We start from the raw sequence: 72,089 nt of genomic DNA on the forward strand, positions 1-72,089 counted from the left end.
TCATGGAGGAGTTCCAGGACATTCAATTGAGCACTGTATGACCTTGAAGCGTAAGGTGGAAAGTCAAATTAATGCAGGCTGGCTGAAATTTGAGGAGAATCGCTTATGAATCCTAACATCGACAAGTGACACCACACATGAGACAATTTTGAAAGCTGTTGTTAGATGTCTCTAATGACTCATCCGGATTTTCAAGTTTATGCCATTATTGTAAACCATAGTTACAATGCTAAATAAAATGGATAAATGTGATATCTTTGTCCCTCATCCTCTCGTAATTACATCTTTGCTTCCACTGGAATGTGGGTGCAAGCCGTTGGTTTGTTTGCTCAAGCGACCTGTGCTCCTGAGTTTGGACTTCCAAGACCGTTCAATCAGAAATTACTCGTGCTACACATTTGGTGAGGATGCCGTAAACAACGAGTAAAGCAGAAAAGTTCAAAAAGAAAAAGAAAAAAAATCATTTGATTGACTGTGTTTTCAAGTAAAAATATAGACATTCATGTGACCTCATTTTATCATTCCTGAAAGTTTGTCTTTTTGAGAGAGAAGTGATTTATCAAGAATAGGAGTCATTTGACTTAATCTGTCAACTGAAAAATCCTTCAACTGTTTCTCGTCCTTGAAAATCCTTTTTGAGAATCAACCGTTTCTTTCATTCTTCCTTGCTACAAGGTTGTGAAAACAAAACAACGATGGGTACCTCAGAGCCCTACACTAGGGCAATGAAAGGCACCATGCGTGAGCCTCAGGCGAACCTAGGGGCAGGTCAAAAGTTCTCACCCATCGATGTTTATAAACAAAAAAAGGGGGAGTGACAAACCCTGGGATTTCAGTGGATTGATTTGGCTCCATTGTCGTCACTCAAAAATTGTCAAGTGAGTAAATAAAAAAGGACATACACTCTAAGGGAGTTCCCGAAGAGATTTGCAAAAGATAGGATGAGGTTACATGAATTATCACCTCTTTCAAAAATCAAATCAAAATCACAAAATAGGGAAAAAATGTCATGAACATTGTACAACTTTCCATTACATTGCATTGTTGCATACGAAGTCCGCATTTACCGCATTTCAAGACAAAGGTTCCATTCATCTGCATCCCTAAAAGTCATGTTAACTGCATAGATTTCCTACCTCTAATGTCCAATCTTGTGAATTTGGGATGACTGGCCCTCTCGATGAGTCAATCTCTTGCTTTCTCATAAGGGTGGACCCTTAGGTACTAGTACCTATCGCCTTAAGAGGGTTGCACGCCCTCGCCTTCAGAGGACTGCACGTCCTCACCTTCAGAGGGTTACATGTCCTCGCCTTAAGAGGACTGCACATCCTCACCTTCAGAGGGTTGCATGTCCTCGCCTTTAAAGGGCTACACGCCCTCGCCTTCAGAGGGCTACACGTCCTCGCCTTCAGAGGACTACACATCCTCGCCTTCAGAGGACTACATGTCCTTGCCTTCAGAGGACTATACGCCCTCTCCTTTAGAGGGTTGCACGCCCTCGCCTTCATAGGGCTACATGCCCTCACCTTTAGAGGACTACACGTCCTCGCCTTCAGAGGACTACAAGTCCTCGCCTTCAGAGGGCTGCAGGCCCTCGCCTTCAGAGGGCTACAGACCCTCGCTTTCAGAGGACTGCACGCCCTCGCCTTCAGAGGGCTACACGTCCTCGCCTTCAAATGACTACACGCCCTCACCTTTAGAGGACTACACGTCCTCGCCTTTAGAGGGCCGCACGTCCTCACCTTTAGAGGACTACACACCCTCACCTTTAGAGGACTACACGTCCTCGCCTTCAGAGGGCTACACGTCCTCACTTTTAGAGGGCTCTACATCTGCGCCTTTAGAGAATTCAAGGTCCTCTTCCCTTAATGCTTAACCGAGACTTGCGCTCTTGGGTGAGAGGCCAGTAGTTTCCTTTTATCAGTTCCTGGTCCACCCCCTTGATCTCGGAGGAGGGCCAACTGTGCGAGCACAACCAGAGGAGGAGGCTGGTCTCCAACTTCGACAAGGAGGCTATCACACAACTATTATGCATACCGGGGTAAGATTTCGCTCAGACTACTGCAGGGATACGAGTGCGGATCATGCGTACAACCACAACTCCGATGTTCCCCTGTCGAAAAGTCAGCTGGTTTATGCCATCATGACATAGGTAAGTATGCACATGGCTCAACTGATTTCTGATGCCATCTACTGTTTGCAAGGATCGTGCCCACAAGACACTTAGTGGGCCCGGAGAAGTCCAACAAGGTCCTGGGGTTTCCAGCTCTGATTACGAGCCTCTGTTAGTTCTACGGAGTGCCCGTCGCCTCCAGCATTAAAGTTCGTAGACCACACCTTTCTGGTTTTTTCTAACGTTTTCCTCGAATAAACGTTGGTGGCAACTGTCATACCTTAATTTCGTCTAAGGGTCATTGTTTGTCGGCATGCGACCTTCATTTGACCACTTCAAAATTTTTAATACCCATTTCCATGGAATCCGTAAAGTTCCGGGACGTTTCGGAAAGAAAACAACTAAAAACACAAAAGTGATGGTGAACTTATCAAATAAGGGGTGCGCTCAGGAAACTTCATCTAGAACATTCTAGAAAGGGGGTGAACTTATCAATTATGGGTGCATTCAGGAATCTTCCTCAAGAAGCCTCTGGGCAGCAACCACCTCCATTTTGTTAAAAAATGGCATCCAGGACATTCGGGGCTTCCGTAATGCTTCCGTAAAATTTCTGAAAACCTTGGGCTAGCATATTTCACTTAATATTGGTGAAAGGGAAGAGAAAAAAGAGGAAAATCAAGTCTGAAATGCTCCCGTAAGGCTTCCGTAACTTTTCCGTAAATTACAAAAAATGGGGGGTTAACTTAGTATTTCGGATGCGCTCAGAAATCTTCCTCAAGAAGCCTTTGGGCGGCAAGCACCTTCCTTTTTCCAAATAAATAGGGGACGGGGGCTGTTTCAAAAATATTCATGACCCCTAGGCTATGCATTTCGACTATTTTGGGTGAAAAAACACGTTTCCGTGAAGAAAAATCGAGTTGAAGTGCTTCCATAACGCTTCCGAGACGTTTCTGTGAGCAAATCTGTAAAAAATTTCCGCCGTTCTTCGTTCTTCAACCAGTAAGTGTTTGAATCTGAGACTTTCAATTCATTTCTTGTTTTGTTTGCTTTCATCTTCATCTCGCTCACTTTCGATTTTCTTTTCTTCCGTTTTAAACGAGCTTTTTACCGTTTATTTAAGCTGTTATCTTGCCTAATAATTGATAAAATGAATTTCAATTGATCATTTGTGTTGAAATCACTGTTAAAATAAAATTCAACCAATTGTTCATGCTGTAAGCTCGGTTAAATAAAAAAATGGCAAAAATAATAATAAAATAATCAAAATATCTTTGAAAAAATATAATAAAATAATCAAAATATCTTTGAATAAAATAATCAAAAAAATCGATCGGACGTTTTTCTTTGAAAGTTTCCTTGAATGAATTGACTAATAACCAAAGTGAAATTAAGGTTAAAATTAACTCACAAATCAAGCTTTGTCCGCAAAAGTCACTTAAAATCGTTTTAAGGTCCAACGCCTTAAACGGTCCTCTTTGCTTTTATTGGTTAAAATGGACCATTCAAAGCATAGAACCAACACATAACTTTACCGCTTTTGCAAGAACTACGTAGGTCTGAGTTCCTCATCGCAATTGAGGATACGTAGGAGTAAAAACCCTGCTTTTGTCAACCACCCCAAGAGATCGTTAATGGTCCAACACCTTAACGTTTCTCTCCTTTCAAAAACAAGAGATCGTTAATGGTCCAACCCCTTAACGTTTCTCTCCTTTGAAAAACAAAAGATCGTTTAATGATCCAACGCCTTAAATGACCTTTGTTCGGTTAAAATCGATCTTGCGGAAAAAGATCAAAACAACTTAACCAACGTTCAATTCTTATGAAAGAACTAGGTAGGTCTGATTTCCTCATCGCAATTGAGGAATACGTAGGAGTGAGGGAAACACCCTTGTCGACCACAAAAAGATAAAAAATACAAAAAGGCCCATAAAAAGCTAAAAAAAACATAAAAAAGGAAAAAATACATAATTTTGAAGTCATATTTGCATACTTGATTGAAGGCTGTCGTCCCCTCTGACAGACGCGTGGGGGTCTAATACCTTCCCCGTGTGTAAAAATAACTCTCAAACCTTTCACGATTAAAGTTCGTAGACCACACGTTCTGATTTTTCCGACGTTTTTCTCGAATAAACGTTGGTGGCAACTCGCGCGCCTTCCTCCCTTGGAAGACGCACCCGTGAGCCCTGCGTCGCCCTCCCGCCGAAGGGTAGGTTGCGACACATGTCTATTTTCAACTAGTCCTACTTTACCTCAATGAGATCATTTAATAACCTTAACGTGCAGAGTGTAATAACTGAATAATATATATATATATATATATATATATAGAACCAAATATATCCAAAAGTCAATGTATGCATACATAAAATCTAACATAGAACATAAAATACATAAAAGTGACTAACTCCCACTAAACCAAAGATTCCTCGAACTGTAAAACACCCATGTGAGCAACATGCTCATGAAAGACCTTGGGTGAAAGTCCCTTAGTAAGAGGATCTACTATCATGGAGTTTGTCCCTAAGTGTTCTATGGAAATTTGTCCACTCTGTTCCCTTTCCTTAACAACTAGGAACTTGATGTCAATATGCTTTGATTTGGTCGAGCTCCTATTGTTGTTAGAATACAATACAACTGATTTATTGTCACAATATAACTTAAGTGGTCTTTCAATTCCTTCCATAATTTGCAGTCCTGCGACAAAATTTCTCAACCATATTCCATGATTTGATGTCTCATTGCATGCCACAAATTCTTCTGCCATAGTGGATGAAGTAGTAAGGGTTTGTTTAACACTACGCCAAGAAACCACACCACCAGCTAACATAAAAATTTAACCTGAAGTGGATCTCAAACTATCTAGGCATCTTGCAAAATCCGAGTCAGAATACCCAATGATCTCCAACTGATCTGACATCTTGTATGTGAGCATATAATACTTTGTTCTCTTCAAATACCTTATAACTCTTTTGGCTGCTTTCCAATGACCCATTCTTGGATTGCTTAAATATCTGCTTAATACCCTAACTATGTATGCTATATCTAGACGCGTACATACTTAGGCATACATCAAACTCCCTACAACTGCTGCATAGGGAATCTTTTGCATTTCCTCAATTTCCAAATTTCCTTTTGGGCACTGTTTGAGACTAAACTTGTCTCCCTTAGCAGCTGGAGTATCTATTAGTCGTTATTTACGACTAACTTTTGTATTGAATAGCTACATAAAATTAACCTCTTTCCCCCAATTTATGGTTCTTTTTGTAGGAATTGTAAATATTTTCATGTTTAGTTTGATTTTATATAGAAGATACTCCCATTTTGTGAATTAATATTGAAACCACTTCAATTTCAGGCTAAAAGAAGGGAAGGTTCAAGTAGCTGGTGTCTCGCTAAGCGAGGCATATGCGCTTAGCGAGTGACATCCGCTAAGCGAGGCACACAGCTCGCTTAGCGTGTTGGGAAACCCTATAAGAGATCAGTCAAAGATGTACTCGCCCAGCACGCCGCAAGCTCACCCAGTGAGTCATTTGTCTCTTCTTGCGCTCAGCACGCCCAGCTCGCTAAGCCAAATTTCACTAACTCACGCTTAGTGAGCCAATCTCGCTAAGCGAGCCTTCAGAATCTGAAACATCAAGGAACCTTTAAAACACTGAAGTTGGTGGAAACTAAAGGAGAGGAGTCGAAAAACAGAGCCAAAGGAGAAGCTAGAGCAACAAAAACGAAGCCACCAAGAGAGACTAGGTTAAAGGGGTGAGATTAGGGTTGTAGAGGTTGAAGGAGACATCCTCAACCATTCTTAGCCATTTTCTTCCCTCAAAATCTGTCCTTTGTATTGAAAGCTCATTACTTGTAATGGAAGGCTAAACCTCTTGGTTGGGAAGTTCTGCTGAACCTTTGATGTAATATTCTTTCACTATCTATTTAATGTTGTTTTTATGTGTTCATTGCTTCTATGCTTGCTTACTTTTACATGCTTGTGGCTTGATCGCCCATTTGTATGTATAGTTAGGATTTTTAGCATTGGGAAGTGCTTTAAAGCCTTAGAACTTGATAGAGCAAGCTAGAAAGTTGTATGTCTAGGAATGGAGTGCAGCGATCTAGTCCATATTATGTTGTAGACTTAATGCAACACTTTTAGGCTGAGTTTGTTGAGGGATCAAGGACGAGGTTTAAAGAGAGTTAGGCTCATTCACTCGAGGGATCTTGGTTTGGATAATTTCTCAGCATAAGAACACTAGGATAACATTAAATAGAGAAAAATATATAGAAACATTAAGGTAGATTCAGTAGAACAACCTAACGCTTTCTTACTTGACTGTTTTTACTTCTCAAACCATAGAAAATTAGTTTATAGTTAACTAGATTTTCACACAAAAACCAAACTTGATATTTATTTTGCTTTTGATTGTGTACAAATGTTTGCTCACTAAACATACATTTTTTGAGTGAAATAAATTTCCTGTGGATACGATATTCGATTCTTACTGTTTTATATTACTTGCGCGACTCGGTACACTTGCCGAATAGCATCGCAGAGAGAGTAGCTCTTCTAACAGTATCCCCAGATTTACATTCCTGCATGTCAAACCTTTTAAGTACCTTTTCAATATAACTTCTTTATGATAATCCTAGAATACCTCGAGATCAATCTCGATGTATCTGAATTCCTAATACAAAGGAGGCGTCACCAAGATCTTTCATTTCGAAGTTTCTTGATAGAAATCTCTTGGTTTTGTGCAACATACTTATATCATTAGTGGCAAACAGTATGTCATCAACATATAAGACCAGGAAAATGTACTTGCTCCCACTGAATTTGTGATACACACAATCATCAACAAGATTCATCTTGAAACCAAATGAAAGAATTATTTGATGAAATTTGTGGTACCATTGACGAGATGTCTGTTTTAGCCCGTAAATGGATTTTGTCAGTTTGCAAACCATATTCTTTAAGTCTCCTGATACAAAGTTTTCTAGTTGCACCATATAAATTGTCTCATCAATGTTTCCATTGAGAAATGTCGTCTTGACATCCATTTGATGAAAATCCAAATCATAATGTGCAACAAGAGCTATGATTGTCCTAAAAGAGTCTTTCGATGAAACTGGAGAGAAAAAATCTTTAAAGTTAATCCCTTCCTTTTGGGTATAGCCCTTTGCCACAAGATGAGCCTTATACCTCTCCACATTACCTTTGGAATCCCGCTTGGTCTTAAATATCCATTTGCAACCAATGGGTTTCACACCTTCTGGTAATGGGACAAGTTCCCAAACCTTGTTGTCTTGCATGGACTTATACTCCTCATTCATTGCTTCAATCCACTTTTCTGAGTTGGAATCTTGCATGACTTGATGGAAGTTGACTAGGTCATCTTCCATCATACCATTATTTTCCTCCTGCTCCTGGAGAAATACCACATAATCATCTGGAATAGCACTTCTCTTTTCTCTTGTAGATCTCCACAAAGGTACTAGCTCATGAAGCATAGGTTCTTGAGGATCTTGAATTTGTTCTTCATGAACGACCAAATTATCTTGAGTGGGAGATTCAATAAAAATATCTTGTAAAGGTTCCGAATTTGCTTTATCAAAAGCAACTGTATGAATCGGTTCTGAAATTGTTATCGATTCTTCCTCTAAGACAAAGTCTTTAACCTTATTCTTCCCCCCCAAACTCAATATCCTCAAAGAATGTGACAGTTCCCGTCTCAAAAATTGTCTTTAATTTGGGATCATAAAATTTATATCCCCTGGATCTTTCAGAATAACCAATAAATTAGTTGCTCACTGTTCGGGAGTCCAATTTCCTTTCATTTGGCTTATAAGGCCTTGCCTCAGCTGGACATCCTCATACATGAAAATGTTTCAGACTAGGCTTTCGCCCAATCCAAAGCTCATAAGGTGTTTTGGCAGTTGCCTTGGTTGACACTTTATTTAGAATGTAAGCTGCAGTCTTTAGTGCCTCTCCCCAGAGTGACTCTGGTAAGTTAGAATGACAAATCATGCTTCTTACCATATCCTTAAGAGTTCTGTTTCATCTTTCAGCTACATCATTCATGCTAGGTGACCCCGGTATGGTGTACTGTGGGACGATTCCACATTCCCCTAGGTACTTGGAAAAAGGCCCCAGACGTTGTTCACCTAAACTGTCATATCTGCTATAGTATTCACCACCACGATTAGATCTAACACTCTTGATTCTTTTGTTGAGTTGATTTTCAACTTCAACTTCAAATGTTTTGAACACATCCAGAGATTGTGACTTTTCATGTATAAGAAACAAGTATGCATATTTGAAGTAATCGTCTATGAATGATATAAAATATTATTGACCATTCCATGAAGGTGTATGAAATGGCCCACAAATGTCCGTATGTATCAATTCCAAGATGTCTGTAACTCCATATGCACCTAATTTCTTGCTTTTGGTTCGTTTACCTTTAATGCATTCAACACAAAATTCAAAGCTTATGAAATCAATGGAATCCTAAGATTCCATTTGACACGAGTCGTTCAATTATGTTCTTAGAAATGTGACCTAAGCGCTTGTGCCATAATGCTTCTGAGTTTGTATTATCAATTCTATGCTTAGTATCATGTAATTTTGCGTTAAAGGATTCACCATATGAAGCTATAGTATCAAGTAAATATAGATTATCATTAGCCAAGAGTGAACCAGTTCCAACAATATCTAAATTAAAAGACAACTTAAACACATTGTTTCCAAATGAACACAAATAACCCAATTTGTCCAAATAAGAAACTGAAACCAAATTCCATCTACATGACGGTACAACAAAAGTGTCTTTCAAATCCAAATAAAAACCAGTACATAATAATAATCTAAAATGCCCTATAGCTTCCACCTCCACCGATTTACCATCTCCAACATAGATCCATCTTTCAGAATCAATTGGCTTCTGGTAGCTTAGGCAACCCTGCATTGAAACACTATGTTAGTAGTGGCACCAGAATCTAACCACTAAGTGTTTCTAGGTACTGAAGCTAAATTGACCTCAGAATAGACCAAAGTAAGAAACATACCTTTCTTTGCACGCCAAGCATAATATTTGGTACATTTCTTCTTTACATGTCCAGGCTTACTGCAAAAGAAACAGTTGTCACTCTGATTTTGTTTCTTTTGTGTTGGACCCTTAGCAGCTTCATTCTTGGGCTCCTTAGTTCTTTTTCTTTTGCCCTTGTCTTTAGAGGTACTTGCAACATGAGCACTTTTAGTCCTTTCTTGCTTCGGCCTTTCCTCTTCTAGCACACAGTATGAAATGAGCTCATTAAGAGACCATTTCTCCTTCTGACAGTTATAAGAGATCTTAAACTGACTAAACCGTAAAGGTAGAGAAATTAGCACTAAATGAATACGCAAGTCTTATGATAACTCAAGCTTTAGTGCCCTTAATTTTGAAGCAATATTTGACATTCCCATAATGTATTCCCTGACATTTCCTTTACCTTGATACTTCATGGAAATTAATTAAGTTTTGAAGAAGAGTACTTGTTTCCGCCTTATCGCTTTTTGCAAAGCGCTTTTCAATTTCAGCAAGAAATTCTTTGGCACTAGTTATATCATCGAAACAGTGTCCCTAAAGACCTCATGCGATTTAAGTGATCCCACTTCTCATGAAGTTTCCTCTTGTTGAGAATTACTCAAGTCCATAGGAGAAGGGGGTTTCTCAATCCTTAATGCAAGGTCTAGATCCATGCAGCCAAGAACAATTTGCATGTTCTCTTTCCAGTCCTTAAAATTTGTCCAATTAAGAACCAGAAACCAAATTCAGATTAGCAGATATAGCAGCAACAACTGAAAAGATAAAAACAAACAATACAATAAGCTCACATAATAGTCATCAATGCATTTAAATAATGGTATATCCCATCTCAAGATATCTAGTGCACCATTATCTTTGGACAGTGATATTAATTGCTAGTGATATCCTTGTTGTAATGTGCAAACATTGATAATAAAAGCATATCAAATAACAAATCAATCTTTTGATGTGATTTATCATTCACATACAAAACCTCATAATTATCACACGTTTAACATCATAGGTGTGTGTATGTAAATTAGTTAAATGGTAACTTTCCTTTGGACCAATCACCACTCATATAAATAATTACACACGTTAACATTTCTCGTCAACAATCTACATAAGAGAGGTCACTTTGGTGATATCTTGATTCAATTAGCTCATTTAAATGCTAAACAATTAAAATGATATATCATAGCTAAATTTTGAGCATTGATGCACCAAATCCAAAATTAAAACATTTCTTGAGTAAATTATTTATTTTAAATTTTAGAAGCCCATGATTGTTATTTTAATGAGTTGGAGCGGCCTCTAAAAGTAAGAACGAGCACAAAATTATGTGTATATATATTAATGATGCACTGTAACCTTTAAATGAGAGGTGCATTATTGGTAGGGATTCAATCAATCAACCTAATTTGATTCTAACAGACAATCATCAATCCTAACCACATGTTTTCTATCAACGTAGAGAGAGAAATTACTGTGTAAAAATGAATAAAATCTCATTGTGTTTTCATACTCAAAATCATGATGAAAACTAAATACGAAATCGTACCTGGATTAGGCATAATGGAATGATGAAAGGTTGATGAGGATAAGGTTGGTTCTATGATCTCTCAATTGTAGAGAGTCTTTTTTTCTTCTCTGAATTTTTATGGTCTGATGGGGATAAAGAGGAAAAGAAAAGTGAAATTCTACAAACAAGACCATAACCTCTTGTATTGGTAACTGTCATCAATTATCCCAAATTTGGTAATTATAATTTGGCCCCTCACCAAATTATAATATCACTAATGTTATCTATACAATTAATCTTTCATGACATATATGCCCTTAATCATAATTTTATATTGATCAAATCACTTTAATATTTTAGCTAATAAAATGATGGTTCTAACCCATTCAATTATGTTATATATATATATATATATGATCCAAAATTTGTTAACAATAATTTTTAAAATTAATTTTATAAAAGTTAATAATTGATCGTATATGATAATTTGTAATTATATTGATACTGTTAAATTATTTAAATTGTTTTATTTAAATTCGTAAAATGATTGTGAAATGACTCACGTTGCATTAATTTCGCAATGATGCACCATGATGAAATGCCAAAAACCAAAACAATTATCAAAGAAAAAAAATCCTATTGCTAGTCCAACATCCAACAATGCAGCATATACTTTATCTACTGATCAAAGGGTATTACAGAATTGAACTCCCTATTTTCACAAAAGCTAAGCGATATGGCACTGAGACCAAATCTCAGTCACCCAAAAAATATCTCACATATATGTAAGTAACATGTTATTCTGAAAGATACTTCAAAATAACATGTTAATATTTGAAGCTCCATGTCAATTCAATAAAAGTCAATAACAAGTTAATATTTTCAAAGCACTTTTTTTCGATCCCTGAAAATAATTCTACTAATAAACTACTTTTGTCCAAAAGTAATTGTGCGAATCAGCCATGCCTATTTTAGAGGGAATCTGAAATTCACCTGATTAAATAAAAATCACAAGCATGCAACATCTCAATTGGTACACAAAGATTCGTAGAGAATCTTAGTCATACACGACTTTTCTCGTATTATGTTATTTATTATTTGAGGATGAAAATCCCCCAAGAATTAAAATAATAAACTACAAAACGAATAATGGCTAGTTCCCTTCTTTCTTTTTCTTTTTCAACATTCAAAAGCGCAACAGAAGAATATGCCATCTTCCATAAGACTTTCTATCTGAGTTTTCCTTGCGTTTGGGCAATAAAAAGCATCAAATATTGTGGAGACAAACCCATTGGGATAGTTTCTAACTACCAAAAATAGAACAGAAAGAGTGTAATGAGGGAAAAGACCAAAAAAATGCATTTTACATGCTCTATCATTCTCTTTAATTTAACTCAAACAACCACAAAAGATTAAACTAAAATTAATTTTAAAAGATTAATCCATTGTAAACTTGAAAAAATCTTTCAAAATCTAAAATCAAAAACAGTTGTCCAATTAGAAATTATTAGGTATAACAATTTTTTTATTTTTATGATAATTACCTTAAAAATTAATCCTGATATAACTTAGTTGATTAATAATGTAAAAAAAAAACACATTATCAAACTTAATATGTGAGTGTTCAAAAGTATTGATGTTAAGATGGATCGTGGATACAATGAACTCTTCACATTATCAAACTTAGCATGTATATATGTGATCCAAAAGTATTGATGTCAAGATGGATCATGGATAAATGAATTGGACAATTGATTTTGCTACAAACATTGGACAAATTGACCCAAATGGGTTAGTTTTAGAAATTATTTCTCGATATAAGTCCCTTTCCAAACTAATACCAGAGGGGGTCTCTTTTTTTTACGTGGAACCCAACCATGCATGAAGTATATCGCCACTGGAGCTGGCAATACCACCCTGGGACGGACACGTGGCTTTTCCGCCACTATCACTGGCGAAATAGCCAGTGATTTTTGCCACTGGAACTGGCGACTTAGGGCAGCCCTGACGTGGGGAGGGTTTCGCCAGTGCCAATGACGAAACACCTCAGGCACTGTAGGCACGCAGGGGGAGGGGAGCAGGCTAGGTTTGGCGTTGCAGCAGGGTAGGCGCAAAGGGAGGGGAGCAGGCTAGGTCTGGCGTGACAGGAGCAACTTTGCATGCATGCATGGTTCGCCATTGTCATGGGCGAAACAACTGCAGTTTCCGCCACTACAAATAGTGAAATAGGTGCATCGACATTCTTTAAAAAGCAAGCTTTGTTTGTTCTGCCTCCACTTTGAAATTTTTTTACGTTGAAAGGCTTAAAGTTTTTAAAGTTTGTCTTCTGAGAAATTATCGCGAAACAGGTTACCCCTTTGAATAAGAAGGCCTGATGCTTTGTTCTGGCTTAAAATTTCTTGCTTAAAATTGCTACTTTCAACTTTTTTCTGCCTTAAAATTTCTTGCTTAAAATTGCTACTTTCAACTTTTTTCTGCCTTAAAATTTCTTGCTTAAAATTGCTACTTTCAACTTTTTTTTGCCTTATAATTTCTTGGTTAAAATTGCTACTTTCAATTTTTTTGTACGTTGAAAGGTTCAAGTTTTTAAGTTTCTAATTTTTTTGATAATTCATTTGAGATCATTGAGAAATTATTAATTTAAAGTAATAATTTTTTTAGAATAAAATTTGAATTTGAAGTTTAATTGTAGTATTTTTTGTAATTAGATTTTTTTATTTTGAAGTTATTATTGTTGTCATTAATTATTTATAATATTGTTTTTGTAGGTATATGATGAATTCAGTTATTTTGATGCTTTGTTCCTGCTTAAAAATTGAACTTTTTGTACGTTGAAAGCGTTCAAATTTTTTAAGTTTCTCAATAATTCTCCTGAGATGATTCACAAATTATTTAGTTGAAGTAATCATTTTTGTTTAGAATGAAGTTTAAGTGTAGTAATTTTTTTAATTAGATTTTTTTATTTTGAAATTATTGTTGTTACGATTAATTATCTATAATATTGTTTTTGTAGGTATATGATGAATTCGGTTATAACAGTCTTGTATTTCAATGGAAGGGTATATGAAGAGAATGATTGTGTAATATTTGAAGGTAGTAAAAAAGCGATTCAGATTAAACGTGGAATTAGTTTCAATGCTTTGAAAAAAATTGGAGATAAGGTAAAGTTAGAAAATAATGAAATTATTTATGCTATAAGTTGTAGATTTTTAATTTCGGGAAAATATATTGCGTTGCAAATTTGTGATGACGAATATGTTGAAACTATGATCGAAAGTTTTCAACAACAAGAACAAATGTCAGTTCTAGAATTGTACGTAGAAAAGGATGTTACCGGTGGTTCTAGGTTTTTTTCAGCAAATTCTGTTACATCATGTGGAAATAATTTATCAGTGACCTTAGATATCTGAGACAAGTAACTTGTATTGCTTGAACTTCTATTGAATGTATTTAGTTTGTGTTCTTCAATGAAATTGTTAGTAACATTAGTTATTTTGGTTTATTATTATATTTTGGTGCGCTACATAAATTGTATCCATTAGTAAGACTTCATAAAATAAACGATAGGTTAAGTCTCAAATTGAAATGACAAACATACAACAACATATTTAAACAGAGACATGAAAATCATTCGTTATGGTGTCCATGATGACGTGAGGATGTGTCACATGGTCGTTCCTATCTTTGTGTTGCTCTATCAGGATTTCTTCTGCCCCAATGTCTCCTCGCTTCAACTTGGACAGCCTCAGCAGAAAATTGGTGACGTAAATCAACACCTAATAAGTCATCCATATCAGGTATTACTCCGGTACATTTCATTGAGTACCTAATGGAGCATTAGGTGTTAGAATTGGGGCATCATGTTGTTGTGAAGGGGTCATAGTAGGCCATGAAAAATTTAGGATGTGTTTCCGCAACACCACCAAACGAATGTTCGCCTGTAGAAGTATTAGTGTGATGACCTTCGAAAGGATATTGATACATCTGTGTCAGATACTGAGAAAATGTTGGTGGTGTGTAATACATTTCATGGTCACCCTTCGCCATTTATTGGGAATATGCTTCCGCTTCAACAGCCTCCCTTCGTTTGCCTATGCCTTGAGTTTCAGCACTTGAGTGGAGAATATGAAACTCTTGTGTTGCAAATTGATGCTCTATTCCTGCTGGACCATGTGACACAAGCTCAGTGATTCTCTCTTGCTCTTCCTATAAAATGATTATTTTCTCCACATAAGGCATGAGATCATCAACTGCCCATGTATTCCTCCCTTATGGAGACACCATGTACTATAATGTCTCCGCAACTTCAGCATGCAATTATTAGGGTGAGAAAATTAATGGCGATGATTTAAAAAATAATTTGAAGTTAAATATTCAAAAAACAAAAAAAATATCAATGTAGCTGTGTTTGCATTTTTAGGGTCAACAAACATCTTTGGTTTTCACCTATATCAGACCATGTAGTCGGAGTTAAAGCTCAATAGACCCTCTTGTTGAGGATAACCGTCGACCCTAAAATTAGCTCGATTGTTCCATTGACTAATCATTGGGACATACAGTTGCCCCCAATTTTCATCATGTTTGCCTTTCAGTGTTATGCCATGAATATTCAAGGGTTGCGAAGGACACCCTAAAATTGGTTGTTGCATTCCAAATTATCTCAATACTCTATTGGGTTGGTGTCACTCAATAACTTGGAAACAAATTAGTGACACCACCGCGCACCACGCTACACTTCCAACTAAACAAATTGGAGGCAACACTAACATAACATTTGTTGTGTAAGGCTCCCATAGAAACGGCGTATAACAACACAATTGTTTGTTTTCAGTGAAATATGACATATTATTTATTATTTAACCAATACATTAACATGTTCTTACCTCATGTCGTTTCATAATATCTAATTTGTGACGAAAAACTATCACATCATCATTGTCGATGTGTTGATTTCCACGTCGTAGCCACCTATAAAAAATTATCAAATCATCATTGTCGATACATTAAATTATTAATTATTTTGAAATTAAATCTAATTTTTTAAACGACTAACCTGTGTGTCGGAGTGGTCTATTTTCTATTAGGGGAGGAGTCCTCTTTGGAGCCAAACTTGTGCATCGTTCCCATGCTCACATTTGTATTAAGATGCACATACCTCCGATTGATTTAGTTTTATAATCGGTGGCGCTGCACATCTCTCTATATAAATAAACAAATTAGTTTTATTAGGTCTCCATGCATACGTGCTGCACTCTCTAAAGTCACGTAAAAAATTACAGGTACCTCAAGAAAACTTTGTTACTGCCTTTGTCAACAAATAGGACACCTCCTATGAATCTAAGGATCCATGCATAGGTAAACCTTTTTACTTGTTGTAGGTTACCATCATGGTTATTTAATTGTGGAAAATGATGAGCCAACCAACTTAATTTAATCGTACTACCTTGAAGTTCACCTTCTTGTGGTCTGACTCCTAACAATTTTTCACATAAATCAGTCCAATCAAGATTTGTTGGACCAATTAACGGTGACTCATCCACAAGGAGACCTAATAAAATAGAGACATCTTGAAGAGTAATAGTACACTTTCCGCATCTCATGTGAAATGTATGTGTTTCGGGCCTCCATCTTTCAATCAAGACACTAATTAATGCCGCATTTGTTTTTAAATATCTCATCTTCATAATCCAGTAAAAACCAGATTGTCGAAGTAGAGGAATAATTTTCTCTGATATTTCTTCTTGACCTTGATACGTGGGGACAACTCGTCTAATGTGTAATTTTCTATCTTCTTCCTCATTCCAAATATGTTCTGAAACATGCTTAGCTTGCATCCATAAAACATCACCATCAATTGGACCAGACTTAATTTGTATATTTGATGAACATGACGAGGAAAATGTCATTGATACTGCAAAATAAAATATAATACAATAAATTTACAAAAAAAAATTAACATTATTTGTACATAAAATAAAAAAATTACGTACATTTATAAAAACTTAATTAAATATATATATAAAATAAATTTAAATATATTCTACATATAAATTAAAATACATGCAAACACAACTTTAAATAAATAACGGAATATATATATTTGAATAACAAAATATAAATATATTATACAAATGAAAAAATTTAAATATATTCTACAAATAAATTAAAATACATACAAACACAAATTTAAATAAATAACACAATATATATTTTAATAATATAAATTAATATGCAAACAAAAATTTTAACAATATATATACCACATTATTACAAACTAACGTACCATATATTAGAATAATAACTTAAAATACCTAAAACAAATAAGAGAACACAAAAATATATTAAATAAGTATCTTTGAGGAAACCAAATATGGACGGGAGAACACTCAGCTCACAAGCTTTTTGTCACCACCAAAGCGTAACAACACCAAACACTAATTTAAATAAATAACACAATATATATTTTAATAACAACAGAAAAAATTTAACAATATATATACCAAAAAATTAATACAAACTAACGTACCATATATTTGAATAATAACTTAGAATACCTAAAATAAATATAACATTCAAACTTTATAATACCTAAAACTAAAACAAATAATTTAATTATGACCAACAAAAAAATAGAACACAAAAAATATTAACTATGTACCAAGTTTGAGAAAACCAAATATGGGCAAGAGAACACGCAACTCACAAGCTTTTTGCCACTACCAAAGAATAACATAACACACCAAATATAAATTTAAATAAATAACACAATATATATTTTAATAACAAAAGAAAAATTTAAACAATATATATATATATATACCAAATTAATACAAACTAACATATCATATATATATATATGTAACACAAATAATAACATAAAATATCTAAAACAAATAATATTAATACCTAAAACAAATATAGCATACAAACTTTTTAATACCTAAAACTAAAACAGATAATTTAATTATCAAGCAACAGGAAAAAAATAAACACAACAAATATTAACTACTTACCTAAGTTTGAGTTTCGCCACCAACACAAATGTAACAAGCACCAGGAAATTCAAATTCATGCAGCTGCTCTCATTCATTCGTGCATGATCGTTTTATAGGGGAGAAGCTTATTCCACTACTCCCACTTGCGAAACCCTTTCAGAAAAGGTTTCTAAAAAGTCTGCGACCCTGCATGCATGCGCGCCACATAAGCACTTGTCTCGCCAGCAGCAATGGCGAGATACGTTCTTCACATATATCACCAGCCATGTTAGCGAAACCCAGCTGAATCTCTGCGCCCTACCCTGCAACACCTGAACCTAGCTGGGAAGCCTCACCTGTTTCGCCAATGCTGCTGGCTAGACCCACCTCCACTTCCACGTCACGTGTTTTGCCAATGTCAATGGCGAAACACCTCCACGTCAGCCCTATCTCGTCAATGCCAATGGCGACTCAGCTGTATCGCCAGCATCAATGACGACTTGCATGAAAAAAAGACCCCCCCATCAATAATTTTAAAACAGACCCTATTTGATAAAAAATATTTGTAAAAGTGACCTTATTTGATCAATTTGTCACAGACACTTGTAGCTGAACTAAATAGATTGAGCCATTCACTCATGGGGAGATGTGTTGTAAATTGCTCAGCAGAAAACCACAACCGTTATTCACATGATGCTCCTCGGTTGATAATATTATTCATGATGCAGACCTGATATGCTTGTAGATTACACGTGTGGTTAATAAACTCGACGATTTTTTTAGCAAATGAAGCATTGATTATAATGGATGATGTTTGCATTATGTGCTCCCACAACTTGATGCTTCTATGAAACCCACTAGCCCCAAACATTAGTTATTTTACATTGAAAGACGCTTCAATTTGACTAGTAAAAGTATGTTCCAATGTAATTCTTAGACATACTTTTATAATAACTAAATAAAATAGCCAATATGAGATAAAATGATTTGAACTAGTTATCATTATCAAACGTTTGATATTCCTTTAAAATTAAATCTAACTAGACATGAAAACTACAACGAAATTGTTTAAGCTGAACTAAATTATTATAAAATATACTGATTATATCAAACAATAGCAACGGAGGAATGAAAACCAGAATCTATTTTTTTTATTAATTGATCATATAGCATTGCCATCAGTAAATAATAAATAAATATAAGCTTGGAATCAGAGTGCAAAATGTTTATAAACCCAATTCACAAGACTTTTGCAAACTACATGTTAGATGCCATAAGTTTGAGCTCTCACATAAAATATACTGATGAGATCAAACAATAACAATGGAGGAATGAAAACCAAAATCTATTTTTTTATTAATTGATCTTATATCATTGCTATGAGTAAATAATAAATAAATATGATCTTGTGGAATCAGAGTGCAAAATGTAAGCCAATTCACAAGTCTTTTGCAAACTACATGTTAGGTGCCAAAAGTTTGAGCTCTCACATCGAAAAGGAAATTACAAAGTCATTTACAGATACTCTTCCTTGGTAAGATGTAGCAAAACAAAGCCTTTTTGTTAATTTCACTTAAAATCAGAAAGCACTCTTAACGTAAGACTAGTTAGAATAACCACATTTTTTCCTTTAATTTACAGTAGTACAATTATTATGCGGAAACCTCAGTTACTGCAAGAGCAAGAGTCTCTGGCACAGTCATGGATGGTTCAGCCACTACTGGAGGTGCAACACAAGACTGCAACACCTGAGTGTAGTGAAACTCAATTTGTAGCCTATGATGAAATGGTGTTTGAGTTGATGATATTAAACCTTTCTTGACATCTGCTTGCAATTCTCTAATAGGGATTGCTGCCAAGAAGCTTTTAATGTATTCTTTGCATGCTTCTTTCCCTCTGCACACAACCTCCTCTTCTTGGTCACTCTTCAAATGTTCTTCTGTGTCAACAACAGAATCAACCTCTTTGCCATTGATTGGTTGGATCTGTCTGTCATTCTGCTCTAATACTTCTGCAACAGTTCGAAGATCACTGGCTGGTTTTTCGCCAGACCCTTGAGCAACATCTTGCATTTTGTATATTACCGTGTTGCTGTCGAATTTCAAGACATACGCCTGATTGCATCCTTCATAGAGCCTCTCCCCCAAAGTGTCGATGATGCAGTAAGCATCAGCTTCAACTTTGAGGATGAAGAAATGGTCATTCCAACTAATAATATAAATCTGGGGTTCATCATTGTTAGTGCACTGCCGTCCAGCATGACTAATCTCATCCCAGATGTTATCGAAAGACATGGCCCCATGCAGAAAATCGAATCTCCCTTCATCCATTCCTTCTGGGTGGAAAAATCCAATGAAGGACTTGCCAGGAACCACAGAAAGGGGGCGTATTTTGGCTTGGATGACTGTTTCAAGATCAAAATGTTTGTCAGGGAATCGCTCCCTATAGGTCTGATTTTCACACAAGTTCCTCCATTCTAACGAGCCTTCCCGAATAAGACTATCAAACTGGGACTTTATTGGCATGAGATCACGATTGTTTTGGAACCAATCAGCCATTACCGCAACAAGAGCGGTACACGCACTCTCACCCGCTGCACGTTCACTGCGCTGATCAATTGAAGCAAAGAAGACCTGTGTCTGAAGTTTCATGTGACCATCACGGCTCATTACTTCTTTCTGCTCCCAACTCCCGACAGCAAAATTGTCATCCCCAAATTCGGACACCGATGATCGATTTGCACCTGAATCATCCTCAGTCTTCTGCAAGACAGACATACAGTGTGAAACACTGGTACTGCTAAGCTAATTAACAACAGTTTTCAAGTGCATCCCTAAAGGTTCAGAAGTTACTGTCACTAATTCCTCAATAAACATACAACTTACCACAAATGTCAGATCACTAGTCAACAAGTACTAATCAGTAATCACAAAGACCAAAGTATCAATTTTCAGTACACCCAGATACCTATTGTTTTATAATTTCTTTCTTGTGCCATAAACATGTAGATAAATGAAATCAGCGAGAACAAGCAAGTAAATTCCTACCCCGAGTGAAAGGGATTCATCAGAGCTAAGCTGTCTGCGATCATAATCAATGTCATCACCGCCTTCTTCGCCATAAGCCTTCTTCAACAATGGCTCCCCCTTAGATTTAGGAGATCTGAAACTCAACTTCCTCTTCCTCCAAGGCAGTATACTACGCCTTGAGCTTTGCAACACATAAGGCTCAGTCACTGACACGGTCAAAGAATCCTCTTTATGCGAAACCCCAACATCTGATCTGTGATTGCTGTAGTAAAACCAGTCCTCACCCTCACCATTCACCCTCATGCTGGAGTAAAAAGCCCCCCCAGCATTGGCATACGCCAGTTTCCCATAACTAAACGACTTCCTCACACTCGAATCTTCCTTCACCTCATCCGAATCGCCCTCTTCGAAATCGTCGAGGGAATCAGAGTCAAAGGGGTAATTGTATTCACCATCCTCACTCCTGGCTGAGAAATTGCCCTCACTCCCCTCCTCCTCAGGGCAGGTTTTCTTTGCCTTCCTAACAGAAACAAACTCGGTCAAAATCTTCACTTTTCGAAGACCGGCTTTGATCGTCGAAAGCTCGTCTTTCTCAACCAAGGTAGTATCTCCTGACTGAACCAAAGGCGAAGAAGCCGAAGCCACAGGCACTATGGATTTATTATGAACTAACTCTGTACTCTCTTGAACCGCTCTTAACTCCACCAAACTAATCGATATCTACACACAACAACCAAAACCAACCACTATAAATACACAAAAACAAATCCTCAATGTTAAATCAAAGAACAATTATCATAGTCTCAACTAAAACAACATACACTGAGTGAAGGAGAAGAAGACTCCGCAGAGCCACCAGAAATTGTGAGTGGAATGTTCAAATCAAAATCCTTTTGATCAACCACAGATGCAAATTCAGCTAGATTCAAAGTCGCAGTTCCAACCACAGGAACCTTAGTCTTTGACCTTTGATTCAAACCCTGCAACACAGAACAGTCCCAGTTCAAAATCAAACTCAAACCAACAACAATTTTGAAAAAATAAAAATAAAAACTTTCCAATTAACCCACAAAATCAGTTTTTACTTTTAATTAAAAAAGAAAGTCAACAAAAAACCCCAAATGAAAAATATTCTAAAATTGCAACAGAGGAAAAGAGAAAGAGTGAGAGAGAGAGAGAGACGTTGAAGAGAGAGAAAGCGATTTCCCAGGGGTGAAAGGCATTGTCTTTGTACGCGTTGAGGGTGCAGAGTGCGTGAAACTCCTCGTCCCACAAAACGACGTCGTCGTTTTGTTCAGGGTGCGCTTCTCTGGTGAAGTTTCTCGCAACGGCGTTGCGTCTCAGCGAGCTTAGGGTAAGCTTGGGACCCTTCCACTTAATCTGGAGCATGAAGCCTTTCTCTGCGGACGCACGCACCAGATCGCAGCCCTGGAGAGTGAGGGTTTTCACGACGAGCTTAACCTCGTACTTCTTCGAGACGAGAGGGGGCCACGGCCTCCACCGCATCATCTTCACCACCATCGAAACGGTGTCGTGTCGCGTCGTTGGTCGGCGTTTAAAGAGAAAGAAAGAAGAGAGAGAAAACGAAAATGAAATGAAAGTGGGATACAGATACAAGGGAAGGGAGGATTCGGGGGGGTGCTGTTATATTAACGCCATTTTGTCATTTTTGTGAGATACAAAAGATAAATTTGCAATTAAAGGGACTTTTTTGGGCTTTTGTCAGGATATACGACATTTCGGGAATTTATCACTATGGAATAGTACTATTTTTTTTCATTTTATAAATCATTCTTATTTTCAATTTTGTACAGTATTATAAAAAAAATATTCGGGTAAATTAAAATATTTTATAATTATAATTAGATTCGATAAAATTATCATTTTATTTTATTAATATTTTATAAATTGTTGTTATTAAAATAAATAAAAAATTAAACATATAATACTTTCTTGGTTTTTAAAATGATAAATATCTAAACATGATTACAAAAAAAATAAAAAAAAAATGTATGTGTAATTAATTTTATATACATTAGAAGAGAGAAAAATAATGAAAAATAGCACAATTTTTTTCCGAAGAATTTGAATAATTCATTCAGCATTTCAGCTACAACGCCTTCATAGACTAAAAAGTTACTAATTCTTTTTTGGCCTGCTGAAAGAAAAATTTAATCATTATAATTTATTTAAAAGTAAAGAATGAGACAGTTAAGGTTTTTTGAGAGAAGATAAAAAAAATGAATTTCCTTAGACGTGTCATATTAATGTAAAAATATATTTTTTAATTAATTAAAAATTATTTTTATATATTTTAATATAATAATTATTATAAAAGTTATGTAATTTTTATAATTAATTGTAGTGTCTGTGATTGAATCAGAATGTGTCTTTACACTATTAATATATGCATTATTTTTAAATTTTATCATAATTTAAAAAAAAATAAAAAATTCAAAAATTGATATTTACAGAAAAAATCACTATAAAAATTAATAGTAAGTCTTCTAAAAATGTGAAAAAATATTAAATTAAAAATTAACGTGAAAATTAAAAAAAGATTAGTAATTTGATTTTTTAAATGTTAAAAAATATATGAAAATACCTTAAAAGCAAAAGAAAAGGATAATAAAATATTATTTTGCTGTACTAATAAACACACTGATTTCCCTTAAATAGATAAACACACTGTTTTATTAATATATTTAACTGTGGACAACAATCTTAACAAGATCCAAATTCCATTGAATCCTCCAACTTTGCTTATTGGCAAAGACAAAGTAAAAAGATTAATTGCAACGGTTTGTCATTATTATCATCGCCATAATAAATTAGAATTTCACTCCACTGCTTTACGCGTAAACCATATCACTGATCACTCATTATTACCCCGTTCCTTCCATCTAGATTCATTCATGTAAAGTCTAGCTAGAAAGTTCCATAAACAATATATTGTTATCCGGCAGATAAACAGATTTTAAAATTGAGCTACTGAATTGTATTCAAATTTATCAAACATTTGGTCATGTAAATTTACCAGTGTAACTTTATTTACAAGACATTTGTTTTTTCTTTTGCTGATTGAGTCATGATTCAAAATCTTAATCTTCAAGGGTAAATAAATAGACTTATTGGCAATCTATCAGATCATTGAATACCCTATTGTTGTTGTGTTGAATAGATTACGCATATATTGCAAAGAGCACAGCACGTGGTATTGATTTCCAATTACTTACAAGGAAAGTACGAAAGTAGTTAAATTAAATAGAAGTGACGATGTTAATTAGCTTAGCACATTAAAGAGAAATATAACCAAATTAAACTCTTGCTTGTTATATCACATTTTCTTTTTAATATAAAGTAACTTACATTTTCAATGGTGGGAAGAGGATGGCTATTCGTAAGGTATACTAATTTATAACTATTTTAGAGAACTTTGAATTTGTAAGTGGAGGAAGGTGTAATTTACTTTTTGAGTTTTTTTTCTATATAAATTAATTTCCCGTTTATTATGCATTAGTGACAATAAGTCCTTTGACACCCAACCCCCAACCTTTAACTAAAATTTACAATGAATCCTAAATGCACTTCATTTATATATTTATTAGTATATTAAATCATTTTTTATAATATTAAACATTTTGTCACATTTAAAATTCACCTCCATGTCACACATTCATAATAGAAGTTGTTATAACATCCCTATCGATATGTGGCCGAGCTTAGGTTTTGTATTTTTTTTTTCTTCAAATTTTAATTTAAACTTACATATATGTCCGAAAATCTTATATGATCGGGTATTTGGCAACATAGCATTTTCTTTAAATATAATCAATACTAGCAAATATTAAATATTAAATCCTTAACAATTCATCAATGTGATATACACGAGAAAAAGGAAAATGATACCAGCAAAATAGCCTCCTTTTTATGATAATACAACTCATCCATTTAATGGAATGGATATGGATAATAGTTAGATGGATAAAGAACAATGCTGATATCTCTCCTAACTCCTATCACGGAAAAGCATAGTTTGAGTTTTTCAAAAGTTAAAAAAAGAAAACAGATAATACTAAAAAACAAACAGATACAATAGGGGTGGTGTGAGTGTAGTCAACAACCTCGTTATTACGGCGTTACTTGCTCCTCCTCCACCAGGGATACCCAACAAAACATGAGACATGAAAGTTGAAAACTCAACCTTAACCTCAAACTAACCCTTGCTAAGGTTAAGTTCCTAACATAGTACAGATAGATATACACGCAATTCGCAAATACATTATGCACTCTTTCGCTCTCATTTCCAACCAAAAAAATTAACGGCTTACGCGGTTCCATTTCCAGCGGACGGAATTTCGTCGGGAAAGTTCCCATTCCGGTTTTTAAGCATTCCATTTCCTTCTTCGTGTCTTAATTTGTAAGAGAATTTGAATCAATTTACTAAAATATAACAAGTTATATTACAATATATATTTATTTTAAAGTCTACTGATTAAACTATATGTAATTGTAAACAAAAATATTAATTTTATATATAAATTTGAAATTAATACATTATTTCAATAATTAAATTGCCTCAATTTAATCAGATCTCAATTAAGTTGGATTTGGAATTAAATAAATAGTTTTATCATTTTCTTATATCATCTTATTTGTGCAAAATATTTATGAGATCTCAATTATGTGCAAACTTTTTTATGTATATAAAGATTGAACGTGAAACTTTGTTTAAAGAATGTAAGTTGAGTGTCACTCAAATCAATCTAATGTTGATATCAAAAATTTAAGTCAGATATAAAGATCATTAGAATAAACATGTGTCAGATACAAGTATATTTTATTATGATTTTCTTTTTTAATTTGTGTCTTTTTTTTTTTACAAATCACATTACACTCAGAAAGTTTAATAAAAAAAATTATTTGATATTTCTTTTGTTTTTTATTCTATGCTATGTTTTTAAAAATCATATAATAGAACCCTGTATATCCTTCTTATTAACAAAGATTTTTTTTTTATAAAGGAACAAAATAAAATTAAGAAAATATTAGGTATAATTCTACTAAACTTGTTCCATTACATCAAAAGAGTCTTACATGTCTTACGAGTTAAAATCAAAGATGATTTATAAGTATTTTTTTTCTCTTAATCCATCAAAATGACTTTTAAAGACAAATAACTTTGAGATCTATATGAACCTCAAAGCGAACAATATATCAAATTCAGTTATCATAACTATGTAGCAAACCTAAGCACAAAACAAAACCTTAAAGGATTTAATTTGAGCATAATTTGTCCTTAGTTTTTTAATATGACACTGTCATATTAACGAGTATTGTAAGGAGAAAAAAAAACTAGTCTAATAAAATGGGAGAGAAGTGGGGTATTCATATTTACATATTAAAACAAACATCAAAGAAAGCTTAGAAGTTAAACTTTACTTAAATAAAGGAAATTGAACGAAATTAATCGTTTTTTTAATCTTTTTGTCGTTTTCCCAATGCTTTTCTTTTACAAAACAGATCCTTGCTTAGTTGTTTACTTTCATATCTCTAACTGGGATTAAATTTCTCTTCAAAAAATAAAAAATAAAAACTGGGATTAAATTTCCTCATTCATCATTCTTACGGTCCACTAGATTTTAATATTATAGCAAACCAACCCTAGCCATAAACTCCCAGCTATATCAATTTAAACACATTATTATTAATCCAACGCACCATATAATAAGCCTTTCCATCCCACTTTGAGTGGTGGTGCATGAGCTGGTACCACCAATGCATGGTCATTGCATAAATATCATATGTATAAATCCACCACGATACTACGAATCAACATTTATTATTATATGAATAATAAATGCAACCCATATTTGTTATTAGATTTTTTTTTTATTTCTCTCGTGTGGGATGTTAGAAAGTATACCACCCATTTGACTTCATGTGCACCACAGGTCCCATCAAGGCATGTATGTGGATGTTATTTTGCGTCAAAAGTTGGGTTGGGATCTTCTCTTCCTTGAATCTACATATTCATGAACCGTTGGATCAATTTTCCTTTGTGAAGACAACATCAATGGAAGAGTCTTGTCTTTGTGGGACTGGAATTGGCTTTACAGGTTGGCTTTAAGAGATGAAATCTTCTTTACAAGTTTTTATGAGCCGTTAGATTTTACAGCCTAGACGAATCTCTTTATTGTAATTCTTTGATTCTTCTCCATGCCACTTTTAACTTAATTTCAAGTTTTCCTTTTAGCCAAATATTTTAGAGATCCGCTTGTACCAATCATAAGATAAGAAGGTTTTTGTTAATATACACATCTTTATATTAATATTAATACATTAACAAATTATAATTAAAAATATTTTAAAATATATAATGATGTAACTTGTTTACATATTCATACTAAAATAAAATATGTATTTTAGTAAATGTTTGTGAGATTTGTTAACTTAAGTATTCTTATTTTTAATTATGAGTACATTAGTAAACTATAATTAAAAAAAAAATAGTCTAACTGATAATACAATTATACTAAACAAATAAATGCGTGTAGTTAGCAAATCCCTTATAAAAATTAGACTTATACACCATAGTTTTGAATGAGTGGTTTAATTGAGGAGAAAATAAAAACAAATATTATTAAAAGTATATTTTATGGGAGAATCCAAAATTTACTCTTACGTGAAATAATGTCCTTCCATGCATGCATGAAATTAATTAGAAATTAAAATAATAAGCAAGTGAAATTTAAGTAATAATTCACACAAGTTTAATGCTTGTTGATCTAAATTATATAAGCATATGCAATTACAGGTTGACTTTAAAATTGCCATGACCTTTTTACAACTGTTAAAAATTGGTATTATAGATCATAAAAAGTTTTGCGTAAAAAATACAAAGAAAATTATACTTATAAATATGATTTATAAATACTTTATTGATTAAAAAATCAAAATATATACTAATTTAATAATTTTAAAAAATTTACTACATATTAATTAAAAAAATCCCACATTTCATAATTTAAAATGAAGGAGATTGTTATTGTGTAGATTAAATGACACAAAATTGTTTTAATATAATCATTAGTCTCATGCTCTAGTCTTAAGTATATGCAGCTCTCTAGGTAAAATATTTGGTATTTATAACAGTCATATTCGGATAAAATAGAATTATATTTTATATAAATACATATAATTTATATAGAAAAAATAAAGAAGAATAAAATAAGGATCGAGGCTAAATATTTTCACCAAACTTACAAGCATGCTAAACGACGCTTTTAAGTCATAATAAGTCTCCTTTTTAGGTTCATTTTGTTTAAATTGCAACCCTTTTCCACTATGCCCACCACCCGTTGACCATACTAAGATTGCAATATCTCAACTGCTCTGTGGACTTAGATGACAGATCTTTAATAATAAAGATAAACTTGTTATTTCAAACACTCATTTTGATGGGTTAGTAAAAGAGTGATTAAGCAATTGAATTGCAAAAGTGTAACACACACCACACATCGATATTTCTAGGGGTAGCAGATGACTTAAGTGTCGCTGGTCGGTTTTTTATTTAAGTTACAAAATATAGAGATTGAATTGGGTTTGTGACTTTGTGCTAAGGTTAAAAACATTTGAACTCGCAAGGTGAAACACAGGAGGGAAAAAATTAACTCCTCTTGACAACAAGCTTGTAGGTATTAAATTCATATGCTACTTATATAATAGTTATAACAACGGCTATATAATGCTTAATTATTTAACCAATCTAACATTTAATCATTGAATTACAATGTGTTATCCATTTACTAAGTTATTCATTTACAACCCATCCCATCATATATATTATGTTTGTTGTCTATTATATAATATTAAGAATAATTTTAAAAGTCATATGATAATTATTTATTATTGAATGATAATTTAAAATTATTTTACATTATTTAAGCATGATTATTAAATACTAGATATTTGTTTATGATTTTATATATTAAATAAAGTGATACGATCAAACTTGATTTTATTTCATGAATTCGATTAATTCAATTATTTAATTAACAAAAAAATATTTATAAAATGCTACACGCACACGATTCATTGAATTACACTACAAGAAAAATAACATATGCATACGGACGAAAATAATCACTAGATGTTAAAAATACATAGATAAATATAATAAAGACTTTATCCTACGAACATTTTGGTCGTCAACTTTGAGGGGGCGTACAGTGACAAATTATAGCCTGTCAATAAAGGTTTTACCTATGGATTTACTTTCACTTACAATTACATTTGATTATCACTATATATGATTCCTACAATTCATAATGTGCGTAGGTAAAAGTCATTAACTTATATCTACAACCTCTAACTATAGGTAAAAACATTAAATTGTACCTACAACCTCCACCCGTAGGTAAAAGTCATTAACTTATGTCTACCATTGAAAGACTATAGATATAAATCATTTACTTGTACTTGTGTCTCAGGAAGTGACTGTCCTACAATGCCATTTTGTCCACTCTGGTCCAATATAACAAATTTCAGAGAATTATAATGTTTCGATTTTTCATCAAAAGAAACTTTCCGCTGAAAGCTATTTATTAGTAATCTATGACTAAGTCCAAACACACGGGGTGAAACCATTTCCCTAATTGGGTTCAGTAATGTCCTTTGTGTCAAGGGTTGATGGGAGAACACTTTCAGGTGCAACTACCCTGATTCCCTCTAAATTATTCCTCTCAATTTGACAAAATCCATTACTCTACTAAGAATTGCCAATGGCCTTTTCAGATATACAAGCTTGGTCATCATTATGGTCTGAAGTTAAGAATCTAGAACTTGGTTCCTTTAGAATCTACTTAGCAACATCTTCTGATGATCCCTATTCCTTTTTATAACCATTGCTCTTTTGCATTGAGTTATGATGAGAACCACCATTTGTTTCACTTTTAGTGCTCAAAGACCCTTGACTTAAAGAAGTTGACTTGTTAAAGTCAGAAGGTTTTGATGGCTCAAGTCCTAATAGTCCACCATTAGTCCAGAACCTAATGAAATGATTAGCCAAAGACTCTCTAGAAGTCTCTTCAGATTTGTAGATATTTTTGTTGTTCTTATCTACTTCATCATTTGGTAAATTAGAGTTATTGGAACTAGAAAATGATATATTAGTCTCAATTGGTGCTGACATTGTATCATTAACAATAGAAGAACCAATGTAGGTATCAGTGCATACTGAGTTATCCAAAACAAAATTTTCACTTGTGCAAGGAACCTACTCACAGGAAAGAGTCTTTGAGGGATAAGAATCAACTATATTCTTGGCTATCCCTTTGCTAACAGAAATATCTAATGGTCTCACAGATGCCAAATTAGATGCATATGGCTCTAATGTTAGAGCAGGAGTTTCTTGCAATGAGTTGGGCAAATTTCCAAACATTTCTTTGTTTAAGGAAACATTATTTGTGGTCATTTCTTCACTATAAGGAGCATTTGATGAATTCACGGGTCCCAAATTTGATGTATGCGGCTCTATTGTGAGAGGAGGAATTTCTTGCATTGAGTCGGGCAAATACCTAAATGTTTCTTTGTTTAAGCAAGCAATGTCTCTAGTCATTTCTTCACCATAAGGGACATCTGATGGATGCCCAGGTCCCAAATTAGATGCATGTGGCTCTGATGTGATAGGAGAAATTTCTTGCAACGAGTCAGGCAAATTCCCAAACATTTATTTATTGAAGCAAATGGTGTCTCTAGTCATTTCTTCACTATAAGGAACATCTGATGGACTTACAGGTCCCAAATTAGATGCATGTGGCTTTGATGTTAGAGGAGGAATAGCTTGCAGTGAGTCAAACAAATCCCTAAATGGTTCTTTGTTTAAGGAAGCATTGTCTCTGGTCATATTTTCTCTATCAAGATCATGAGATGGACTAACATATCCCAAATTAGATGCATTAGACTTTGATACAAGATCAAGAACATGATTTTCTTGCAGTGAGTCGGCTAAATTCCCTTTTTCTTCATTTAAGGGAACAACATAATCAGTTTTGGAAACGACATCAGATAAATTATTGTCCAATAAATTGGGAAGAGCTTCAATAACTCCATTTTCAATTGTTCCACAAGTGACACATGAAGATAACTGTTGCACCTCTCGTTTTGTTATATAATCAATATCATTTTCAGATTTTGATTCAATGGTGTTGAGAGTATCCACGTAATTATCAGGTTCACTATCAATATCATCAGTTTGAACCCTATTGAAGATTGATTTCTGGTTGTTTTCTTCATTAAATAGGATATGATTGTAGTCAATGTTGGTTATGGTAACAACCTCATTTACATGCATGCCTAAGTCATGCTTATCCACAAGCTTCTCAGGAGTTTTATCCATATCACATGTTTGACTCTTAAATTCCATTATTTCTTCCTTTTCATCCCAAGTACCACCAGATGAGCTAATGAATCATGTGAAATACTACCATCTATATGATGAGATACTGATGACAGAGTATCAGTTTTCTATTTAAATTTTGTAGAGGATGGTGCTTTATAATTTGGCTCATCATATTGTATGGAATTACTTGGATGGAAAACACATTTAATGTAGCTAGCACCATATTTTGAATCAAAAGAATTTTAATAATGTGGCAGATCTAATTTCATTGTCATATCTATGGTGGAGGCTGTTTGTGAGGAAGAAATTTGCCCATTGATAGCAAAAGAAATGGATTGCATTCTGGGTAGTCAATACAATATGTTAAGTGTTGATTTTGAATGAACAACAAGTATATCAAGATTAAATAGACATATACAGATGCAATACCTGCCACTAGTGTCATGCCTCTGTTCACCCCTTAAAATGTCTCCATTCTTTCACGACCTTTTCTTCTGTCCAACATTTTTTGTGTAAGCATCAAGAAATTGTTTGCAAAAAAAAAAAAATCAATGCATGCATATGATAGGAAAGGAATTGGGTTAAAAATAATCTTCCCCTTGAAATGATCACTATTGTACCTTACTTTTATGAGATTTCCTTGTTTTTTCAGTTTTTTTCAGAGTAAGATTCGTCTGTATCTATAGATACTATTTGAAACAAGGTTGGATCTAAATATCTCCTAAAACAAGATTCTGGGCCACCAGTATCGAATTTGATGGACACATGGAATGTTTCATTAACGAGTAAAAGACACTTGATTTAAGCAGGACTAGTTGATTGTATTCAACTCTTTAAAAACCATAGAGAAATGGCAAATTGGACAGGTACAAGATCCAGGGATACCAATCCAAATTTGAACTAGATTGTATTTTTTTTTTATCATCTAGATCTTGGAAATTAATATAAGCAGTAGTACCTAACTAATCTTGAAGTCTCAAACAGAAAGATAAACACTATAGAAGCAAAGCTTCATGATGAATCAAGATTGATTCAAAGATGTTTTGATGATAACAAAGATGATGACAAAGGTGATGACAAAAAGCTCAAAGGTCAATCAAAGAATGAGTTCAAGATGTTCAAGATAGAATCAAAAACACTTCAAGATTCAAGAGGAAAGTTGAATTCAAGAATCAAGATTCAAGGATTAAGCTTCCAAGAATCAAGATCAAGATTCAAGACTCAAGATTCAAGAATCAAGAGAAGAGTTAATCAAGATAAGTATGAAAAGGTTTTTTCAAAAAATGAGTAGCACATGGATTTTTCTCAAAACATGTTTACCAAAGAGTTTTTACTCTCTGGTAATCGATTACCAGATTATTGTAATCGATTATCAGTAGCAAAATGGATTTGAAAAAGTTTTCAACTGAATTTACAACGTTCCAATTGATTTCAAAAAGTTGTAATCGATTGCAATGTTATGGTAATCGATTACCAGTGCCTTTGAACGTTGAAATTCAAATTCAAATGTGAAGAGTCACATCCTTTCACATAAAAGCTTTGTGTAATCGATTACACTGATTTGGTAATCGATTACTAGTGATTGTTTCTGAATAAATCAAAAGATGTAACTCTTCAAATGGTTTTTGACTTTTTCAAATTGGTTTTAAGTTTTTCTAAAGGTCATAACTCTTCTAAATGATTCTCTTGACCAGACATGAAGAGTCTATAAAAGCAAGACTTTGTTTTGCATTTTCAATCAATCTTTTCTAACAATCCAATCAATTCATTGCAATCCTTTACAAGCCTTGAATCTCTTTGAACTTCTTCTTCTTCTTTGTGCCAAAAGCTTTCCAAAGTTTTTTGGTTTTCTAAACCTTGAAAACTTGTGCTATTCATTCTTTTCATCTCTTCTCCCTTTGCCAAAAAGAATTCGCCAAGGACTAACCGCCTGAATTCTTTTTGTGTCTCTCTTCTCCCTTTTCCAAAAGAATGAAGGACTAACCACCTGAATTCTTTTGTGTCTCCCTTCTCCCTTGTCAAAGAATTCAAAACGACACAATCTGAGAATTCTTTTGATTCTTCCCTTTCCCTCATACAAAAGTGTTCAAAGGACTAACCGCCTGAGAATTCTTTTGTATCCCTATTCACAAAGTATCAAAGGTTTAGCCGCCTGAGATCTTTGTCTTAACACATTGGAGGGTACATCCTTTGTGGTACAAGTAGAGGGTACATCTACTTGGGTTGTTGACTGAGAACAAGAGAGGGTACATCTCTTGTGGATCAGTTCTAGTGGAGGGTACATCCACTAGGTTCAAAGAGAACAAGGGAGGGTACATCCCTTGTGGATCTTTGCTTGTAAAAGGATTTTTACAAGGTTGAAAGAAATCTCAAGGACCGCAGATCGCTTGGGGACTGGATGTAGGCACGGGTTGTTGCCGAACTAGTATAAAAACTCTTGTGTGTTTGTCTGCTTCTTCCCTACTCTTTTACTTTCCGCTGTGCATTTTAATTTCCGTTTTTACTTTTGGTTAAGTTTCTCTTCTACTCCTTATTCTCTTAACAACGTAAGTAAAAGCCTTAGAAGAGTAAATTTTTAATTAGTAAAGGCTTATGAATAATTAATTCAACCCCCCCTTCTTAATTATTCTGAGGTCACTTGATCCAACAAACACAAGGAAGGGAATTTAACATACTTATCAAGTAAGTGAACACATGGAGGGTCATGACATTCTTCATATGAATCCATAATAAAGTGAGGCAAGTCATTGTAAATGAAATGATTTTGAGTAGCTTTCATGTGTGGATGCCATTCATAACCTGAAAGGAAAATGCTTTTCATTAAGGACTCCTATAATCTTTTAACATTGAAAGTTTGAAACCATGATCATTAAATAATGTTGTATTGCAAAATTTGAAGTAAAATATATAGATATACGCTATCTAAAAAGTGCATAAATCTTGCTTAATGCCACTTGACTGCAATCAAGTTAAAAATAATCTAAGATAAACATATTATGAGTTTGTTTTTCAGTGTCTTTCACACATCAGCTTCCATGCCAAACAAATCACAATGCACACACAATATTTGATATATAAGCTTCATCATATTTATAGTAATTCATGACCATATTCAACAGTGATCAACCCCTATTTCATCACAATACCTTGACTCATTGAACATATTGAAGACATGAATACTGAACCAACCATAGTATTTCCAATTTCCTTAAAGTTTTAGAGGTCTACTAACAACTTAATAGCTTGCATGCTGACAAAGATCTATCTATATATTAACTATGGAACACCCAAAGACAAATGAAATTTCTCAGACCGATTTCCCTTTGATAAATGCAAAAGAGTGAGCAAAAGCGGATTAATGTGAATATCATGAACAATATAAAGAAATAGAAAGAAAATACATTGAAAACACAACCTAACTTCAATATGATTCAACTGCTTGATCAACACAATACTAGACAAACAAATGAGAGCCATTCACATTACTTCATTGATGTTTAGTGGGCCAATTAATGTTTAGTGACGATTGCTATATCAAGATTCTACTCAAAGAAATAAGTTTAAGAAGTTTGTGATATAATCAAATATTTAACATGGGAATAAATATCTCAAAAGCTACTCTATTTGATTCACTCGAGACATAAATATGTTTATATCAAAACTTGTAAAACAGTAATGATTTGCATTCTTTGACATTACTCAGGATACATTAATTTAAAACATAACACTTTCTTGGTACAAATTTTATTTTAAGATATATTTTGGTAGGGCACATGTTCAAATCACATAAATAACCCCCTGACCCCATTAGGCCACCATTTATATAATTTGGGAGAAATTCTATTTGCGGTTTTCAAAATTCCCTTCAAATAAAATTTGGTAAAGATACACCCTCATTAAGCAAAATAAAATAAGGGTCTACTTGGGTAAGCTTCTCTATAAGTACTTCTAGGTGAAGAAAGAAAAGAAATGAGCTATCCATTAGCTAATTTGTAGATGTCCTCTCATCTTTTAGAGAAGTTATATGAGAGAGCTTCTACGAATTAGCTAATGGAGAACTCATTTCCTTTTTTTCTTCTCCTAGAAGTACTTCTAGAAAAGCTTACCCAAGCATGGAGTAAATGTCACAATTATCAGTAACTGAGTAATAATAATTACCCTAGATAATGGTGCATATACCAAACACATAAGCAGAGAGCATAATAGAATGGAGATACACAATGGGCAATGGAGAGATTAAATTGAAACCAACACAAGAAATCATTATTTATTTTAACATTAAAATATTTCATGATTTATTTTAAGAATGTGCAATCTTAATACGAGATATTTCCAAAACAACAAACACACACCATACGTAAGGCTTCACATCTAGCAAAACTAACAATAATTACTAGATATCTAAGCACTACTTTTCACAGAAGAGCAACTTGTCCAAATGGAGTCTAGCATGTATTAGGTTTTGAAGAAAGAACACACAAGATCCCACATCCATTCTTCTCTATCAAAATCAAAATATATAATCAAATTGATTGGAGTTCCAACTTTGCCAACAAGCTCTACAAATACAACAACAAAGCCCTACAAATACAAGAACTTGAAACTTTAATTCTTACACAACCATAGCCTGATTTCACTGAAACTAAAGATATAGGCTTTTTAATTGTAACTTAGATCAAAATAAGTAAGGAGTAAAGCAGAGGGGAGGAAGGTGGCCTATCAAAATATTAACAACGACACTATGAGCTAATGCGTCAAATTATATAATACAATATCCAACAGTTGATCTACTACACAGAGTGAATCCTAATTCCTTAATAATAAATAAATTAATTAATAATAAAACACACGCGATCAACCAATTCTCAAATTCAGAAAATCGACAGTGCCATATCAAATTGAAACGCATTAATTGGATTATCAATCACGAAAATTAAATCTAGTGCAATAGGTCGGTGATTCATCTATACGAAAATCACGATAATGACAAAATTGAAATTGAAATTGCAGCAAAATTTTTAGAAGGATTACAACAGACCAGTGAAGAAGAGTGTAAGGAGTGAGTAGTGGCAAGTAACTGACCTGGTCAGTGATCTTATCGAGCTCTTTGATGAGATAAATACAATTCTCTGTGTCCTGCCACAACCTAAAGAGGAAAACGGAGAATGATTAAAAAAAGAGTGAGAATAACTTGTGTTGAGTTTCTTATGAACTTTTTAAAAATAATTATTTTAATTAATATGTATTTGTTTTGTGGGATTTTACCTACACTATATATTTGTAGGTAGAAACCTTTTAAACTTTATCTACACCAATGGACTATAGGTGCAAGTTTTATAGGATTTTACCAACACCAAGTAATCGTAGGTATACGTTTTTTGAAATTTTACCAACACTGAGCATTTGTAAGTAGAAGTTATTTTGAGTTTTACCTACACCAAATAATAGTAGGTACGAATCTTTGAATTTTACCTATGACAAACAATTGTAGGTATAAGTATTTTTTTACTTTTATCTACAGTAATTTATGTTTGTAGGCAAAAACCTCCGTAGACATATATCATTTTTCTGGTAGTGTTACTTTTTTAATTTATGTGATAGTTGTTGGTTTTAAATCAAACAAGTCAACAATAATGTTTTTTTTTTTACCAATTTTATATTTAACACTGATTTCAGTAAAAACAAAAAACAAAAATTTATAGTTCTTCGTTAAATTTTTTGTGCTAAGAACATTAAAATATGGGTTTATGGCTAGTTTATTGACCAAATGAATACATATTTATTGTTTAGAATATAACTAGTGTTGTAATCTATGCTTTGGGGTACATACTCGTAGTTCATTTTCTAGTCGAGTCAATAAAAAGGATTCATCCCCTTTTTGTTTTGGTTCACTCAAATGTTTAGGATTCGTCTCGTGTTGTTACCCAACTAGTTTTAAATATTTTTTCACTTTATTGATGATTTTTGCGTTATACAAGGCCGATTAATGAAAAACAGGTCTAAATTATTTTTCATCTTTGAAAAAAATTATAATGAAATAAAAACTCAATTTGATATACTTATCCATTGTTTCCATAGTGATAATGCAAAAAATATATCTCATCAATTTCAGCAGTTTATGGCATCCAAAGGCATCATTCATCAAATATCTTGTGCCTACACTCCTCAGCAAAATTGTGTTGTTGAGCGCAAGAATAGGCACCTTATTGAAACAACCTAGACTTTTCTCCTCCATGTCAATGTTTCCTTGGGTTTTTAGGGTGACGTTGTGTTCACAACTTGCTACCTCATTAATTGAATGTCATCTTTTGTCCTAAATGATGAAGTTCCCCACTTTGTCCTATATCCCAAGTCACCTCTTCACATATTTCCTCCTCGAGTTTTTGGCTTTACCTGCTTTACTCATATTTTGAGCCCTAAGGCTGACAAACTATCAACAAAGTCTCTCAAATGTATCTTCTTGGGCTATCATCACTTCCAATAAAAGATATCATTATTTTTCTCATACTCTTCAATAGTATTTCATTTTTGTTGATGTCTCATTCTTTGTGTATGTTCCTTATTTTGATTCTACTCACTCTCATGTTGATATGTGGTACCCTAGTACTCCTGATAACACTGTTACTCATCCTCTTCATATTAATTCTTAGAATGAATTAGTTGCCCATCAAGATGATCCACCCAGAAAACCACCGACTGCACAACCCTTTCAAGTCTATCATCAACAACAACAACCAAACGACCATTCCTTCGCCATCCCTTGCGATTACTCATGATGAAATAATAGAGTCCATGCTAGATTCTTCCCCAATGCCATCTCCTATACTAAATTTGGACCTATCTTCTAACCTTAATTGACCAATTTCTCAGAGAAAAGGTATTTGTAAACTTAGTTTTTCAGCACAACGAATATAAAAGACACAAAAATAAGGACACAATTTTTTTTTATGTTGATTTGTCTTTACCATTGAGAATACGTTTGATTCTTGGCTAATCCACCAAGTTCTACTATAACCGATAAGAGTTACAAGTATTCTTTTCCAAGCCACTTTTGCCTCAACCCAAAGTAGTTTTACACTAGCCTCTTCAAGCTACAAGTTTGTTTAAGGATAAATGCACAGACACACAAACTTAATCGTCCTACAAACAGATACAAGGTTAAGCTCAAAGTCTAAACTTAAGATATACAAATGTTTTGAGAGTTAGGATTCTAAGAAAGGTTTACAAGGATTTTGAAATAGTTTAGAATGCTTGATTGCACTTGAGTTCCTCTAACTTGAGCTCTTCAAATCTTCAACTATTTTTAGGCTTCCACAGAAGACAATCATTGTGACAGTAACAAACTTTCTTAGTAAACATTTCCATTGGAGCATTAAATGAAACATTTAATGTATGTGGCCAACTTATCTAACTGATTTGATAAAGCATGTCTTTTTATCTTGTATTTTTTGCAATTCTATATCTTGTGTAATTAGAAATATTGTAAGGACAAAAATCACAAAAAAAAAAAGTTGGTTGAATTGTGATTTATAAAATATTTCGCAAAACCTAAACTAAAGTATCATCTAATGTAAAGGGTTTCAAAAGAAGCTTAGAAGAAATCTCAAACGATAGATTTCACAAAATCTTTTCTAAATCTTTTAAAATATTATTCTACTTTTTCACGTGAGATAAGGTTTTTTATAACATCAGTTTGATAATTTTTAATGATTTTAAAAAATTGATCTGTATTTTTATAGTTTGAAAATTATTTTTAATCCTGTATTTTGTAATTAAAATAATTTTAAAAAATCAAAATCAAAATTCATACAAAATATGAAATAAGCAATGATTTACGAAATATCTAACGTATGCTGGAAAACATCGGCGACAGAAAAAATCTGAAAAATAAATAACAAGGATAACATTTTTTCCCCGCAAAAAAGCACTTTATAGTCAGATGTAGTTTCAATATTTTAAATAATAACATTCTCACATTTAAAAATAAAATAAAAATTAGAGAATCTCGTATCTTTTCGTAGTTATTTATCCAAATAGTTTTACTTTAGAATATATAAAATAATCTTATAGCTATTTTTATACTACCCTCTAATCATATATACATGCATATCTAAGTATATTTATTAATTTTAATAATAATCTTAAAAATCACTTATCATAATTTTTATAAATTAATAGTACAGGATTTTTACATTAGTAATATATAATATTAGATTAAAATATAAAAAACACAAACTAACGGTAAAATATGTATGAAAATAAAATCTGACCTATTTATCAATACCAAACAAAACGAGAAAGCGAAACCTTTAAAAGTAACGCGTGCGACGGTAGTCATGTACCAAAGCAAAAGCGTGTATATGGGCCCAAAGAAATTAAGGAAAGTACATAAACCACAATCACACATGGCAAAATAAATAAATAAAAATTCAAATTCTAATAAGTTGGCGTTCTCTTGACTTTTAGAATAAGATAGCAAGACAAATCATGGTTTTGGTACTTCAATGTATGAATGGGTAATAATTTAATTTTTGAAAAAAAAAATTTTTTTTTTCGTTTTTAAATTTTTAAAATGTTTAAATATATTTTTGGCCTTTATAAGTTAGTATTTTTTTTCATTTTTGTTCTTTATAAGTTTATTTTTTTAAGTTGATATTTTTTTAATTTTGATTTCTGTAAGTGTTTTTGTTCATTTTTAATTATTGTAAATTTGTGTCTTTTTTCTTTTAGTCCATTTAAAATTTTATTTTTTTCATTTATAATTCTCATAAGTTTACACTTACATAAACTAAAATTGAAAACAAATGTAAAATTATAGGAACTAAAAATAAATAAAATATCTTAAAGGAATCAAAATTGAAGAATCAGAAAGTAAAAATATATTTAAGTCTTTTTTAAAATTGAGATAATTACGTCTAAAAAAATGAAACAAGACATATAAGCTATACAAATATCTAGCATCAATATAATCACGTTCTACCACGGAGGAGTCACTACAAAAAAATGGTGCATAACATCAATATGATCTTATTACTTTTGAAAAATTATTGCACATTGTGGTAGTTCTAACCGCTAAAACCATTGTTCTAAATGAAACAAGACATATAAGCTACACAAATATCTAGCAAAAACATGATTTCTCTTACAAACCTCTATCATAATTATTTGAAATGTCACCTGCGAATCCCACAATCATGACAATGAAATTGTTGACAACCACAATGACTTTTAAAAGCTTCTCCCATGATGTTTCTCAAAGGTACTTGTAGCTTTTAAGTAGCATCCTAATGGGGATAAGAAAACACTATTGTAGAAGGAACAATGCAATTATCCTCTATCTCAGAGACAAGGTGTCGAGACAGGTCTCTAAGGAAACAATTATTATTAGGGTTTGGTCAAAGCTTGAAGGTTTGTACATGACCAAATCTTTAGTTAATCATCATTACCTAAAATAGTTTTTATATTCTTTTTAAAATGCATGGAGATAGATTGGTAGGAGAACAATTGGATTTGTTTAATAAATTGATTCTATATCTTGAAAATACCAATGTCATGATTGATAATAAGGATCAAGCTTTGCTATTTTTATGCTCTTTGCCTACGAGTCACTCTCATTTCAAAGAGACTCTACTGTTTGGAAGGGAATTTGTTTCTTTAGATGAAGTGCAGGATGCTCTGAATTCAAAGGAATTGGATAAAAGAAAGGAAAATAAGTTTTCTACACTTGGTGAAAGGCTGAAAACAAGAGGCAAGACCTTCAAGAAAGATAGTAAATCTGATAAGAATAAGCAAAAGCCAGAAAACCAAAAGAATGGTGGAGGAAGTGTCTTCATAACCAAATGTTATCACTATAAAAAGGAGGGTCATACAAGGAAATTTTTTCCAGAAAGGCAGAAAATGGTAGTAATAACGATAGGAAGAAGAACTCGGGGAATGCTGCCATTGTTTAAAATGATGGCTATGAATCTGTAGAGGCACTGGTGGTGTTTGGAGAGAATCCAGAAACTGACTAGATAATGGATTCAAGGTGTTCATGGCATTTGACACCAAACTAATCATGGTTTAAATAGTTTTCTAATCAAGCAGATGGGTTGGTACTCCTTGGAGATAACAAGCCTTGCAAAATCAAAAGATTTGGGTCTATAAGGTTCAAGTTTCATGATGGGGCTGAAAGAATTCTCACAAAGGTCAGATATGTACCTGAGCTAAAGAGAAATCTAATCTCTCTTGGTGAATTTGATAGAAGAGGGTATGTGTTCAGGGGTGAAAAAGGAATATTGAATGTAGTTAAAGATTCCATGATTGTCATGAGGGAAATTATGAAGAATGACCTCTATTTTGTGGATGTTGAAGTTGTAATTGGCTATGCGACCACTACAATAGGAAGAGTTTTTATCAAAAATTGAGTTATGGCACATGAGGTTAAGCCATGTAAGTGAGAAAGGGTTGATTGAATAGGGAAAACAGGAGTTGCTATGTGGGGATAGAGTGGAGAAATTGAAGTTTTGTGAACATTGTGTCTTTGGCAAAGCCTGCAGAGCCAAATTCAATGTTTGACAGCAGAGAACAAAAAGTACCCTCGATTATGTTCATGCTCACAAGTTTTGTGAACAAAAAGTTATGGCACATGATGTATTTCTTGTATCATTTAATTACTTGATTAATTTGAATTAATGGAAATGTTATGTGAGTTATCCTTGTGCAAATGCTTGGTGTGGATGTTAGGTTATGTAAAGTTTGATTGATCTGCGTTGGAACTGTGCGATTCTGAGATTGACCCAAAACCTATTTCAGTAAAACCATGATCTTGGACTTTTTAACCATTGGATCGCCTTCCAATTTCTGTTGTAGGCTCACAACCTACATATGCACGTTTTGATCGTTGGGATTTGCAGAATAACACCTTGAGCGTGAGATATGACCTTTGCACAAAATCAGTGAAATATATTAGAGCGCCTTAGAGATTTGTTGAACATCTTGCTTAGCGACACCAGCTCGCTAAGCATAATTCCACCTAGAGGAAATAATTTGCTCAACGACACTAGCTCGCTAAGCGCAATTCCATCAAAAGAAAATAATTTTCTTAGCAACACCAGCTCGCTAAGCGCAATTCCAACTAGAGGAGAAATTACGTTTAGCGTGAATGTCTTGCTTAGTGGCAACCTTCGCGAGTTTATGTGAAATTTCGCTGAGTGACACGAGTTCGCTAAGTGAGTTTTTCATGTTATAAATACGTCCAGTAGCATGAAAAACGTGGATTTTAACCCTTTTTCTCCCCAAACCCTAGACCCATCTCCTCCTCTACCCACGACCGCTGGCGACCACCACGAGCCACCACTGCTTGCATTTGGACCATCGCATAAAGTGGAAGCCTTTAATTGGAGCGGAATCTTCAAAACCCAACTCGTGGATTTGGTAGTGAACGGAGCCCCTGATCCTCCCTTCACGCTTTCTTCAAGGTAACAATGATTCATATGCCCTCTCCTAGTTAGATTAAGCCTATCATTGTATCTCTTGTGATTTGGTTACCTTTATTGGATGTTTTTACGTTTCCTTTGAAAACCCTTGAAAATGAGACGTTATACAAGTTGTCTTTTTATAAAATTGTTTTCGTTTTTGTGACCTTTGCTGAACCCCGATCAAATTGGCACGACCAGAATTTCAAAATGACGTCTCTTTGATGTGGATCCCAAACACACCACTTTATCCCCTTTAAAAATTGAATGGGTATTTGACCCTAAATGTTAAAATTGACCTTGTCTTTGAAATTTATACTAAATTGTCTTCGATGATATATAGAGTTCTGCGTTTGGACCAACATACGTGAATCTAAGAGATTTCAAATTGACAATGTGAAGAGCTAACAGGGAGATATAGATAGGTGATGAGAGTTTATGGTTTGTTTATAGCTTTTGATATCATAGTTGAGGTTTAGGAACTCAATTATGGGGTTGTATGTTTGTCCTTGTTGCATGCTAGTTTCAAGGAAAAATTGTGTTTTAAACTAATGAGATGCGATATATTTGTTACTGATGAATAAAACTGTGAATGATGTTGTTGTTGTATTGATTGGAATATTTGGTCTTTACTATTGAAGAGAGACTTTATCCAAAATTTTATATATGTCCTCTTTATTACCTCTTTTATTAAATTTTAATTAGGCTTAAGAGTTTGTCTGTATACTATAGTTCTTTTTTTTTAATTTAGAATTTTCCCTAAAATATCAATCTCGTTATATTACGAATTATTATTATATGTGATATATATTGTCTGAAGACCTGGAGAATGGGAATCCCAAGCATGAGTATATATGTATATATGTGGAATGTGATTGCTTGTGATGTTGATGACATTGAGATGAGATGATGTTGATGTTGATTATGTCATTGAGATGAATGCACATTATGTATGTACATGAGGGGTACAGTGACCTTGTTTGAATATCCCTACAAAGGGAAAAGGATTGGTTTAACAATTATAAACATCCCCAGAGAGGGAAAGGGATTGTTTAAAATTTTTAACTATCCAAGGTCTGTGTATTGTTGGAGCCCATGTTTCATACTGCATAATTGCGTGGAAATAGTATAAAATTGTCAGTAAGTACACATGCTTCTTCATGAGGAAAAATCCTAGTACTTGAGGGGTATTTCACTTGGCTTGGAACTTCCTTGGGACTCATGCTGATCAACATGGGGGGGGGGGGGAATGGCTTGTGCATGAATAGGTGACTTTGACAATTGTTGCCAACCTTTTCTAAGTGAGAGTGTCATGAGAACATGCTTAGACTATTTTCTTTCAAATGGTATCACATTGCATTTAAGAGTTGAGTCAGGTGCATGCATCATTCTGAACATAATTGATTTGAATTGTTGAAAAGTTGATGACTAGTTTGTTGAGTGTATGTTGAACTGATAGATTATTGAGAATGATTATGATTATTTGTTATTGTTTTCTTTCTAATCATTGTCATCTGATATTCGTTAATCTTTTACAATAAACTCACCCTTGTATTTTGCATCGTGTGGTTGATGTCTGTGATGATCTCGAACTTTCGTTCATGGGAGTAGATGAATAGCAGTAGGTGTCTTTGGAGGGAGGTCTTTTGTTGGAGCCGCCAACTCGACGTGATAACGTTGGAGTTTTTTTTAGGAGAGTTGTGTTTTATTATCAAACTGTTCCTTAATAGGTTCCTTGATGTTTTGATTGGGCATGTAAATTCTAGGTTTAGATACATGTAAAAACTGAATTATACCTTGACATGTGAATGATGTATAATGGTTTAATACACACACACACACACACACACACACACACACACACACACACACACACACACACACACACACACATACATATATTTATACGCTATTTGATGAATGTATATCGTGAAAAATTTACCACAGTTTTCATGATCAAATTAATATAACTTTTACTTAAAATTGAAATTTTACGTTTTAGAGTAGTGATATCATAACAATGAGGCAGGTCGTTACACTGATCTTTGGGATCTAACCAATACCTCATCTCATTATAGTGCAAGGAACTTCTTGAGCACTGTGGATCACTACTCAAGGTAATTATGGATCTACATTCAGAAAAATAAAGATAAGGCTTTTGATAACTTCAAAAGCCAGAAGACACTTGTGGAAAACCAAATAGGCAGAAAAATCAAGAGGTTCCGTACTGATAATGGTCTTGAGTTTGCTCTGATTTCAATGCTTTCTGCAAAGAGAATGACATTACAAGGCAGAGGACAACTCTTGGCACCCCTTAACAAAATGGTTTAGCTGAAAGATTCAACAAGACCATTTTGGAGAGAGTGAGATGTATGTTGCTAAGTGCAGGATTACCCAAGATTTTTTGGGCTAAAGCAACAATGACTAATGTATATCTCATCAACAAGTGTCCTTTAACAAGTCTAAATTTTAAAACCCTTGAGGAGATTTGGTCTGGCCATCCACCAAGTCTAAAACAACTAAAGATATTTGGTGGTGTTGCCTATGCTCACATTAGGCAAGACAAATTGGAACCTAAATTTGTCAAATGCATATTTCTGGGATACCCTGAGGGATTGAAAGGGCATAAGTTTCAGTGTTTGGAGGTTGGTTATAAGAGGTGTTTAGTGAGTCATGATGTTGTCTTCAATGAAGCTGAAATGGCCTACAAGACCAAGCCCAACATGGTTTAGTCCAACACTAAGCAGAGTGAGGAAACTAGTTCTAAAAAATTAAAGTTTGAGGTAGAAATTAAGGACAAGCATGCTGAGACACAAGTTGTTAATTGGTCTTTTGATGAAGAGGAATATGAAGAAAAGCAACAAGAAGGAGATGGTTATATGCTAGCTCAAGACAGAACCAGAAGGGAAATCAAATCACCTAAGAGGTATGGATATGTTGATCTAATAAGATTTGCTCTGGTAGCTGCCAGTGAAGTTTTGAAGGAAGAGCCAAAAAGTTTTAAAGTTGTCTTAGCTAGTAAGGAGAAAGAAAAATGGCTAAGTGCCATGAATGAAGAGATTAAGTCTCTCCATGACAACCATACATGGGAATTGATTAAAAAAAAAACCTTGGTTCTAGAGTGGTCAACTGCAAGTGGATCTTCAAGAAGAAAGAAGACATCCAAAGAGTTGAACCAAATAAATTTAAAGCTAGACTTATTGCTCGAGGATTCACTTAAAAGTAGGGAATTGATTTCAATGAGGTTTTCTCTTTGTTGTGAAACATAGGTCAATTAGAGTACTTTTGGCTATGGTGACAAAGTTTGATCTTGTGTTAGAACAAATGAATGTGAAGACAATATTTTTGTATGGAAAGCTTGATGAGGTGATATTGATAAAGCAAACCGAGGGGTTTGAAGCTAGAGGTAAAGAGGATTATGTTTGCAAATTAAACAAATCCTTGTATGGTTTGAAACAATCCTCTAGGCAATGGAATAAGAGATTTGGTGAATTTATGGCTCATATAAAGTTTCATAGAAGTCACCATGATAACTGTGTTTACTTCAAATTTCCTTCTAAAGCTGAGTTTGTGATATTGCTACTATGTGTTGATGATATCTTGATAGCAAGTAATAACAAGAGTGAAGTTGAAAAATTGAAATGTAGGATTTGGTAACAACTAGGAGGATATTGGGAATAGAAATCAAACAGGACAGAAAAAGGAAATTGTTATATTTGTCTTAAGAGTTATATATCAGAAAAGTTCTTGAAAGGTTTGGAATGTCAAATTCCAAACCTGTAACTACTCCTATGTCTTAGCAGTTTAAGCTCAGTACAAGTCAAGCACCTAAGACACATGATGATATAATTTATATGTAAGGTATTCCATATGCTAATGTTGTAAGGCCATTGATGTATGCTATGGTATGTACTCTCCTTAACATAACATATGTAGTGAGCCTAGTGAGTAGGTTCATGGCAAATCTAGGCAAAGCACACTGACAAGCCTTTAAATGGATATGCTCAGATATATCAAAGGATCATTTGGGAGAGTTTTGGTTTATGGTGGAGTTAGGGATAGTAGTAGGACAACTGCTATTGAAGGTTTTGTAGAATCTGATTATGCTAGCTATTTAGATCAATGGAAATATTTGTGTTCACAACTTTTGGCATTGCAATTAGTTGGAAAGCTAGCCTTCAAAAGGTAGTGTAATTTAATTGACAACATACGTCAAGTTTATAGGCAAAGATCTAAATTTGATCTCCGCATAATATACTCTTGGAAAAAAATGATGGACTTTAAGTGTAACTAAATCCTAACTTATGATTAATTTTATAGGAGATCAAAAGAATCAAAACTTATGGAATGGATACATGGGGTACCACATGAGAGTCTAAAATCTTAATTATGATGGTATCAAATAAAAAAAAAATATAGCATTGACCATTTTTTTTCAGTTGGCTTTCAATTTACAATCTATTTTTGGCTTGACACTACAATAAACATGGACACACATGTGCAGCTTTAGCTTTGGAGAGCCAGACCCTGGTAGATGCAAAGCTTATATGCTAAAATCCAATATCGTCCACTTTAGTGTTGTAGCATTGGCTAAAATGCGAATTTCTTATGGTGATTTATTGATTTATCAATTTATAGACGCATCAGCAGTATATTAAAAATTTCCAAGTTTTTCCAATTAATGTCGCATGACCGAATTCCTTAGTTACGATTTTGATGAGCAACACAATCAAGCCGTTTAATATTCATATGAAAAGTAATAAAAATAAATTAAAACTCGCAAATAACCTTCTTTCTTGCATGACACATGCATGAAGTGTTGGTACACTAATTCATAATTGTTTTATATATACAAATTCGTTCTACATATAATATTATATATTTTGGACCATATGACTGTTCTATTTTGTAGAGAAATGAAGGAACAGCTGGCCATGGCCGATAAAGTTCAGGTCATGGGCTTGTGGTATTATCCGTTGAAAGTGTCCCAAATGACTTTACTTGAGCCAGTTTAATTAGTCCTTAATTAAACAAATGAGAATAATTTGGATTGAACGCATTGTTTTGTTGGCTAATGGTTTATGCTACTAATACCTGTTTGTCGTTACGTTACTAGTGCCAACAAGGTCTCAATTTTCAAAGCTTGAATTTTCCGTCCAAAAGTTTTAGGTTTTGTTCATTTCTTAAATTATATTGTTTGTTTATTTGCAAGAACGGACTTTATTATATAAACATGGATTTTATTTTTGGAGTAGTTTATTTGTCTTGTAGGTTCAGATTCGGCACCACCCCCATCCCCACCAAAGGCATGTGTTGATGAGGACTGACGATAGCAACACCACCACCACCTAATATTTTCTATAAACAATTAATATATTGTCCCACACCCAACATTAATATTGCTTACGAGGAACTTTCCTACCCCTCCAGTTTAGTACTAATTAAGATAATTAATTAACTTGGAATATACAGAGAGATTTTAGTTTGAATTTATAGGTTTGTTAGGGTATGTTTGAATATGCATATTCAAACATATGTATATAAAAAAATATTTGTTAAAAAGTCGATTCCTTTAATTCAATTTCGGCCAATTGATATCTTGAAAAAAAAAAGGATTTCAGAAATGAAAGGAGGATTATTTTTTTAAAAAAATTGAATGAGTTATTCTTTTAAAATTATATGAATAGATAAAAGAAATTAGGATATTAATTTTATACAAATTTATTATTTTATTGAAAATTAATCAAATTATAAAATATTTATTAAAAAAGAATATTCTATTCTTCTATTTCTCTCCAAAGTCTTACCTTTAATCGCACCCTTAAAATTAAAGAACGTAAAATACGAAATATTTTATTTTAATTTATTAGTGTATTCGGTTTTGCATAGATAATAATGTCATTCCTCATCAAGTATAGATGATCTATATGTGAAAAAAAAGCAATGTGCATGCTACTTTTAAAAAGTAAAGGTTACGTCTATGGCCACACCATTAATTTTATTAAGTGGGATTATGTTCAATTCTATTAATGTCCTTAAAATATATATAACCATAGTCCATAAATCTGCCACCAAAAAGTAGCACGCAGCAAATGCTATAATATTTGTTTTTTCAAACGTTTTCATTGCTTTAAAATAATTTCCATACTCCTACATAACATGTATCAGGTCACACATTAATTGTTCAAGCATGAGAACACCAGCACCCTATTAAAAACTTTTAAATTATTGGAGTTTATTTGAAAATTTGATAAAATTATAACAAAAATCTAATAATTTAAATGAGAAAGTATCTCAGGTGAATAACTCGAAGATACTGTAACAAATAAGGTTTCAATTTTAACATTTAAAAGATTCTCCAACATAAAAAATATTTAAAAGATGTACTCAAAAGAATGCGCGCGTTAAAAAATTATTTTTCTATCCTTTCTTTCACCGAAAATATGTAAACAATTTTTGGCATGATATCTAGGCAAGTATTCAATTTCCATTTGAAGATAGTTTGCATTGATGTCTTTCATGATAATGCATGTATAGTAGGTGAACTAAAAGAATTTAATTTAGTTGATTAAATAAATTTTTTGATATTTTTATCCATAAAAATGTATAGCCGATGAAAAAGGTACTCACGGAATGAATCATATATGTTAGATTTGTTGCCTTGACTAAAAATTGGAACGTATTCTTTGCAGGATTCTAAAACTATTAATTATTACATCATGTATCATTCGAAACTAAATAGGCATCTGCTAATTTGCTAGCTGAGTGGTCTACGCATGTATAAAAGTAGTTCATAAGTTAAACTTTTAATATCCCAATTTATTCAAAATATTTGTAATGGACTTTGTACAATTAATATTATGTATTATAGACAATGGATTAATACTTCTAACTTAGTTTATGTCTACTAATTTAAATAATTTAACTAGTAGTTACAAAAAATAAATTAAAAAAATAAAGATGAGAAAGATCGATGAATTAAAATTTAAAAAGGATAAGCTTGAAGAGAAAAATATATTTCCGGATCTCAAGAGTCATAATCAAAAGAAAGGTACATAAGAATAAATTAATGATCACTTCACTTTATCTAAATTTAAAACGGAAAAGGTTAAAGAGAAAGAAATATATTTTGTATAGTTGAAAAGAAAGGAAATATTTTTGTAAGATTATATCGTAACCTAGTTTTGTTATTTTTATTATTTTTTTGGTCGGCAGTAAGTTTAGTGAAAAAAGCAGAAGCAAATTTCACAAAAAAAAAGAACGAAAAAAAAAAACAGAAGCAAAATTGGTTAAAAAGCTTACCTTGATAAGGGTATAGATGGTAATTCCCTAAAAATTAAAGAACAAAATAGACGTAAGACAAAACTGAGGAAGTTGATCATGGTATATTTTATTAGTAATGAAATCATGTAACTTTTTTTTTTCTTTTCATAAAAAAAAGTTGCATGATTTGACCACTAAGAAGATATACTTATGTTGGGGCTAAATTTATTTTCAATCAAATCTCTGTTTTTGAAATCATCCTTAATATAAATTTTATATTTATTATAAAATTAAACAAAATTGTAATTAATACATCTTAGTTATTTTATTAACATGTATTTCAAAAATGCTCTTCAATATAAAAAAGCAAATTGCACACAACAACATCTTTTATATGTGTGTGTGTGTGGGGGGGGGGGGGGAGGGGAAGTTAAGTACTTCAATTAATTAGTTATTGTTAAATAATATTGTTGTGAGAAATTGCTTAATACAATATAATTTATAAAATAAGAACAAAATAATTACGTAATGAGTAATGAGAAATGTTAGTGATACCCCTCCAACACTATTTTTCAAGGATTCTGTGTGTGTGTGTGAAGATTTTGCTCGAGGATCTTTGACTAAGATTCAATAGTTTTTTTTAACAGAAATTGGTAATATTTAATACTGAGTTTTAAAATTAAATTATCAGTCATTTTTAATGTTATATTTATTTTATTCATTTTATCTGTAATTTAGACAGATACAAGATGGGATAATTTTTTCATAATATACATTCATTAAACTATGTTTATTAATATCATAAGATATTTGTTTTTAAAAATAGCATTATTATTGCGCAAGAAAAACTAAAGAACTTGTTTACTTTGAACAAAAAATGTTTCCTATTTTTATTTCTATAATAATTAACATCTAAAAAATAATTTCTTTATATGTTAGACAAATTCAAAAAAAAAAATATACGTACTAAACAAATAAATCAAACATTGAAGAATATTTGTTTGTGCATGGCTTGTGCTCTTGTTAACGATTGCAACAATTAATTCGGTTATATTAAGCATAATTAAATAAATATTTAATTAGATATTAAATAATTTTTTATATAATAAACTTTTTATCATCATTTATCCTCTTTTAAATAGTGTTGCAAAACGCTTATAAACATTTTTTTTTAAATCCTTGTCTCAATAACATTTTCATTGTTGGGAGGAGACAATCACCTATGACTGCCAACAAATTCTTCAAAATTTTTAGTAATGTCGGAATATTCTTTTGCATCATATTATGTACAACAACAAAAAACTATAAGCTATTATCACATCTCATCAAAACACAAACATTAATTTATTATTCATTGCTAGGCACAAGTTGTTACATAGAAATAGATTGAGAGCAACGCCGATAAACACAAGGACGAGAAGCACCAAAGAGAGAGCAATGCTCAATTGCTCAAGGTCCCAATAAAGGGACAAAGTTGAAGGGCAGCCAGAAAACAAAAACAAGAAAAGCCAATTGATCTCTCCAAATGAATATTCTATTCTGCCAAAGCCTGCCAACCTAGCTAATTCGACATTCAAACCCAACAGGAAGATAATATTGTTAAACCAAAATCTAAAAGAGCAATCCTATATATGTCTTCTTAATATATTTTTTTCTTATAAACCCTCCTAGTTTTTTATAATTAATTAAAGACTATTTAGAATGTGAATGTATTATTTAATATCTTGAAAATCATTCAAAGGAGGATTTTAAGAATAAATTGAAGAATGGCTTAGAATATATCCAACCCAAAATTGAATATTTTAAAAGATGTTTAGAAATTCAATCAAAGCATCTAGTCTATGTCATTTTAGTCGGTTAGGTTCACTGTTCAACGCATCAGCATATTCATTAAAAAATTTGAGCGTCAAACTAGAAGAAAGGTGGATTAATTAATTATATATATGAAATAGAAAGGTGGATTAAAAAGGTTTGGAAAGATGTTCTACCCAAAATATTGTGTATCAATCAATACCTATATATATATGATAACTTTATTTAAGTTAAATAAGACTACTAAATATATGCATTAATTTTATATTTTTGGTTCATCAAACAAGAATATATTTAAGATGAAAAAAATTTCATATTTTAGTGAGACAATTTTTGTAATTATTCGACGCTAAAAACTGAGTTGCTACTCATACTTTTTCCTTGAAAAAGAAAAGTGTGTTAGTTTCCATGATTGACATTTGTTGAGAAGGCACGTCCATTGAAACACTGCCGATTTTGAATTAGCACACAAAAATTTAGATAACTGACTAATATACGATCATGGAATTTAAAGGTGGTGAATAATAATATTAGTGCGCACACTATTACGGTATTATTCACCAAGTCATGAAAGCTACCAATACCACTAAACAGAACTGAACACGAAGACCTAAGTGATTTGAAATTGATAGGCGCACCAATTTGGAATGGAGAAGAATTAAGATCAGTGTATTTATGGGCCACCCAAAATGAGGTGGCTAAGCATATATTGAGGGTATTTTTCACTTTTCACGCATCTTTTTGATTTTGTGTGCCTTTGGTTTTCAATATCTTGTTACGTGTAATCAAATCGATCACAAGACCTATCTCTATGCTTTCTTTGAGGAATTATAGTATTGTATTGATGGAATTATAGGGGTGAAGATAAATGTGGGAAATTTTTTCAAGAGGTTGGATTATTTGGACCATCAAATGCAGACATAATCATAGTTGGCTGGTGGGGTGGGAGATGGCAAAGGCCCGTTTGAGAGGGCCACACCCTCCACTTTGGTTTTCATCCACTGGTGTTTGTGAAGGAATCCCAAAAATTATGCCTTCCCAATTCACGACAATTTCCTTTCTTCAACCGCTATAATATTGTAGGTTCTACCAATGGGTTCCATGTGCACATTAATTCAACTTTTACATTGTGGGAAGAATGCTAATTGTGCAAAAATTGCTAGTTTGGTTAATTTTGAATGGTGTGATTTCTAAAAGGGAGATACATTTTTTAATGGGCATGTGTTGTGTCTCTTGCCAGTGTAGCCTAACGGAATTTCTTTTGGTAAGAAACTAAATACGATATATATAATTTTGTTCGAGCCGGATATCATTATTGTGAAGTTTTTTTTTTTTTTTTATCTCTTGAGTGTTTAATGTGAGCATATAGATCAATTGATACAAAAATTATTTTAACTTAATCAATTATCTCAAAATCAAAGTCCCGAGTGAAGCTTGATGGTGACTTTATGGGAATTTGAGTTACTATGTTTGAGAAACAATTAAATTAATTAAAATAATCATGTGTCAATTGATGCATGCGTTTGATGGTGACTTTTAAGAAAATTTGAGATACGATGATGATGTATGTTTGAGGAATGGTTAAGATGGAATAATCATACATTAGTTGATCCATGTATTTTATGGTGACTTTAATCTATTAGATTAAGAATTTCAAAATTTTAAGAAATTTGAAATGTTTAGAATTTGAATTGCTTTGATTTTAATTTCTTTCATTTTTCAAATGCTTTGTTTGGATAAATCAATTCAAATTTCTTCCATTTTAAATCCTTTGTTTGGATAGGGCAATTCGATTTCCTCCATATGCAAAATTTCAATTTTATATTTTAAATAGATGAAATTTTAATATTAAACTTTATAGAAAATAAACACAATCTAATTTTAAAATATTAATTAAAAAATATTTTCAATTTTTAAATAATTTATAAATACAAAATATTGATAATTTTAACTAGGGTTGTTTTGTTTGACCACAACCAGTGATGTTTTTAAACCAACATTAACTAAGGCTATTTTTCGGTCAACATCAAATAGGGTTTTTTTTTTTTATCAAAGTATGCTGGGAATATTTGTCAGCTGACGTCAGCTGGGGATATTTTCTAGCTAACGTTGGTTGAGTCTATTTTTCAGCCAATGCTGGCTAGATTTTTTTACCAACGTCAGCTAGGGTTTTTTTGGCTGACATCGACTAAGGTTTTTTCGAATGACATTGGCCAAGGCTATTTTTAGCCAACGTCGGTATAAAAAATCCTAGCAGGCGTTGACAAAAAAATCTACCCAATATCGACTAAAAAATAACTTGGTCAATGCTGACCAATAGAACCTACCCAATGTCGGTCGAAAAACATCATTGGTCAATGTTGGCCAAAAAATCCCTAGTCAAATTTGGCTAAAAAATAGCCCTGATCAATGTCAGACAAAAGACCCTACCCAACATCGGCTATAAAATAGCTTTAGCTGATGTTGGCTAAAAAATAGCTCTGACCGATGTCAACTGAAAAAACTCTAGTGGATGTCGACTGTAACAACCTAGTTGATGTTGACTAAAAATATTCATGCCCGATGTCGGTAAAAAATACCTAGCTGGTGTTAGCAGAAAAAATCCTAGCCAACATCAACCAAAAAACCTAACTAATATGGTTAAGAAATAGCTCTGGTTGATGTCAACCAGAAAACCCTAGTCGATGTCAGCAAAAAAATCCTAACTGATGTTGGCTAAGAAAATCTAGTTGACATCAGCCAAAACACCCTAGCTAACATCAGCTAAAAAATAATCCTAGCCGATATTGGCTAAAAAATAGCTTTGGCTGATGTTGTCTAGAAAAACCTAACTGACGTCGGCTGAAAAATCCTAACAGGTGTCTACTTAAAAGTTAGTCATGATGGATGTCAGTAGAAAAAATGTAGCCAACATCGGCCAAAAAAATCATTAGTCAACATCAACTGAAAAAACCTGGATGACAATAGCCAAAAAAATCCTTAGCCGATGTTAGCAAAAATTTTCCATGATTGACGTCAGTGAGAAAATAACCCTAACCAACATCATCTAAAAAAAATCTTAGTCGATATCGGCAAAAAATAGCTTTCGTTGACATCATACAAAAAAATCCTAACCGAAAAAACCTTGACCAACATTAGTGAAAAACAACTTATGTCGATATCGGTTATAAAAACTTTGGTTACCCGTAGTTGTGAGTGTTGAGCGAGAAATAATCATGAGCAAAAACGTAAGTTAGAGTGAGCATCTCTGAAAAAAGAATTTGAAATTTTATATTTTTTGAGAGAATTTGAAATCTCACTATTTAAGTCAATCAAAATGATTCATAAAAATATAAAAAAATTAAATCTCTTTTTAAATATTTTATCAAAACAAGCTATTTTATCATTAATCATTTTAAATTTCTTGAAAAAATGAATTCCCCTGTTGAATTGCTCCATCTAAACACACTATAAAAGAATTTGAGATAATGTGAGATATGTTTGAGTAATTGGCATTCACAGAAAAAGAGAAGGGGTATGGGGCTTCGGTATCTAACTACACACGTGAAAGAAGGACCTTTCTTGTCGAAGAGAATGTGATGGGGCTCACTAAATTTGAAATGAGAGGACAAGGCAATATGGATCACAAGCTTTCTACATCCACCAGGATGTGTCATAATTGGCTATGGAGAAGTTAAATAATGCATTTTATGAAGTGGCAGACCACTGCTATAATAGAAGCTAGTGATCTCAAAGCATGAAAACACATATGAAGGGTGTTGCAAGTATATTAATATGACCAACAATCTCTTAAAGTTTAAGACTCTGGTCTCTTGTCACAATGTCAAAACGCATGCGTTGACACTCAACTTGAGTGAGTCGTTTTATCATTCCACACTACACTCATATTGCTGAAAAAAGTTGAGATGTGATGTTACCAAAATCTTAAAAAATACTAAATGAAAAAAATTGTAAGTTATACATATAATATAACATTGCTTATAACTTTTTCTTCAATTAATTAAATTTTCCTTAATTTTTGTTTTGGTGAATCAAGTATATAGCGCAACTACGGTACAAAGATATTCAAAATGTATCTTCTTTTCAATGTTTTCATGGCTAGGAGGATTTGAAAGAGTAGAGGACACAATGTTAATAGTGTCTAAATTTTTGGTCTTTAGATCATTCAATGGTTGTTTACTTGTTTATTTGCCACAGTAATTGTGTCTCATCCCTATGTATGGCTAACTTGTCAGTTTTAATTCCACCAATGATAGGTCTAGCTTTCATTAAGTTTAAAAATATTAACACATTTTATAATGGACTTAGCTTTCCCTATTCCAGATTAAAATCATAGATGTAAATTAAGAAAAATAATATGTGCTACAATTTAATTTAATTATGAAAAGTGAAGGTAAAGATTGACCTCATCACCACCTGATCATGGAGATATCCAGAGGGTGCCACTGAAAATAGATCATTTGGAGGATAACTTTACTGCTGTTGACCACAAACCAGGATGTGCAACAACAATATGAATACATGTGGTGGGAAGTGACAATAATATATCATAATATGTTGAACCTGTATGCCATGCCTATATAGTTGACTACTCAATGGGTTGACTTGCATGTAAAGTATTTAATTCCATGTTTATGTGCATCTTGAAAAAGAGGGAGCAACCCATGTAATGAGCAGGTATGGAGTATGGACTAAGTGCTAGCTCTTAATTTTGTTTCAATATGTAGTGATTCACACTAGGGCCTACCTATATATGAAAGATTGTGATAGAAGGGCGGTGCTAAAGAACACAGTTCAACTACTATTATAATAACAAAAATAAAAAACATTGTATTTCGAATAAAATTATTACCACAGAAAAATATATTTATAATAAAAAAATACATTGCATGTGTCACAGGATTGCTCATTTCACTACCCCTAATAAAAACATTGCATGTATCACAAGATTGCTCATTTCACTGCCCCTAAACATTAGTTTCTATATTTGGATGTCTATGCTTTTGTATTTGGCTTTAATTATTATAGTTTTGACCAATATTATGAAAGCGAACTCCTAATTAAACTGGTGAGGAAATTGATTCACACCTAAAAAGGTCAAACCGGCCTAATGATATGTATCTAGCTCGCCTTTTGGGTGTAGAATTAATCTTGGTTTGGGACATTCACTTAATTTTAGACCATAATGTTTATTATTAGTTTCTAACTACCCACTAAAGATGAAGTGTTAATGTGAAAGAAATAAAAAAAATTACATTTGACATTATTAAATTTGGTCCACTGGCTAAGAAGATATATATATATATATATATATATATATATATATATATATATATATATATATATATATATATATATATATATATATATATATAAAATCGGTTTACCGGGTATATCTGATCGAAATCCGGTCTTGGATATGGGCTAAGGCAGGGGTTTTAGCTGCTTATTTTTGGAGTAAAGTTTAAGATATTTTTTTATAAATATTTAGAAGGAAAAAAAAATAAGAAGATAGAATATTAAATTGAACTTCTCTAATAAGCTAAAATTAATTTATACACTTAATGTTATATAAATTCTCTTAACTTATCTAAGAGTGAAGTGCACAAGTTAATTTAACTTAACTTTGGAAGAAGTTCAAATCACTCTAGTTTCATGCTAGTATTTTCTTTCCTTGTAAGTATTTTAAGAGGAATTAATCTAACCAGAGCCTAAGTATTGTTAAATTTATTAAGCTTTTTTGTCAAGACTCGTATTTATTGCCTCTTAATATATGAGTTAGAGTATTTCTCATAATCTTATATATTAATAAATCTTTTAATTATATTAAGGAAATATAATGAGAAAAAATTACATGAAACAACTATTTATACGAACAACTGTTACATATTAGAAAATAAGAATTTGAAGTGAGAAAATTAGAATAACACGTGTATATAATTTGAAGTGAGAAAATTATGCAATCTATCTCTTATTGCAAGGGTGAACATACTCCCAGCAAGTGGGATGGATTTTCTTCTCTCTCGTGGAGGTATATCGGTACTAATGTTGCTGTCAGCGTTCACGTAAAATCCTTCTTCCATTTTATTTTTATTCAGTGTATTGTAATTTTTGTTTTTTCTTAAGAATATATAAATTTAAAAACAATATAAGTTGTTGGAGCCTTGGAGGCACTCATTTGAATGGCAAGTGGCAACCAATTATCAGTCTCCAAAAACAAAATTTAAGCCCATAGACTGTACATGTTGAACAGCCCACCATACGGAGTTGTTATTCTCACCCCAAAATTGCAATTCTCACTTCCCATGTGGGTGGCTTTTTAGTCAATTCCAAAAATATCCTTCCCACAAAAGTATGTTTCCGTGGGAAACTAATATATTGTGCATTTGTGCCTCTTACGCTATCCAATCTTTGAACCCATAGTACTTAGCAAATTTGAAATGCTTCCCTTGTTGTATTTCACTGAGATGAACACATCTTCCATATTTCTTGAATTTTGGAATATTTTCCTCATTAATTCCACCCCGAGTTATAAGTCATTTAAGTAATGCAATCTCGTGTAACAGAAGTGAAACAAATGTAGGAAAGTTGTCTGGTTAACTTCAAGATTTTTTTTTTAATTAACAAATCATTCACTAAGTGGTATTGAACTCTATCCCCTTTAGCAATATTTCATATTTGAGTCTTGTAGATGAAAAATATGGTTGGGAGTAGAGAATCCCACTAAAGATGGTAATTAGGTTCCTAACAAAAATTAATCATTAGTAGGGATGACAAAATGGATAGGTTGAATTAGCCCAGCCCGATCCATCGGGCCAAGTGTGAAAAATGGATCAAGTCAGACCGGTCCATATTTTATATAACCTATTTTTTGAAGTGCAACTAGGCCCAATGACTCTTCGGGCCTATCCATTTAGTTTTTTTTGTCTAAATTTATACAAATTCAAAGAAAAAAAAATAAAAAGTAAAAAAATATTGGACCAACATAGGCATGGTTGAATTTGAGCCTATATTTTCCAAGTCCAGCCTGGCTTGGCAGACCCATCGAGTTGACCCAAATAGGCCTGATTCTATCTGGGCCAACATTTTTTAAAGTCCAACTCAGCCCAACTCGATCCATTTTACTTACTCTAGTCATCCGTAAAATCGATGAATAATTCGTACCAGTAATATGATAATAAAACAAGAATTGAAGATTTTTTTATTTGTTTTAAAAAGCAAGAGGCATAGATTATAATACAAGTGAATGATATGCTACAGCATGAAATCTAGTTAACCTAGAGTACCCCAAAATATAATGTAAGAACCCAAAGAAGCCCATCTAAACACAACACCACATCAATATACATGATAGCTCTAGAATTAATCAAATGTGATAACACTATTAGAAGTATGTACATGCTGTAGGAAGCCAACCAGAATAGTATTTGTAGCAACTCCACCAAGATTGATTTGACAAAGGCTCCATTTTGTGCTAGAAGCAAAAAAGTCTTCTTCTGCATAGGCTTTTTGTGACTGTATTCAAACTGTGGACTAATGAAAGATCATTTTTCTTGCATCACGACACTACTCCACTCTAATATGCTTCACCCCATCACACCATGGTTACAAAAACACAAGCTCCAATATACTCACATCACATTCCGAGATTTTTGATCTGTAGATTTTAAATTAAACTGATTCTAGTCACATGGTTTCTTGATATGAACCCATATGCTGACAGAGTAGTATGCAATATATCTCCTTTTACCAAAACCATACCATTGTATGCAAAAACATTACATTGAAGAGAAAAAGATGTGCTAACACAAGTTGTTAGCCAACATTATTAAAAATAATCTGTTATGACAAGAATCAGGGACACGTGTGATGGTATCCATAGGGCAGTCAGTAACAGTAAATTGATAATCGATAAGCATATATATCAAGTGTAAGCTTCTATGTTATATCTCTATTATAACCATATAAATTGAACCTTGAATGCCATTCAGGCCGTAACATGGAATTGTAAAGCAAAAACACACCATGCACTTGTTATGCATAGCTGATATCCACTAATTCCCTTCTTCAGCACACGGGAAAACCTCCACCCTCCTTATCCTTCACATAGCTAGCAAAATTAAGTTATCTTTGGCGGGAATCTTGTCTAGTATTAACTTCTAAATTAGTGTCGAAGTCTTCAAAGGAGTAGGCACTTTCCATATCTTGTAAAAAGCCTTTGTCTCCGTAACGCCATTCTTCATAATAATCCTGTAAGCATCAGGAAATGAAAATTGCGACGGACAAAATGAAAATTGACAAAAATTACTAGATGCTTATATACTCACATGCATCAGGAATTAATGATACTTTAACCTGTCATGCCATGTGTTATGTAAACCAAATAGTGTAAGAGATTCATTTTTCTGCTTGACCGTTGGGAATTTTGCGAAATTTTACAATCTACAATAGAACTGCATAATGTTAGATTAGATTATTATACCCATATAATATATTAGAAAGAATTAATAAAAATATGAAATTCAGAAAAAAAAATTTACAAAATTTTCAATATTTTTCACCCCTGGGGCCCTGGCCTTTTCCCGAGGTTGGACTAATTTATGTTTAAAGTAAAACAAGAATGAGCTAATATATTTCTGTCTATTTCACACTCGTATATACAACAAGGAAGAAACAGAGCTATAGAATTGGTTTCAATACTACTTACACACGCAAAACAATGTACAACATATGCTTCTTTATAAGAAATATTTCTAAGAAACTACTACTATTACATAAATTTTGAGAACCCACAAAAGTAATTAAACTTTGGGTGACATGGACTGCAGCTGTATAGTACAATTATGCAGTAATTGCAACCAGCTTTTCTTAATATAAGAAAAAATAATTATTGGTTTTCTTCTTAGTATATCACTCTGAAACATTAGAGCCGCTGGTAATGCTATCATATACTATTATTACAAATAGCCAAAGCCCGCTCCAAATTGAGCACAATGTCAGCCATGGTAGGTATATTTTTCCCTTCCAAACTCACACAATGGACAGCAGAATAGGCCACTAACTCCACTGCCAATGCTTCATCCGGATCCGGTGGTGAGACTTTCGGATCCAAAATTTTCACCAAATCCAGAGCCAAAATAGCAGGCACTGCAAGGTCCACCACACTTAATAATGGGGTGATTCCATCTTTCGCATCCTTTAATATAGCTCTCTTTACTGTTAAAAGTTCAATAATTACAACTCCGAACCCATACACATCATTCTTTGCTGTCAACACATTTAGACCATCGCAGTGCTCCGGATCAATGTATCCAATTGATCCAACTGGATCCCGATGCCTCGGTCGACGACCCAAAATCAGATACTCTTGCTGTCCAAGTGGCTGTTGGGAAAATTATACAAAATTTTCTATGATCAGATTTGTAACAAACAAAATATATGCTAATATTTGCACAAACCTAATTGATAAGTGAGTTCAACCAATTATATCTACCCTTCAGGCTGCTACAGATATTTTATTGTAAAAAAAGAAAATTATAAACAAGTGTTTACAAATAGTCATTCAACTAGGGTTATACAAAAAATATAAAAATAAGTATTTTCTCTTTTTTTTTTCTTTTCTTGAAGTTAGAATATTTATGAAAGTAAATAGATAACATATTTGTATAATTTCTCCTTCACTTATTTAACTTTGTTATTTCTTTTATTGTTTTTCTTGAATTTCACTCAAGTAAAACATTATACACTTCCCTTTATTTAGCGTTTGATAATTTCCAACACTGGCATCAAGAAGAATGTTGGAAGACTTGATATCTTGGTGAATATGTGGAATAGTATTATAGATATGAAGATATTCTATTCCTCGGGAAGAATCCAAAGCAATCTTGATCCTCATTTTCCACGAATTCAACACACTACTACCGTTGTCCACATTGTTGTTGACATGCAAATGATCATACAACGACCCATTCTTCATGAACTCATACACAAAGAGACTCTCATTTTTCTCTTGACAGTACCCAACCTGATGAGGACATGACCAAGAGCAAGTGCAAGAATCCACTTGAAGGACTTGGAGGACCTATGACAAGGGCTAGAGCAAGGAAAGCCAAGGAAGCTCTTCAACAAGTGCTGTCCATACTATTTGAATACAAGTCCAAGTTTCAAGGAGAAAAGTCCAAGGTTGTGAGTTGTATCATGGCCCAAATGAAGGAGAACTAAATGACACCACTTTGTCTCAATTTTAGAGTGTTTAGTTTGTCTAAATAATGGCCTAATCCTTGTAAATTTGGTTGACCAAAAATATGTTTTGGGTTAATCAACTAAAAGGGATTTAGTTAGGTTTAGTTCAAGTTGTAATAAGGGCCCAATTGGCAACCTAGGCATCAGCCTTTTGGGAGACCAAATGGTGGCTAACTTGATGGCTGTTGGGGGTGGCTTTTGATTGCCACAATTTCATTTACACTCAACTATTAAGTTCTTTTAATTCCCTAGGTTAATGGCATTAAGTTCTTTTAATTCTAGGTTAGTGGATCATTACTAAAATCTGATGTAAAGCTTCTATATAAGTTGAACCCTTTTATCAATAAGACAAGTTGAGTTTTATTCAGAAAAATTAGAGTTTATCTTTTTTATCTTAGTGAGAGTGATTCTCCTAAGTTCTTGAGTGATTCAAGAATACCCTGGCTATATCAAAGGTCTTTCACATCCTTTGTGTGTTGCCCTTGCCGGAAAGAGTGATTCTTTCCTTCCACCATTTCATCTTCAACCTTGTTCTTTCAAACCACAATTCCAGAAAATCCACTTCTGCCCAAAATTATCTCATGGCCATAACTCCCATTTTACGTGCTCAAATTAAGTGATTCCTGAGCCTAAATTGAATTTCAAAACGAGATCTTTCACCTCGTTTTGGAATCACCTCATTTGGAGCCCTGTAGCTTGAGTTATTTCCATTTCTATATTTCTGTCCAGCCACCACTTAACCTACGTTTTATCATCTCATTCTTCCATTTTATGCCAAGAACCACCTTATTAAGGCCCACGAAATTAGCCATTGCCCAACCCTTAAATCTTGCCAATTTTCCATCATTTCCTTAATCAATTGTCGCATTTTCCATCAAGGTTTAATCCTAGATGATCCTAAGTCAGTCTTTGTGCAATGAAGGTTCATATCACAACCACCCCAACTAAGTGCTTGTGGTGTAAAAGGCCAGACAAGATGGCAAATTCAAACTTAACTGGATCCATTCCCTGTGATCGAGCACCACCTCTCTATATTGCGACCTCGCGATCATCAACAAGGTTGACTCTGTACACAACACCAAAGCTTCCCGCACCAATCTTGTTGTGCCGTGAGAAATTGTCGATGGCTGCTTTCAACTCAGCCGGGGTGAATAATCGTCCACCAACATGTCCAGTCACATTCGACACCCTTTGTGACAATCATGCAGAAACAATCCTTGTGTCCTCTACGGAAGCAAAACCATGGGCAAGAGATGCTTCAAAATTTGAGGCAGTCCTATTACTTCTTATTGTGTTGTCCATCGCCAAAGAAAAACCATGGACAAGGAATGTTTTAAAAGTTGATGCAGTCCCGCTCCTTATCACGCTGCCCACTACTGAAGCAAAACCATGGACAGGGAAAGTTCCAAAATTTGATGTAGTCCCAGTACTATTGCTTATGGCATTGTCCACTATGAAAGAAATTCTTTGGATAAGCGATGCTCCGAAATTTGGTGGAGTCCTACTCCTTATCGTACTGTCCATTGCCTGATAAAACCTGTTGCATCAACTCTGATATCACTCGTGTCAATGCTCTCAATTTCTTTATCCATTTGATTTGCAAAGTGAAACTATGTATCTGCTTTGGTCGAGGCTTGGAGATTTACTTCTCCCTCACACAGTTACACAAATTGCTGCAACAATATTTTATTTAGATGGAACTTCATAATGCCAAATCATATTAAAAAGTGACGTTGGTGAAAACAATTATAAATGGCATTACTATGCTAAACAATTTTTGCAACAACTCCAAGAAACTAGAGAAAACCAGCAGTGGTGCATTGAAGATAACGACTATTAACGAGTAATGGTTGACAGTCGGCACCGTACGTCTTTTTGTTGTTTTTGTTTTTGTAGAAGCAAGCTTCATGATGATGAATAAAGTTGATTCAAGTAGTTTTGATGATGACAAAGATGATGACAAAAAGCCCAAAGAATGATTTCAAGATTGAGTCAACAAGTTCAAGATCAATATTAATTTCAAGAAATCAAGAAGATTCAAGAATCAAGAGAAGTTTGATTTCAAGATTCAAGAGAAGAAATCAAGAAGACTTCACAAGGGAAGTATTGAAAAGATTTTTCAAAAAACAAACATAGCACAATTTTGTTTTTCAAAAGAATTTTTCTCAAAATTTTCTAAGTTACCAGAGTTTTTACTCTCTGGTAATCGATTACCAGTGGCAAAGTTTGATTTCAAAAGCTTTTAACTGAATTTGAAACGTTCCAATTGTTTTTTAAATGGTGTAATCGATTACAATATATTGGTAATCGATTACCAGTGTATCTGAACGTTGAAATTCAAATTCAATTGTGAAGAGTCACATCTTTTCATAAAATGCTTTGTGTAATCGATTACATGGTTTTGGTAATCGATTACCAGTGACAAGTTTTGAATAAAAATCAAGAGATGTAACTCTTCCAATGGTTTTCTTAAGATTTTCTCAAGGTTATAACTCTTCCAATGGTTTTCTTGACCAAACATGAAGAGTCTATAAAAGCAAGACCTTGACTTGCATTTTATGTACTTGATATAACTTTTTTCACAACTTTTTGAACATCTTCTTAAACTTCTTCTTCTTCTTCTTTTGCCAAAAGCTTTCTAAGATTTCTGGTTTCCAAACCTTGTTCTTTCACAGAAAACAAAAGTGTGTTATTCATCTTTTTCATTTTCTTCTCACTTTGCCAAAAAGAATTCGACAAGGACTAACCGCCTAAATTCTTTTTGTGTCTCTCTTCTCCCTTTTCCAAAAGAAAAAAGGACTAATCGCCTGAATTCTTTTGTGTCTCCCTTCTCCCTTTTCAAAGAATTCAAAATGTCACAGTCTGAGAATTTTTTTGATTCTTCACTTTCCTTTAAACAAAAGATTTCAAAGGACTTACCGCCTGAGATATCTTTTGTTTCCCCTTCACAAAGTTTCAAAGGACTAACCGCCTGAGAACTTTGTCTTAACACATTGGAGGGTACATCCTTTGTGGTACAAGTAGAGGGTACATCTACATGGATTGTTGTAACTGAGAACAAGAGAGGGTACATCTCTTGTGGATCAGGTCAAGTGGAGGGTACATCCACTTGGTTGTTCAAAGAGAACAAGGGAGGGTACATCCCTTGTGGATCTTTGCTTGTAAAGGCTTTTACAAGGTTGAAAAGAAATCTCAAGGACCGCAGGTCGCTTAGGGACTGGATGTAGGCATGGGTTGTTGCCGAATCAATATAAATTCTTGTATTTGTCTTCTTCTTCCCTAGACTCTTTAATTTCTGTTGTGCACTTTAATTATCGCTTTTACTTTTGATTAAGTTTCTATTTCTGTTCTTTACTTTCTTAACATTATAGTAAAAGCCTAATTGAATCTAGTAACACTAAGAAGGATAGATTTTTAATTAGTAAAGGTTCATTAATAATTAATTCAACCCCCCCTTCTTAATTATTCCGAGGCCACTTGATCCAGCAGTTTTTCTAGAAAACATTGGTGCATCGTTATCAAAGAATTATTGAAGAATTCAGAATACTAGCGGGTTTCATGAATATAGAGAATCAACAAGGCCAAGGCAACTTGCAAAACATACATCCTGGTCCATTGATATGAACCTCCTTTGACAATCCTTTAGCATAGATCATTGCCACTAACTTTGATTGCTTCCTAGCTAACCCCAACCTACTGGAACTTAATCATTGAATGTCTCTGTGAAACTGATAGGACGACTAGGCTGCGACCCAAGAGAACCACCCAAAGGCTCAAGCACCTCAATGATGACATGTCCGAATAGGACTATGTTTGTTAGAAAAGTTATTATATGCACATTTTAACAATTATGTTATACTTGCACGTTTAACAATTCTGTTATGCACATTTCCATAATGGAAGATTCTGTATCGATAAATTAGGACCAACCAATGTTTTGGTCGTAAGGTTGTTAAATAGGGATGGAATGTAATGAATAAGGGGGAACAAAATTGCCTAATAGAGGTGCTTTGGCCTCGAACACAAGGATATTCATTCATCCCTATCAACTTGGTCTGACCTGCCCTTCCTGGTCACCATGGCTGACCACTAGACACTGTCCAAAATTGCCACAGACCGTCTGGAGGAAGCCATGATCTGCCTCACACAGAACCAATCTTCCCCCATTGACGCCCAAAACGAGCTCATTCTCAAAATGGACGCCATTCTTGACCATCTATACTCTCTTTAGCTCTAACCTGTCCAGGCCCCACCACCACCACTCACACCTCACATGCCCCTCATAAAACTTGAGGTTTGCCAATTCTTTGATTACCACAATACCCTAGATCAAGAGCAGATCATTGTAGCATCATTCTATATGGACAACCCAACATTGAACTAGTTCCAGTGGATGTTCTGGAATGGTCACATCTCTTCCTGGTTTACTTTTTGCAAGCTCTTGAAACTTGCTTTGCCCTGATGTTTTATGATGATCCAAAGGATGCATTGTTTAAACTCACTCAAAAGGGCTCCATTAACTAGTACCTTAATGAATTTGAACGTTTAGCAAACCAGATTGTTGGCCTACCCTCATCTTTCCTTCTCATCTGCTTTATTTATGGTCTTGTATATGAAATTCGTCGAGAAGGCTAGGCCTTGTAACCCTTATCCCTGCCTCAGGCTATCTTTTTAGCCAAACTGGAGGATGATAAGCTCGAAGACCATTGTCGAAGTTATCGTGGTAAATCACTTTCCCCTAGCCAGGTGCCTATGGTGCCCCTAACCCTTTCTTCCCAACAACCACCTCCTTCCTTGTCCCCACCTCCACACAAAACCCAATTTAAGAGGTTGAGCCCTAACGAAATGGCTGCCAAACAGGAGAAGGGACTCTGCTATAATTGTGAGGATAAATGGAATCCAAATCACAGGTGTAGGGCATATTTCTTCTTGTTAATTGCAGAGGATGAGGACACTCCCATTGAGCACCTTGCCCAGTCTCCCACTACTGAACCAGATCCACTGCCCACCCATCACAAATTAGCTTCATTGCCCTTTCAGGGACACCGGCCTTAGAATCCTTCCGACTCTACGGTCAGGTGCGCAGCTCACGCGTTACTGTTTTGATTGATGGCAGCAATACTCATAATTTAATTCAAACTCATGTAGCTAAATTCCTTGCTTTACCGACGGAGTCCACTTCCGCTCTGCAAGTGATGGTGGGAAATGGAACCGTTCTTCCTTGCAACCAACTATGCCCCAATATCGTCCTGTGCCTTCATGGGTGTCCATTCATTGTTGATCTTCATGTCCTTCCCATTAGTGGTGTGGACATTGTTCTTGGTATCCAGTGTCTTAAACAATTGGGACCTATCATCACGGATTATGATGCCTTGACGATGATGTTCGTCCATGCTAGTAACTTTGTCACTCTTTGAGCGGAAGCTCCTACAGTTCCCGAGGATGTTTCATATCACTAGGTCAAACGCCTCCTCCAAACCCATTCTACCTCTGCTTTCTACCATATCACCACTTCACCCCATTATCTTCTTTCTACCACGCCTCCTCTCAGACACTCGTTACCCGACATCAAAGTCATTCTTAACAAATACTTTACCTTTTCCCAAAAACCTACACTTCTTCCCCCACCCAGGAACATGACCCACCAAATACACCTTTTGTGAAACATCGAACCTGTGAATGTGTGCCCATACCATTATCCTTATTTTTAGAAAGGGGAGATCGAGAAACAAGTTGTGGAAATGTTATCCGTTGGTTTAATCAAAATGAGCCACAACCTATTATCCTCACCGGTGTTATTAGTTAAGAAGAAGGATGGTATCTAGTGTCTTTGCGTTGATTATCAGGCTTTGAACTCTATAACGGTGAAGAACCATTTTCCTATGCCTACTATCGATGAGCTCTTGGAAGAACTAAGCAATGCTTCCTGGTTTTCTAAACTTGATTTGCGGCAAGGTTTTCACCAAATTCTGATGGATGAAAATGACACTCTGAAGATCGCCTTTCACACACACCAAGGCCATTATGAATATCGTGTAATGCCATTCAGACTTTGCAATGCTCCATCCACATTCCAGGAAACAATGAATGAGCTCCTTAAACCATTCCTTTGCAAGTTTGATGCGGTCTTCTTCGACGACATCTTGGTTTACAGTCCCTCATTCGCTACTCATCTTTACCATTTGCAATGCGTCTTTGAAACTTTGATAGCTGCACAGTCTTTTCTTAAAGCTTCCAAATGTTTATTTGCCCAACAACAATTAGAGTATCTGGGCAACATTGTTTCACACAACAATGTGGCACCTGACCCCTCCAAGATTCAGGCTATGGTGGAGTGGCTGGTTCCTACCACTGTCTGATCCTTACGTGGGTTTTTGGTTTTGACAGGGTTGTACAGAAAATTCATTCAAGGGTATGCTTCTATAGCATTGCCTCTTACTACATTACTACAAAAGGAAAATTTTCATTTGACCACAGAGGCTCAATTCATGTTTGATAATCTCAAATGTGCCATGACCCAAGCTTTAGTGCTGGCTCTACTGGATTTCTCTGTGCCTTTCACGCTCGAGACTGATGCTTTAGGCCTAGCCATGGGGGTTGTCCTTATGCAATGAGGCCACCCGATAGCCTTTTTCAACAAAACCTTTTGCCCCCGCTTACAACGAGCTTCGACATACGCTTGTGAACCATGCCATTATGACGACCATCCACAAATAGAGGCAATATTTATTGGGACACTCCTTTGTGATACTCACGAATCACAAAAGCCTAAAGGAACTCATGAGCCAAGTGATTCAAACTCCAGAACAACAGGTGTATTTGTATAAGTTGTTGGAGTACGATTACTCTATCCAGTACAAGAGCAAGAAGTCCAACATAGTTGCGGATGCATTATCACGAGTTCTAGAATCTAAGCCAAGTCATTGCTTCATTTTGTCTATGCCTAATTTCATTTTTTGGAAGCTCTATGCAAAGCTCTACAGGCTAGTGATACCTTCAAAGCATTGGCTCAGCAGGTTCAAACAGACTCTTCTTCCCAACCAGACTTCAAGCTACACAATGGCTTACTATTATTCCAAGGGAAAATTTGGTTGGACTCCCTCAATTCCTTTTGGTCTTTTTCAATGGAAGAATATCATCCCACACCCTTGGGAGGTCACATGGGCTTTGCCAAAACTTTGCATCAACTTCAGCAGAACTTTTATTGGCCTGATATGCGTAAGGAGGTGCAACAATTTGTTTAACAATGCATCACCTGTCAGCAACCCAAATACGAGACAAAAAGTTCGGCTGGTTTGCTCCAGCCCCTCCTTGTCCCTTCTTCTATTTGGGAAGACTTATCATTGGATTTCATTATAAGCCTCCCACAGTCCCATGGATACACTACCATCTTGGTGGTCGTTGATCACTTCTCGAAGGGGGCAGACTTTAGCGCCTTACACTCCCACTTTACTACTTTCAAAGTTGCCTCTCTTTTCATGGATATGATCTGTAAACTCCATGGCTTTCCAAGGAGCTTAGTCTTGAACTGGGACCAAATATTTGTGAGTCAGTTTTGGCGTGAACTATTCAAACTATGTGGAACTAAACTCTGCATAAGCACCTCTTATCATCCGGAGACAGATGGCAAAACTGAGGTCCTTAACCGTTCCTTGGAGCAACACTTTCGGTCCTTCGTTCACAATGAACCCTCTGGTTGGTCCAAATTTCTTTCGTTTGTGGAATAATTGTATAATGTGTCCATACATTCCACTACTAGCACGACACCATTCGAGGCAACATACAACAAACCTCCCCCTTCAACACCATAGTATTTGACAGGTTCATCGAAGGTGCATGTAGTGGACCAAATCCTTTCTTCACGGTAGGATATGTTGGCCACCTTGAAAAATTGCCTTTTGAAGGCTCAACAGGCAATGAAGACTCAAGCTGATAGTAAACAACGTGATGTCTCTTATAAAGTTGGTGACTTGATATATGTCAAATTAAGGCCCTATTGTCAAACCTCTGTTTCCCGTGACAGTCACCACAAGCTATCTAAGATATACTATGGACCATTTCAAGATGCATAATGTTTTCCATTGTTCCTTACTTAAACCCCACCATGGTCCTTTGGTGCTTGAGACAGACCCCTTACCTCCCAATTCCTTTGATAACCACCCACTAATTGAACCCTTGCATATCATGGACAACAAGTGGGACACAGACACTTCACCCCTTTCATTGTCGATTCTAGTACAATGGAGTAGTCTAGCACCCAAAGATACTTCTTTGGAGAAGTGGGATGATTTGAAACTGACGTTCCACCTTGAGGACAAGGTGTTTCTCCTAGTGACGGGTGATGATAAGACGACTAGGCTGCAACCCAAGAGAACCACCCACAAGCCCAAGCACCTCAATGATTAGGACAACATGTTTGTTAGAAAAGTTGTTATGTGCACATTTTAACAATTATGTTATGCTTGCACATTTTAACAATTATGTTATGCGCACTTCCATAATGGAAGATTTTGTATCAGTAAATTAGGACCAGCCAATGGTTGGCTCGTGAGGTTGTTATATAGGGATGAAATGTAATGAATAAGAGGGAACATAATTGCCTAATACTTATCCTTCTTTCCTTTTTTGGGCCTTGGCCTCAAACACAAGGATATTCATTCATCCCTATCAGGGACACACTCCAAAAGCTTTGAAGCAACAAATGTCATAGCCAAAACATATCCTTCATTTTGAAACTTGTGTTCCGCATTGAGGTATTGAACAAGGTTGCCAATAAGAAAGGGTCCAACATGCACGGGCTTATAGGAATGCGAATAAGCCTGATAAATTTGTGATCCCTAATCTCAAATATAAGGAGTATATACAATTTTTTTTTTACCTTTTTTTAACGAGCCCGTTCCTAAAATATCTGTTCATTTAGTTGACGTTTGCAATGTCTCTCTTTTATTCTTAATATTAAGTTCCAATAAATGAAATTTTAGGGAGAATAATTATTTTTTAAATGAAATTTATACAAATAAATTATGCTAACTAACTTTCTTAAGCCCAAGTTTAAGGTGATAATAACAAGTGCAAAAATGCTATAGTAGTTAGTTACTTATAATTCCTTCCTGGTTGAACCCTAGCGTACACTATTTTAAAAGAAATAATAGCAAGTGCAATGCTCAGATGAACACCCCATATTTCGACAGACAAATATTAGTATTAATTCTTATACACAATACACACTCATCGGTAATTAATGATACTTTAACCTGTCATGCCATGTTATGTAAACCAAAATATAGCGTAAATGATCCATTTTCTGCTTAGCAATTGGTAATTTTGCCACGTCTTACAATCTACAATAGTACTGCTTATTGTTAGATGATTATACCCATGTACTATATTAGAAAGAATCAAAATATGAAATTCAAAGAGAATCAGTAACAATTCACAAAAATTTCAATATTTTCACCCCTTTCCCGGGGTTGGACTATATCATGATGAAATTAAAACAAGAGCTAATACATTTCTCTCTATTACACACTCATATATACAACAAAGAAGAAAGAAAGATTTACAATTGATTTCAATACAAATAACACACAAAACAATGTACAACATAAGCTTTTATAAGAATTTTTCCTAATATATAAACTACTACTAATGCATAAATATGGAGAACCCATCATAGTAAGACAGACTTTGATGGGTCAAAATTAATTAACTTGCGACTGTGCCATACCGTGTGTGATGCAGTATTGCAAATAACTTTTCTTAATATAAGCAAATATTATTATTGGTTTTCTTAATGTACGATACTGAAACATTAGTACCACTGGAAATGCTATCATGTCTACCATTACAAATAGTCAATGCCCGCTCCAAATTGCCCACAATGTGAGCCATGGTCGGTCTATTTTGCCCTTCCAAACTCACACATGGATAGCAATATAGGCCACTAACTCCACTGTGAATGCTTCATTAACATTCGGTGGTGCAACTTTTGGATCCAAAATTTTCACCAAATCTTGAGCCAAGATAGCAGGCACTACAACGTCCACTAGACTTAATGATTGGGTTATTTCATCTTTCACGTACTTTAATATAGCTCTCTTTCCTGTCAAAAGTTCAAGAAGTACAACTCCAAACCCATACACATCACTCTTTGCCGTCAACACATTTAGACCGTCGCAGTACTTCAGATAAAGGTATCTATCCAAGTGGCATCAAGAACAATGGTGG

General features: G+C 33.9%; 1 protein-coding gene and 2 pseudogenes across 1 annotated transcript; all 3 read right to left on the reverse strand.

Moving 5' to 3' along the window:
• Positions 1–19,121: 19,121 nt before the first annotated feature.
• LOC100796676 (uncharacterized) lies at positions 19,122–22,339 on the reverse strand. The gene is made up of 4 exons (XM_006588814.4): positions 21,870–22,339; positions 21,509–21,667; positions 20,706–21,407; positions 19,122–20,420 (listed from the first exon to the last, which is right to left on the reverse strand). Exons 1-4 carry the CDS (start codon positions 22,206–22,208, stop codon positions 19,311–19,313), a joined length of 2,310 nt encoding a protein of 769 aa, XP_006588877.1. The 5' UTR covers positions 22,209–22,339; the 3' UTR covers positions 19,122–19,310.
• Positions 22,340–29,141: 6,802 nt separating this feature from the next.
• LOC102666700 (protein SCAR3-like) lies at positions 29,142–42,445 on the reverse strand (annotated as a pseudogene).
• An 18,119-nt stretch (positions 42,446–60,564) lies between these two features.
• Positions 60,565–72,089, reverse strand: part of LOC100795110 (putative serine/threonine-protein kinase-like protein CCR3) — an 11,909-nt pseudogene continuing 384 nt past the window's right edge.

This window comes from Glycine max, chromosome 10, assembly GCF_000004515.6.
Source record: "Glycine max cultivar Williams 82 chromosome 10, Glycine_max_v4.0, whole genome shotgun sequence".
Classification (NCBI taxonomy): domain Eukaryota; kingdom Viridiplantae; phylum Streptophyta; class Magnoliopsida; order Fabales; family Fabaceae; genus Glycine; species Glycine max.

Excerpts from the sequence above, each read along its gene's own strand:
- LOC100796676 (XM_006588814.4), bottom strand. The coding sequence starts at position 22,208 with ATGGTGGTGAAGATGATGCGGTGGAGGCCGTGGCCCCCTCTCGTCTCG. Across the intron at positions 21,668-21,869 it reads TCGCTTTCTCTCTCTTCAAC|GGTTTGAATCAAAGGTCAAA; the intron begins GTCTCTCTCTCT and ends TCTGTGTTGCAG. Across the intron at positions 20,421-20,705 it reads ATGAATCCCTTTCACTCGGG|AAGACTGAGGATGATTCAGG; the intron begins GTAGGAATTTAC and ends TCTGTCTTGCAG.